This window comes from Chiloscyllium punctatum, chromosome 27 (assembly GCF_047496795.1).
Source record: "Chiloscyllium punctatum isolate Juve2018m chromosome 27, sChiPun1.3, whole genome shotgun sequence".
Taxonomy (NCBI): Eukaryota; Metazoa; Chordata; class Chondrichthyes; order Orectolobiformes; family Hemiscylliidae; genus Chiloscyllium; species Chiloscyllium punctatum.
Window position 1 is genome coordinate 72,704,560 of NC_092765.1, and position 72,089 is coordinate 72,776,648.

Consider the following 72,089-nt stretch of genomic DNA (forward strand, 5'->3'; position numbering starts at 1 on the left):
ATCCAATCTACTGTCATGCTCTTCAACACGCTCATATGGGTGGACTAGAGACAGCTGGGATTTAATGAAAAGAAGTGGGGTTTGGCGGATGCACGAGGAGAGATGACAGCAAAGGATGATCTGATTGTAATGGCAGAGTTTCTCCGTGACCCAGTGAGTGGTGAGGCACATCAGATTGAAAATGCCTCCCCCCGCAATCAGGGATTTGGGAAAACACTCAGACACTGACCTGTCCATCTGATTGTTAACTCAGACAGATAGACATAAATAAATATGCACATTTAGATCGTACCTTTGATATACTGGGGCAATGAATCATGCTTCCAACCCAATGATTTCAACCTCAGCTCTCTGAAAACATGAGCACAAAGCTTCCTGCTTGTACCAGGTTGTCTCTCAGCCTCCCTCTTTTATTGAGAAAAGAGATTTACGCTGTTTAGCCATTCCCGATGATTGTAACCTCTGTGTCCTCGTAAGATGTATGACTGAACCTTTATTTTCCTGTTCCCTGTGAGCGACATCAGCAACAGCAACAGGTCCTGACCTGTGCGGGATTCGGTTGGAGTATTTATATTTACAAATTCATTCTCACCCTCACGTACAGTGTGAAATTGCTGTAAAACTGAAGGAAAGGAGTGAGTGAGCACGCACAGAAACATCAAGGCAGCATGTGTACCTGAGCTGAATAAACCGGGCATGAAGAAAACATGACCACAATCACAACTGGTTATAATCACAGAATCCCGTGGGTGCAGAAAGAGGCTATTCGGTCCATCGAGTCTGCAATTACCTGCTCTCCCACCCTACCCCCATAACCCAACATTTATCATCGCTAACCCAACCCGCCGAACCTGCACACTACAGGACATGTTAACATGGTCAATCCAGTAAAGCTGCACATGTGTGGGCGGGTCACAGATTACATCCAAATGCTCGGAATTGTGGATGAAGGCTCACGAATATTTGACTCTGACACAAATGCTCTGCCTTTCAAAATACAATCTGGGGGAAACTGCAGCCAGAAAGATTTCCAATTATCTCTGGAGGAAGGGAATTCAAAACTCATGCCACTGACCCAGGGAGCGCAGTGGTCTGGGAACCAACGGAAATGAAACAGGTTGTGTGGAAGGTTGGGTGAAACAAGGACGAAAAGACAGTCTGTCACACGGGGGAAGGCAGGAGAGATTAAATAGCAGAAATGGTAATTCCTCAAGGCCACGGGAAATGGAGTTAGGCCTGGGAAAGTTACAAGTAAACAAGGTGTGCAACAGTCAAAGATATACATTGAAAAAACAGATCATAACAACATAGAGGGCAGAGTACGCAGTCTGAAATTGCTGCTCTCATTGGTGGGTACAGAATGGTGTAAAGCCTGGGTAGTTCTATTACAAGCAACACATACAGGATGGGCCAAGTGGACGCGATCTGTGCTGTAAGTTTCTGATATTTTTTTCTGACATTTGGAGTTCAAGTCTGATGATGTTAATAAATTTTTAAATTGGACTGAAGTATAATATTCTGGAGAAATGTCAAATAAATCTCATTGATCCCATTCTGCAGACTTTAGTCCACAGCCCTGCATGTTCCAGCAATTCCGTTACATCCATGTCCTGCTGGTGGGATAGGACATACAGGGATGGTGATGGTGGTGTCTGGGACATTGTAAGGTATGAATCTGCGCATATGATTGTGTCAGGCCGTGGGTTGACGTGTCTGCGTTCAAGCTAACCCAATAAGATGCTGGCAGGGTGAGAAACTACATTTGGAGCTCCTCTCCTCACCAGTTCCTTTCCTTTCTGCTTTTTAAAAAATTCTTTCTCTCTCACTCACCCCCTTGCAGTCTCTGACACAAATGTCTCAACATTGAATCATGATATTAGGATAACCCTGCATCCTATGCCTCATTACTTTCTGAATAAGCCTACCATGGGGAACCTTATCAAACATCTTGCTGAAATCCATATACACCACATCCACTGCTCTGTCCTCACCAATGTGTTTGTCACATCCTCAAATAATTCAATAAGGTTCATGAGACATAATCTGCCGCTTACAAAGCCATGCTGACCATCTGTAATCATTCTATGCTTTTCCAAATAATCATAAATCCTGTGTCTCAGAATCCTTTCCAATAATTTGCAACGACTGATATAAGACTGACTCATCGATTATTCCCAGGATTATGTCAATTGCCTTTCTTGAATAAGGGAATAATGTTTGCCACCCTCCAATCATCTGGTATGACTCCAGTGGACAGTGAGGATGCAAAGATCATTGCCAAAACACTGTAATCCCTTGCCTCACTTCCAGTAACAATCTTAGTTATATCCTTTCTGGCCCAGGGGACTTACCTATCCCCATGATTTTCAATATGATCAGCACATTCTCCGCCTTAACATTGACCTGTTCGACCATATCAGCCTATTTCACGCTGTCCTCACAAAGGATAAGGTCCTACTCATGAATACTGAAGCAAAGTACTCATTAAGGACCACCACTACCTCCTCTGACTCCTGGCACAAGTTTGCTTCACTATAAGGGGTATAGATGTGGAATTATGTCTCAGCACTGAATTAATATAAAGATATTGCAGTGTACAATCACTCGATTACCTTGAATATTGAACTGTATTTTAACTGAGAAAACGCAGTTGAGTTGAATTGATTTTATTATATTTCACTTTATGCCAACATTTATTGTATTTTGAACCACAATAAGAGTTTCATATATATATAACTTAAAATTCATCGCACTTTTGTGTACAGAAAATAGAATTAACATCTGCTTGTTCCTTCCTTTACAATGACTGGTCATTTTGAATTTGTGGAAATTTGTGGAAGTTGTACGTTGTTGAAAGGAAGGGAAATTGTCTTCAGCTGAATATTCACATTGAATGACTGATGCATCTTTAAAATCAAAGTACAATGATTACGCAGTTTTGTCAATGTGTTTTTCAAAGAATTGTCATGAGATTCCTGTTTATTTAAGACCACAATTCTATTATTATTGTAAAATATTGTTTATTTTCCAGTCCATTACACACAGAAAGTTCCTAATTAATTCCCATTCAAATTACTACAATAAACAACTGATGAGTTTTCATTTGAGTAACCACATTAAACATAATATTGCAGTCCTGCCGTCCTGAGTGGGAACATTATGAAAGGAGCTTGTGAAGCTGTAGTAGTGTCTCTATTACTAGACCCGAGGGAAGGTTTCAAAACACACCTGCAACAGAAATATATCAAGAGCTGCTCTGAATGTTGATTAGAGAGCATCTAAGCACAGATTGAATTGCTTTTCAATCCAACATTAGATCTGCTTTTATCTATTATATCAATAATCACAAAATCTGATACTGATTTGTATCAGGTTACCAAGAATTATATGTACAGTTATCCCCCACTTTTGAAAAGTTCGGTTTTGCCACTTTGCTTTTACAAAAGACTTACATTTGTCCCTGTTTTCTCGAACTGAATGAAATCTGAAGAGGATTTTCACTTTTACGAAAAAAGGGGAGATGTTTCCCATATAAATTACTGCTTCTTCATTTTATGCATTTTCAGCTTATGAAAGGTTTCATAGTAATGCTTTACTTTCGGGTAGTGCGGATACCAAAAACTAATTTTGTTGCTTATAAATTCCTGGAGAATATTTGAAACTGTTGCAGAATTAAAGATTACGATGTCTAAGTAATGAGATTGATCTCTTTTTTTTGTTGCAAAGGGGCAAGTCCAAACAATTGAAACACATTAAACATTTTCCCTCATGCTATAAATTTGAAATAAAGTTGATATCTTCTTCAGTAAACTAACAAATGCTACCACCTATTACTTGTCAGTCAGCTGGTTACCTACTTTGTAACTAAATGTTGTGATTAGTCTAAATATTACTCTGTCGTTTGATCAAAGTGAATTTGTAATTGTTGTTCAGTTTATGAATTGTCAGAAACTTTTTTTTATTTTTCCATTCACCTGTTCATTTTGACCGTAAGATTGAAATACTTTGACAATATTGGAGTTTGATCATTTAAAGATAAGGTTTGCACATCTCTCACATATCTCATTTCTTGTATTATGATTCAAGAATGTTTCCTTGGGGAATTCTAGTAAATACCAAACATTTGTTGACTTCAAATAAGATCTTTAACAGCCAATTATCAATCTATTGTTAATTTTCCAGCTGTTTACATTGACATTGGTTAGGTGCACATTCAGAGAGATTAACTGACAATTATAAATTATTTGCAGGATTATTGAATTGAAAGAAAGATACAGACGTGCAAACATTTTTGAAGGAATTGTTTTTTCATTCAAATGTGTAGGCTGTTCAAGAATTCTATATCGCCTTCCATTGGTTTTCTTGTCGAAAATGCAAATTTATAATTCATATGAATTTTATTGTGTTCTGTATTTTGAGATTTGTATCAGATGTAAGAAGAAAAAGAGGATCAATTAATATGAGAACATCAGTGAATAGAAAGCACAGTAAATTAAAATGACAGAGGCAACATTTAGTATTATATATGAATATTCAGTCAAATATTTCTAGTGTCAATAGCATGGTGCCGGAAAAACACAGCAGGTCAGGCAGCATTCAAGGAGAAGCAGAATCTACGTTTTGGGCATAACACTTTCATCAGGAATCTTTTCTGATGACGCCCTAATGCCAAAAAGGTCGGTACTCATGCTCTTTGGATGCGCTTGGCCTTTTCCAATGCCACACTCTTGGCTCTGATTTCAGCTTCAGCTTTCCTCACTTTCTCCAAATATGTTTAATGAACATGAACTGAAAATTTTAGCATCAGCAGTTGAACAAGACCAAATAAATACATTTGTTGCAATATTTATAGTGAAAACCGGTTTGAAAACATGCAACAAATCAGATTGAACAACATCTCTTGTCGTTCGAACCCTTGGCCCTTCATAATAAAGAATAACCATGCTTTGAACAACCAGTATAGTGTATAATTACTGAATTAAAATGCCAGAGGGACAACGATTGCATTTATTGGAGAGAATGATAACCAGACCCTTACTGTGATAGTGGTGATTGTTCTCAGAAACAATAAGATATTTACTGTGATTATCCCACTGAACAGTAATTAGATGGTCATGAAGATCTTAGTGTGGCTTTATGTGCAGTGTTTTGTTTGAACATTGATTTCAGTATCATTGAGATATTTTACAAGATTGACAATTGTGAGAAACCAAGCTTACTCACTTCAATAACTTCAGTCCGAGACAAGATCTGAATCTGTAATATAGTTTATAACGCTCTTCCAAGAGGGGTATTGTGTCCACTGTCCACAAGGCAGAGACACACACACACACTGAATTCAACTAGTACACAATACTTAGGTGATTTGTTCCTATTCAATCCTCTCATTGCTCCTCCCTTTGTTTACATCTCCCACTTCTCTAAGACAGGCCCGCATTATTCTTGTTCATCTCTTGCCTTATCCGGCCTTGTCTGTGACAAAATGCTTACTCCTGGCCTCACAAGGCCGTTTGACCACATCCTGCTGTGGGCCATTGTAAGGTATATCCTCCTTCACTATCATCTGTTTCCCTTAATTGTTATGAACTTATAACCTCATGACTTCTTGATTGTGGTTTGTTCTTGTTCTTGTGGGAAACAGGTGCTTATAACTTGCTGAAAAATGTGTTGCTGGAAAAGCGCAGCAGGTCAGGCAGCACCCAAGGAGCAGGAGAATCAACGTTTCAGGCATAAGCCCTTCTTCAGGAATGGAAGGCTTCCTCCTAACATCACACAAACTTTTTCCACTAGAATCATATCAAGGGCCATTCTGTTTTCCCATGCCATCCTACTTGTTGCATCATGCTGTTCATATTCCTTTAACTGCATCTCTTGGATAATATATAAATCACTATTGATTATAGAAAATGTAATTTATCCAATCTACATTATTATTAATCGTTACCCACCAGAAGAGAGCTGAATCAAAGCCTGTTGCAATCTGATTGTGAGCCTTGAACTCATCAGTTATCCTTCCTGGGGACTGTATAGAGTCAAGATAAATCCTGTCATCAAAAGAGGTGTGTAACAGTGATCTCTTATTCCTTCCTTTTTCTCTACTATCTTTTCCTTCTCAAATGCCAGGGTAAATGGAATTGCCAATTGTATAATTACACATCTCCTTCTCTAATCCGGTGGTAGGGTGGGTCTCAATATTTTGCCTCCACAGTACCACCAAAGATCCGCTCGGGGAACCTTTGGTGCTGAGTAGTTCCCTCCCTTGTCCGTTTTGGTGACATTCTTAATCTCTGTACTTAATTTCAGCTCCCCCAAATCTCTAGACTGATTTGTACCTCGTTTACACATACACGATGTGTGATTTCCACCTGCGGCTGAAAACGTGGGGTGGGAGGGGGGGAGCTTTTAAGTCTTTCTTCTCCAAGGGAGGGAACATCAGAGATAGGGAGGTACAATTTCTATCATTCCATGCAGCCTCATCCTGGTACAGGACTATCATACATTTCATGCCCTTCCTGTCTCGTTTCCACCCAAGTGGAAAGGGAACCGCCTAGGCCACTGGCCTATCGGAGGCACGTGTATAGCAAGTGCTTTTGTTTAGGCCTTTTTACACTATACTTTACCCATTCAACCCAGGAATTTGCATCCCCATATGCAGTTTCTATTTCGATGGCCTGTTTCAAGTCCTTCACCTCTATAATTTGTACTACCTTAGAGTCATCAGGAGGGGTGAAAGGTTATACCTTAGTATCCAGTAGTTCTGCCCGTTTTCTTTTTCCTAAGCTAATTCGAAAACAACAGCCGAGACATCCCTCTAATTTGCTTTCATTTCTATCCCAAATGTTTCATTTAATTGTACCTGACAGTGCCCCCCACACCCCCCCCCCCCCCCGACCCACCCCGCACAATCACTTTGTGCCATGTGGTTTTCTTTATCGTTAGGTATATTGGGTTACGCTCTTTATCGGGACATTTGAGAGCTGATCAGAAGGGCGGCTGTTGTACTTTGACAAGACCATGATACCAAGTACCATCCCCAAAGGACTTAAGATGTATCTCCAAACTGCAGTACTGTCTCTGATTATCCACATTCCCACAATTTCCTAAACTGCATGCATCTGTGTCTATTACTTGCAGATTATCAGGGACTGTTAATAACACATATGAAAATAATGATTGACAAAATCCCAATATTAAGAGGGCTAGTATCATAACGCTAAGCATCCCAAGCATTCTACAAATTGAGCTGAAGCACCAAAAGGACTTAATATACAATCCTACAGAAATAATCCCATGCTCACATCACCACTGTATAATCGGTTACTCGAAGTCTCTTTAGCCTGGGTTTCAGTGGTTTTTGCGTTGATTCAGCTTTCCAGACTTCTTCCTCAACTGGAGATTCCACTGGCCCTTTGATCAGAGTGTAGTGAGTCCACCCTTTCCCTGTCATTCTTATCACTGTTTCAGTGGACAAAAGAACCTGGTACGGCCCTTCCCAGTCCGGTTGCATTTTAGTCTCTGTCCATGATTTTACTAATACCCAATCTCCCAGTCGAATCGGATGAACAGCGAATTCAACGAGGGTGGGGGGGGGGTGGGAGTCCTGTGCCAATAAACCCTGTTTCCTGAGGAAAGACAAAGAGGAGGACAAACCCAGTATATACTTCTTTAACAACAAACCTTTAGTTTCTGGTATTGGCAGTGGCCAGAGGTAGGAGCTTCCCGAGAACCTGGGACAGAAGGTATTAGGGAATAAACCATCACTTCCTGTGGATTCAGGTCTGCTTCTTTAATTACCTAATCAGCTAGTAATGTAGCTTTCCATTTCTTAATTAACAATTAATTAATTCAGTCACGTTTTAAATTAACCATGAACCAATATGACAGGTCACTGAAAATGTGTGAAGGGATCCTGCCAATTAATATTGATTCAGGCTAACACAATCGATTTATTATGAATATTATTTATATATTATATAAATATAAAAATAATTACCTGTAATTCTGGGTGGAAACGCCACAAGTGACTTAAACATTTTTAAAACTGTAATTGCGTAGTTCTGTTTATTTTCCAGTCACTTGTGACTTCTCATTCTGTTTCTGTAATTCTTTTGCTCAAGCACATTCATTTTTAAGACGCTCAACAGATTTCATAGCTCCATTTTCAGTTAATTCAATCCCCAATTTGGTGGCAGTCTCTCGTCATGGGCGCAAAACTGATTCTTCGTGCCTCTCATCACAAAACTGTCGCCATAATCCAATTAACTCTTTCTTTCCCGCTGTCTTGAACTTAAATTTTAAGGGTGACCTTACTGACCCTGTATCGACTACATCCTCTTTATAAAGTCCCACCTTTAAATTTATCAAGGATTCCTGGTGGGTTCCCGGGGACAGGAACACCTGACACCCCTATTCTTCATCAAAGTATATAAATGATACTGCCTTGGCTTCCTTTTTCAGATCTAGACATTCTCCCTTAAAGTGACCTGTCTTTCCACAGGAAGAGCAGCCCGCCTGTGGGGATTTCCACTTCGATCCTTGTTCCTGTCCAACAGACCCCTTAACATCTCCTCCCTTTATTTTCAACATGCTGCCCACCACCATTCCGGCTTCTTTCTCCTTTTAGGTTTTTCCCTTTTCTTTATTATCTCATTAACCGTGGGCTATCGTTATTTTTGACCTTTGTTTCTACTTCTCGTGTTTCGTTGCCAGATCAATTGCTGACCTGATTTAACCAACTGAACAGCCTTAGGGCCATCTTACGGCCGTTCTTCATCACCCAATGTTTTGGTTTGACCTTGAATTTTTTTTAAGAAATATTGCAACATTTCTTGCTCCCTATAACCTCAAATACGAGTTCAACAAATTATGCTTGTCTAATTTTTAAGCCTGTTCCTAACTATATATTTTGGAACCTTACTTGTAAATATATATTTATATATTATGAATTCATTTATTCAGTATTTAATATTTAAAATGTGAAATGCATACAGTTCCTAACTTTGAAATCCACTTTGATTCCAGTTTTAGTCCCTTAATTTAAATCCAAAGTTAGTTTTCTTAAGTAGTCCTGATCAATCAATGCTCAATTACAAGGTCGTGAAATAATCGGAGCTGCCTTAAAAGGATTTGTCTATTCAAGTTTAAAAAAAACTTCTAATGCATGAACAATGGCCAAATCCAAGCTCACAGTTATTAACCATAGGATTTTTTATTATTACTATTATTACAATCCAATGTTGAACTGAAATTTTAACTGTCCTCCATAAATCGCTTTTATGTTAGGATAAAGGAGATTGGTTAGAAACTGACAGTCATGTCGTAATGACCTGTAAAAGTAACAGGAGTTAACATTTTATTCATTGTCACTGTAAAATCATGTTAAAAGAAATCATGTTAAATTTCCATAATAGAAATAAGATTCAAAACAGTCCTGGATCGCAAGCTCCAGGGAATGAAGCACAAACACTCAATCACCAACAAACAAATGTGCATTCACACCGAATCACAATGGGTTAAACTTTCCACTAGCTGTACAGCTCTCCCTCTCTCTCTCTCTCTCTCTCTCTCTCTCACACACACACACACACACGCACCGTATCTCAAAAACACTTTCTGAGCTTCCCGTAACAAAACCTCTAGATGCTCCTTGCTTCATCACTCTATCTTTTTATTTCTTTTTTCTCTAGATTTCTGGCCATGATTTAGTTACAAAGTGTACCGTCAGTAGCCTTTCAGCCACGAGCCCTTCCGACTTGAAGCATAATCTGCTTCCCCCTGACTGTAAGGCTATTTTTCATTGACATATAAATTCAAATATTTACAAACCCAGTTTTTCGTCCGACTAGTGCTTTGGCCAGAAGATGGCGGGACAAAGAATGGATTCGTTAGTCCATAGAAAGCAACAATAATTAATCATCTTTTCCCTATCTTTTTCCCTTGTACAAGTATTATTTTTCTATTCCACAGCATCCTGCCCATCGGACTTTCTGGACGTATGTTGTAAGGGACCCCGACTCAATTTCCATTGTCATTTTCTTCTTTTGTTTTCCCGGAGGCATTTTCCTTACCCATGGAACAGCCCATATTGTTAGTCCCTTATTAACTACTGAAACGCAATCCCGGCCACTAAGGCAGTAATTAAAAGTCAATTTTCTTATCTTGGTCTGTGCGCAGAGTTGCCTGGCCCCTTTTTGCCGTATTTTCTATCGACCTCCTTTCACTGTCTGATTCAGATGTTTCTCTGTGGGATTCGTACCAGTCGCCCAAAGGAGCGGACCAAACCGGGACATGAGAACCCTCCGCAATTGGGAACAGGATGCGTCTTCCCAGTGCCCAGGGCCAGCTACCTCCCCCCACCCACCAGCGATGGAATATATCATGGACGGCCCCCAATTGTGAGAAATGAAACTCACTCACTTCAATAATTTCAGTCCGAGACAAGATCTGAATCTGTAGTATCGTTGATTACACTCTTGCAAGAGGGGTGTTGTGTCCACTGTCGACAAGGCAGGCACACACGCACACACTGAATTCAAAGTAATACACAATACTTATGTAATTTGTTCCCATTCCATCCTCCCATTGCTCCTCCCCTGTTTACATCTCCCACTTCTCTAAGACAGGCCCCCATTACTCTTGTTCATCTCTTGCCTTATCCGGCCTTATTTGTGACAAAATGCTTATTTCTGGCCTCACAAGGCCGTTTGACCACATCCTTCTGTGGTCCATTTTTAGATATATCCTCCTTCACTACCATCTGTTTCCCTTATTTGTTATGACCTTATGACCTCATGACTTCTTGATTGTGGTTTGTTCTTGGTTTTGCAGAAACGGTTAATAAATGCTTATAACTTCTGTTTGTACAGGCATATCTAGCTTAACCCCCTCCCCTCAAAACATCTTATCTATTTGTCTGGAACATTTGCCATTGTTTGCAGGCACATTTCATTCATGCGCATTTTAGCTCATACAAAAACAATTATGAAGTTGCTTCACATAGTTTCATTCTTGTTGGCTCAGCTCTTGGCTGAAACAGTTATACATTGGTATGATTTAAATTACCTTGCATAAGTAATTATGATTGCAGAGGTAACACTGCTTTACCGATATCCCACAACAATTGACTGTTAAAGATAAGTTTTAAATGCAACATTTAAGAACAATTGTCCGTTTTGTTTAGCGAAACACAATTCTAAGTTTACAGAATCCCTACTGTGTGGAAACAGGCCATTTGGCCCAACATGTCTATGCTGACCTTCCAAAGACTAATCCACTCAGAACCATTCTGCTCTCAGATTACTGGGCATTTACCCATGACTAATGCACCTAACCTACATATCCCTGAACAGAACATGCAGCTCAGCACGGCCAATTTACCTAACCTGCACATCTTTGGTTTGTGGGAGAAAACCAGAACATGGAAACTCCACACAGACATGTGTCCGAGGATGGAATTGAACCCCACTTCAAAACACTGTAAGACAGGAGTGCTGACCACTGACCCAGACCCCATGCAAGAAGTGAGATAAGTGAGAGACGTGCAAAGTCAAATTTCAAATGAACACTCTCTGATATAGCCGAAGCATATCAAACTTCCATTCAATATGAATAGGTGAATGGAAAACAAAAAAAAACTCCCTGACAAGTCATGAATCAAAAATAATTAGAAAATTAATATGATCAAATGACACAACAATATTTAGGTGAATTGCATTGTTTAACAACAAATTTGGGAATTAGCTAACTAATGAGTAACGGGAAGTGACATTTGTTTATTTTACTGATGAAGAAATTGACTTGCTTTTCATCTTTGTAACATTACAGAATAATGATTTATGTGCCTGAAATGTTTCAATTAAGCTCTTTCCAATAAAAAAAACAGTGCGATCACTTAATCTCCTTCATCTTTAAGACTGCAACATTCTCAAATACTTTCCAGGAATTTAGAACCAGCAGAATTAGTTAATTTGGTTTCTTGGGAACTCAAAGAGAATAAACAGCAGATTCTATGAATTAGTCATTCAAAGCGATTATTCAGCTGAAGACAACATCCCTTCTTTGCAAAAATGTTCAACTTCGAAAAATTCAAAATGCATTGTCATTGTTTAATGAGACAATACAGAGATGTTAATTCTTTTTCATTTGACTTAACGAAACTCAGGAATTTTAAATGATTTTGTTGCATGAAAAATACTTAAATCTTACTGTGATTATAAATACAATAAGTGTTCGCATCGAAGTGAAATATATTGAAATGAATTCCAATATGATTCCGCGGTTAAAATAAGGATTAATGTTAACAATGATTGAGAGATTGTACACTACAATGTATTTAGTTATGCATGTAAAAAGCCATAATTCCACATTTTCAGCATGTACCGGATTGAATAATTATTAGGAATGAGCAACAACTGAATTATAAAATTCGATCAATTAATTTAGAAATAATGAGAAATCTCATTTTGCTATGTGACTGAGGAATATGTGCAAACAAACAGGAATTGTTGCAGTGAAAAGTAATTGCAGGTCTGTGAATTTAAAGTCTGTGATTATGGAAATCATTCAAATAAGCAAACATTAGACATTTACAATTAATGTTGGATGGGAAGTCTTTGGATCCATTGTGGGAAACTTGACCTGAATACAAAGTTTCATATTGCAGTGTTGGTACTCAGAAACAATTGGTTAAATTAAAATGTGAATCCCACTTTACTTGTTCAAAAGAATTTCTCAAATAATTGTGCAATTATTATCATGACAATGACTTGATAATTAATGTTGTAATATGAGCAATTAAAATGATTCAATATTTCAAAAACACTTTGCTGTGATGCTGATTGGATATTTATTAAAATTGGTAAATTGTGGAATAAAATATAGGAACTAGCTTTATGAATTGAAGAAAAAGTGAGCCATTCAGTGATTATAAAACAAATCTTCCTTTCTTTACTAAAAAATACGGTAACACAAGAAATATGAATTTCCATCAATGGTTTCTTCATAGAGACATGTTATTTTAATTTAGATGATTAATATTATGATCAGAGTTCAGACATTTGTGTCAGAATTTGGAAGAAAATTAATAGATAATGAAAGTGAGCATGAAAGTGAACAAATGATGCAGTTACTGACATTTGGTATATAAGAAAATTATAACAATTGTGCCATTATTGTACAGTGATGAGTAATGTTGGAATAGAAAACAAAAAAATCAACATGTTCAAAGCAGTTCTTTTCTTACAATGAAAAGAAACCAATAATCATTTTGTAGAGCGCATGATTTTAATATAAAACAGTTGTTTAATGTGTTATATAAACTGAAGACTACTATCGTTTTGCAAAAATGGAGACTTCCACAAAGTCAAAATTTAGGTTTGCTGAATTATACAACAAAAATGGTTGTAATTTGAAATATCTCTTGCGCACAAATTTAAAATAAGTAAACTTACAGATTTTTAGAATGACAAAATGTTTGTTGTTTGCATGATTGTACTACAGTCAATATCCGTGATAAAGTCGAAGCATTGTTTTAAGCAACATAAATCATCTTTAACTACTGAACTGACATAGAAGATATCAATTTCACTTGTTGCATGGAATAGTAAACAAATTCAGGAATAAAAGAATGACTAGGGTTGGAACAGGTCCAGTCAAGGATAGTAGTGGGAAGTTACGTGTGGAGGCTGAAGAGATTGGGGAGACACTGAATGAATACTTTTCGTCAGTATTCCCTCAGAAACAGGACATTGTTGCCGATGTGAATATTGAGTCACAATTAATTAGAATGGACAGCTTTGAGGTATGTAGGGAAGAGGTGTTGGAAATTCTGGAAAGGGTGAAAATAGATTAGTCCCCTGGGCCTGATGGCATTTATCTTAGGATTCTCTGGGAAACAAGGGAGCAGATTGCAGAGCCATTGGCCTTGATTTTTATGTCCTCGTTGTCTACAGGAATAGTTCCAAAGACTGGAGGATAGCAAATGTGGTTCCCTTGTTCAAGAAGGGGAGTAGTGATAACCCTAGTAACTATAGGCCGGTGAGCCTCACTTCTGTGGTGGGCAAAGTCTTAGAGAGAATTGTAAGGGATAGGATTTATGAACATCGGGATAGGAATAATGTGATCAAGGATAGTCAGCATGGTTTTGTGAAGGGAAGATCGTGCCTCACAAACCTTATTGAATTCTTTGAGAAGGTGACTAAGGAGGTGGACAAGGGTAAAGCGGTAGATGTGGTGTATATGGATTTTAGTAAGGCGTTTGATAAGGTTCCCCATGGTAGGCTACTGCAAAAAATACGGAGGTATGGCATTGAGGTTGAGTTGGAGGTTGGGATTAGGAATTGGCTGGCTGGAAGAAGACAGAGGGTAGTAGTTGATGGTAAAGGTTCATCTTGGAGTGCAGTTACTAGCGGTGTTCCACAAGGATCTGTTTTGGGACCATTGCTGTTTGTCATTTTTACAAATGACCTGGAGGAGGGGCTAGAAGGTTGGGTGAGCAATTTGCGAATGATACGAAAGTCGGTAGAGTTGTTGACAGTGAGGAAGGATGTGGCAGGATACAGGGGGATATAGATAAGCTGCAGAAGTGGGCAGAAAGGTGGCAAATGGAGTTCAATGTGGGTAAGTGTGAGATGATTCACTTTGTTATGAGTAACAAAAAGATGGGGTACTGTGCTAATGGTCGGATACTTGGTAGTGTGGATGAGCAGAGGGTTCTTGGTGTCCATGTACACAGATCTCTGAAAGTTGCCACCCAGGTAAATAGTGTGGTGAAGAAGGCATAAGGAGTCCTGGCTTTTATTGGTAGAGGAATTGAGTTCCGGAGTCCTGAGATCATGTTGCAGTTGTATAAGACTCATTTGCGGCCGCATCTGGAGTATTGTGTGCAGTTTTGGTCTCCATACTATAGGAAGGATGTGGGGGCATTGGAACTGCTGCAGAGGAGGTTTACCAGGATGTTGTCCGGTATGGTAGGAAGATCCTATGAGGAAAGGCTGAGGCACTTGTGGCTGTTTTCATTGGAGAAAAGAAGGTTTAGGGGTGACTTGATAGAGGTGTACAAGATGATTAGGGGTTGAGATAGGGTTGACCATGAGAAACTTTTTCCACATATGGAGCCAGCTATTACGAACGGGCATAGCTTTAAATTGAGGGGTTGTAGATATAGGACAGATGTTAGTGGTAGATTCTTTACTCAGCGAGTCGTGAGTTCACGGAATGCCCTGTCAGTAGCAGTGGTGGACTCTCCCTCTTTATGGGCTTTTAAACGGGCATTGGATAGGCATGTGGAGGATAGTGGACTAGTGTAGGTTAGGTGGGTTTGGATCGGCGCCACATCGAGGGCCAAACGGCCTGTACTGCGCTGTATTTTTCTATGTTCTATGTTCTATAAATGCTTACTGTTGTCATTGGTTTCAGGAGCAATAAGGTTCTTACTCAGGTCATTCTTTTGAACAATAATCAGATGGTGATGACAGTCTTTGTGTAGCTCTATGTGTGCTGTTTAGTGTGAACATTGGTTTTGATAAAATTTACATACTTACATGAATTAGGAAGAGATTGATAATTGGATGCGAATGATCTGATTTAAAATCAGACAGTTTTTGATATTTACAAGGATTGCTGAGTGAAACGTTCTTAAACTATCATGCAATCTCTGGGATAAGTGAGAGTTTGCAAATCCAACTTTCAAAAGAACACAACCTGATATTTTCACAACATTCTAATGTCACATTCAATATAAATAGATGACTGGAAAGCTAAAATCAAATCTCACACAATTCATAAACTGACTAGTAATTAAAAATTGATAAATAATATCAAGTAGCATTTGTTTATTTTACTGAAGAAGTAATTGATCTTTTCTCATATTTATAACACTGGAACATAAAATTCTATGTGTTGTTTTAACTAAGATCTACAGAACAAGAAAAAATTAATGACTATCATGACTTTGTATACTTCAGCTTTATGACTGCAACATTCCCAAATATTTTCCAAGGAATATTGATTGAGTGGAATTAGAGACATCTTGCTATTGGTGACAAGAAGAAAGTATATAGCAGATACTGTGATTATTGGAATGAACGATCATACCTCCATATAATCTATTGATATTGTGATTGGATACACAGTAAGTGTCAGCATCGAAGTAAATTATAATCACATCAATTCAAAAATGTTTCCAAGTTTAAAATAAATACAATATTCACAATGATTTAGAGATTGTATTTTGCAATGTCCTTGCAGTATTTATTTTATGGAAGCATAATTCCACACGTATACCCCTTACTGGATTGCACAATTATTATATATAAGATATATTAGCAACAAAGGGATTTTTAAAATCATATTCATGAATTTGAGAGTAATGAGATATCTCATCTTGATATTAGACTGAGTAAAATGTAGAAATGAAGATTAATGTTGCAGGGAAAAGGTATTGGAGGTCTCTGAATTTCAAAGGCTGAGATAATTATTATCATTAAAATGAGCAAAAATCAGATATTTACAAAGAATTTTGCAAGCGATATTATTGGTCGTTTTCTATTTGGATTGGCAGGAACAAATAGGTATTAATATAGTAGCATTGTCAATAAGAAATAATGAATGAAATTTTAAAAAACACTGCATTTTTGCAAAGTCTAAATTAAATTGCTGTATAATTATTGTAACTGATAAATGCCTTTATAATCCTGACAGATAAATTGACTAAATATTTTTAAAGCACTTTGCTCTGAAGTTGATTGGATATTCATTAAGATTAAGAAACTGAAAATTAAAGCATAAAACTTAGCTGGATGGTGTGAAAAAAAATCATTCAGCAACAATTGAAAAAGAATTGTTCAAAAATGCAGGCAATGCAAGAGTTATATGCTTCCAATAGCTTTCTTGAAGAGTCATGTTGATTTTGTTAATGTAATTTTTATCACAATAAATGTTTTAATATTTATTTCAGAATTAGGAGGAAAAGGGTTAGGCCATGAAAGTGACTATTATTGTGAACAAAATATTGTGTCAATTACATTTGGTACGGAAAGGAATTCTCATAATTGTGTGATTATTATTCACTGACAACTAACATGGAAGGAAAAGGAAAATTGTCAACATTTCCAAGCAATTTTTTTCTTCCAATGAAATGAAAATAAACATCATTTTGGAGGGCATATGGTTTTTTAAAAAAATAATCACATCATGTGACATTTGAGCTGAAGACTAGTTCCCGTTTCCTCCATTGTAGTCTTCACAATAATTTAAAACTTATTGTTGGTTGAGCTAAAGAACAAATGGATATAATCAAATTGTTTTCTTGCACACCAAAAAAAACAAATGTAAAGCAATTTTATCATGAAAATTATATCGCTCTGAATGTAATCATTTCACAAACAATAAATGTATGTATTGAATTGAAATGTCATCATAGCTGTAGAAGTGTTTTCACCTGACAGGGAATGACTCTGGAAGTAGGCTGAGTTCAGGCATGTGGAAGATGTTTACTCATGCAGCAACCAGTTAAGGAAGGGATCATCACCCAAGGCCAATCTTGGAAGGGAGTTCCATGACACACTGTAACATGTACAATAAAAATCAGCATTTTTATGATTTGGAGATGCCGGTGTTGGGACTGGGGTGTACAAAGTTAAAAATCACACAACACCAGGTTATAGTCCAACAGGTTTAATTGGAAGCACACTAGCTTTCGGAGCGACGCTCCTTCATCAGGTGATTGTGGAAGCCTCGATCGTAACACAGAATTTATCCCAAATATTCTGGATAATTCTATATAACTCTGTATAATTGCTATAAATGCTGTTACGATCGAGCCCTCCACAATCACCTGATGAAGGAGCGTTGCTCCAAAAGCTAGTGTGCTTCCAATTAAACCTGTTGGACTATAACCTGGTGTTGTGTGATTTTTAGCATTCTTATGGACTTTCTGCTTCACAATGGTCACATGCAATGTGGTGACAACCTCTCCTGCTCATCCATACACCCAATTCAAGCACATAATCGCAGATGGACATTCTAATGGACATTCTTAAATTCCTTTCATCTTGTGTTGTTTAACAGTTACTATAATCTCCAGACATTTTTCCACACATCTTATGAATTCAGATTCCAAAGTTATTCCTCCACTCCCTCGGGCCTCTCAAGATGCCTTATCAGTTGGGACATTTTGAATTCTGCTATTCATTATATTTTATTTTATCAAAGTCAATTACTCCTCATCTTGTTCACTGTCCTAATTATATATGTACAAAGAAATACAAAAGACAGTTAGTTTTGACTTACTTGCTATAAGATTAGTAATATGACTTGTGTTATAAAGTTCGTTACATTGTGTAAAATTATACAGCTACTCTTACTGTCAGGACTTTATAATTAATGGGCAGTCAACATCATACCTTGAAGTTCATCCCTAAAACAAGCTAAATGCACAACTAGGTCTAAATGCTTTTCTATAATCTTTTTGATAGGCATTGGTTGCATGTATCTAATTATGTTAAAAATTACCCCTATGATTCTCAAGAATCTGTAATTAGAACTTTTATTTAATATTCTGAGTAACTTTAAAATAATAACTATTTCTGACAAACGAACTCTTCTGTTGTTGCGATAGCTGATTAGAAATCTCATACAGCTGCCTGTCATATGTAAAAATGAACAGCATTTGTTGGAGTGCAATGGGCGGCATGGTGGCACAGTGGCTAGCACTGCTGCCTCACAGCGCCAGAGACCCGGCTTCAACTCCTGCCTCAGGCGACTGACTGTGTGGAATTTGCACATTCTCCCCGTGTCTGCGTGGATTTCCTCCCACAGTCCAAAAATGTACAGGCTAGGTGTAATGACCATGCTAAATTGCCCGTAGTGTTAGGGGCAGGGGTAAATGTAGGGGTATGGATGGGTTGCGCTTCGGCGGGTCGGTGTGGACCTGTTGGGCCGGAGGGCCTGTTTCCACACTGTAAGTAATCTAATCTCAAATAAAATCAGACGTCACTTAATATGGAAGGCCGAATATTAATCCAATGATCTCTGTGAACATTCAAATTAGAAAGGAACAGATATTATCTGTGAGTGTTGGATGGGGAATCATTAGTTAGTTTGTGTTTGTGTTGTCCTGGAATAAGAGAACTAATATTCCTTTTTAATATTGACACTAAGAAATAATGGATTAAATTAAAATGTGAATTTGATGATATTTGTTACAAAACCTAAACTGAATTACTGTGTGATTTTTTGGAATGACAATGAATTGATAATTAATGTTATAACTTTGGCAAAGTAAATGACGCAATATTTCCAAACCGTTCTGCTCTGATGTTGATTAGATATTTCTTAATCTGTCATCTGAGAATACAAATCCTGGCATGATGATGTGGAAAGACATTAGACATTCAGTGAACGTTAATCAGAAATGGTTTGTCATTCAAAATCCTCAGATCTTCAAGATTTATATACTTGGTTTCTTAGTTTTTCTTCTGGTGAGATATAATATCTAATAAGAACAAAATCTGCATTGTATTTAATTCATGCAATTTTTCATATCATCAATATTTAGACATTTGAGTCATAATTATAAAGAAAATAAGTCAATAAGGAAGATTTATTTTCACAGAAACATACAGTCAACAACATTTATCAACGTATTTGTTTCAATATTGTCTCTGAATAAACAGATAAATATGTTTAATGGGGATCTGTTGACAATGTAATGAGCCACAATTACAATTTTATCATAATTTTTGGATTGGAAACCTATCAAAAAAAGATTCCTATATTTAAGACTTGCTTCATCTCAGTGCATGTTATGAGTAGTATCCTCAGTCAGAAGTAATAAGGTGTCATCATTGGTCTGGGAAAGATGTAGTGTGTAAATTATAAAAAGGTGTCTGTTACATATCTTTGGATCCAGTGACACTGTGATGTTTGCTGTGATTATTCATCCTGAGAACAATAAGGCATGTGCAAAGTGTTTTTACCGAACAGTAATTCGGTGGTCTTGAAGACCATTACAAGTACTTTGATATCAAAAATATTGAGCTGATTTCCATGATCTGGGAAATGTTTCACAACATTTTTCCAAAATTCTGGATTCTAAGCATTCAATGGGTTTCGTGCAAACACCCTTCACTTGTCGTCATTCTCAAGCGAGGTGTATAACGTTCAGGCACTGGCTTCAAGTCAAGGTGCCAGAAAGTCTGCTTCAACCTCTCCAAAACACAGCTCTCGGGCATGTTGTATCTGTATCTCCCGAACCTTTGTTACCTCTTTGGCAGGGCTTTCCATTGTTTTCTGGAGCTCGTTATTTTATCTACTGTTTCCTTTAGTTTGACCTTTTCAGCTCTGATTTTCCCAGCTGTGGGAATATTTAGAATGTTCAATTTTGGGCGACAGGTCACTTGACCTTAGTGGACTGATAAAATATGGTTCACTTATTGTTGTAATAACGAATTTTAGAATGAATCTTTGCATTTTAACAAATAAAATGTTTCAATATTTTTCAGCGGTTTACAATGGCATTGATTAGATAGTCATTAAGCGAGATCAACTGACAATTATAATCTATTTGTAGGATTATTGAATTGAAAATAGATGTACAGAGATATTTTTTGGAAGGCATTGCTTTTTCATTCAAATATCTTTGCTGTTCAAGAGGTCTATGTAGCTGTTCATTGGTTCTCTTGTCAAGATACTAATCTATAATTCATATCGCTTTTATTGTGCCCGGAGTTTTGAGATTTGTATCAGATTAAGAAGAAAACGAGGAGCTATTAAAATGAGAACTTGGGTGAATAGAAAGCACAGAAAATTTAAATTACAGAGGATACAGAGAGTATTTGCTCCAAATAAGCAGACATTTTTTTTAATGCCGAAAATGTGGTGGTGGAAAAGCACAGCAGACCAGGCAGCCACCATGGACCGGAGATTCCCGATGAAGACTTATGCCTGAAACGTGGTGTCTGCTGTTCCTCAGATACTGCCTGACATTCTGTGCTATTCCAGCACTACATTCTTGACTGTGATCTCCAGCATCTGCTTTCCTCACTTTCTCCAAATATTTGTAATGGACATGAACATTAGCCTCGGGAGTTGAACAAAACTGTTAGAAACAAAATTCACTTATGAATCAGCCAGAGACAAAGACATGGAAACAAGGACAATTTATTACAAACTTGCAAGTCCGGGCACCCCGCTAGCCTGGCAAAAAGTGCAAATATATCAGTTATGCAATCATTTTTATGCAGTTTGCGTGTTGCAGGCTCACATCCCCTTTTCCTATTCTTACCCTATCATAATTATTTATTTCATTTCATTCCCTTATTTGGCCTTTACTTGAGACTAACCTTAAGATAATTACTTCACTTGTTTTTCTCTTTCCTTATCTATGTACCAGGTTGTCCGTGTCCTTGGATGTCTGACTCTAAGTTTTATTGTGAAAATGTACTTACTTCTTCTTTTGTGGTCAGCAACAACACTCCATAGTTGTTTCCTAGCTTACAACTATTTTCTTTAAAACTAGTTCTTAAAAGACCCCTATATTCATTAAAGTCTTAGCCTTAAATATACGACATGCTACAAGAATTCCATGACCGTTTGTATAATGTCTCACCCCTCCCCCCGACAGAAATTACACTCCACTAGCACTTACAACAATTACATTTCTAAATTGCCTGCAGAAAACTACATTTCCTATTTCTCACAAAACCAAATTTAAAACTTTTTTTGCAATATTTGGACTAAAAATTGTTTATGATTATGCAACACATCAGGACATATGAACACCTCTTCGATTAGAATCCTTGGCCATTCATAATAAAGAATAACCACAGGTTTGACCAACCAGTATCGTGTGTAATTGCTGAACTGAAATACTAGAGGACAACTCCTGCATTTATTGGAGGTAATGATAACAGATCCTTACTGTGGCAGTGGGGATTGGTCTCAGCAACAATCAGATAGTTACTCTGAGTATTCCACTGAACTGTAATTAGCTGGTCACGGGGACCTTTTTGTGATCTCATGTTTTGTGTGAGCATTGATTTCAAAAAACATTGAGATATTTTACAAGATTTGGGAACACATTGATAATCAAGTATTAAACATATTAACTGATGTCAACAATTAAAAAAAAATCTTAGAATTGTATAGAGAAACTAATGCAAAAATGCTAATGCAAAAACTACGGAGGTATGGCATTGAGGGTGCATTTGAGGTTTGGATTAGGAATTGGCTGGCTTGAAGGAGACAGAGGGGAGTAGTTGATGGTATAGGTTCATCTTGGAGCGCAGTTAATAGCGGTGTTCCACAAGGATCTGTTTTGGAACCATTGCTGTTTGTCATTTTATAAATGACCTGGAGGAGGGGCTTGAAGGCTGTGTGAGCAAGTTGGCGGATGACACGAAAGTCGGTTGAGTTATGGACAGCGAAGAAGGATGTGGCAGGTTACAGCGGGATATGGATAAGTTGCAGAGCTGGGCAGTAAGGTGGCAAATGGAATTCAATGTAGCTAAGTGTGAAGTCATTCACTTTGGTCGGAGTAACAAGAAGGTGGATGACTGGGCTAATGGTAGACTACTTGGTAGTGTTGATGAGCAGAGGGATCTTGGTGTCCATGTACACAGATCTTTGAAAGTTGCCACCGGTAAATAGTGCTGTGAAGAAGGCATATGGTGTACTGGGCTTTATTGTAAGAGGAATTGAGTTCCGGAGTCCTGAGGTCATGTTGCAGTTGTATAAGACTCTGGTGCGGCCTCATCTGGAGTATTATGTGCAGTTTTCGTCGCCATATTATAGGAAGGATGTGGAGACATTGGAACGAGTGCAGAGGAGGTTTACCAGGATGTTGCCTGGTATGGTTGGAAGATCGTATGGGGAAAGGCTGAGGCACTTGTGGCTGTTTTCATTGGAGAAAAGAAGGTTTAGGGGAGATTTGATAGAGGTGTACAAGATGATTAGGGGTTTAGATAGGGTTGACAGTGAGAACCTTTTTCCGCTAATGAAGTCAGCTGTTACTAGGGGACACAGCTTTAAATTAAGGGGTGGTAGGTGTAGGACAAATGTTAGGGGTAGATTTTTTAGTCAGCGGGTTGTGAGTTCATGGAATGCCCTGCCAGTAGCAGTGGTGGATACTGGATTCGTGGTGCTGGAAGAGCACAGCAGTTCAGGCAGCATCCAATGAGCAGTGAAATCGACGTTTCGGACAAAAGCCCTTCATCAGGAATAAAGGCAGTGAGGCTGAAGCGTGGAGAGATAAGCTAGAGGAGGGTGGGGCTGGGGAGAGAGTAGTATAGAGTACAATGGGTGAGTGGGGGAGGAGATGAAGGTGATAGGTCAAGGAGGAGAGGGTGGAGTGGATAGGTGGAAAAGGAGATAGGCAGGTTCGATAAGTCTGGACAAGTCAAGGAGAGTGTGCTGAGCTGGAAGTTTGAAACTAGGATGAGGTGAGGGAAGGGGAAATGAGGAAGCTGTTGAAGTCCGCATTGATGCCCTGGGGTTGAAATGTTCTGAGGCGGAAGATGAGGCGTTCTTCCTCCAGGCGTCTGGTGATGAGGGAGCGGCGGTGAAGGAGGCCCAGGACCTCCATGTCCTCGGCAGATTGGGAGGGGGAGTTGAAATGTTGGACCATGGGGCGGTTTGGTTGATTGGTGTGGGTGTCTCGGAAATGTTCCCTAAATGGCTCTGCTAGGAGGCGCCCAGTCTCCCCAATGTAGAGGAGACCATATCGGGAGCAACGGATACAATAAATGATATTAGTGGCTGTGCAAGTAAAACTTTGATGGATGTTGAAGGCTCCTTTAGGGCGTTGGATAGTGGTGAGGGGGGAGGTGTGGGCGCAGGTAGTGGTGGACTCTCCATCTTTATGGTCATTTAAGCGGGCATTGGATAAGCATATGGAGGTTATTGGGCTAGTGTAGGTTAGGTAGGCTTCGGTCAGCGCAACATCGAGGGCCGAAGGGCCTGTACTTCGCTGTATTTTTCTATGTTCTATGTTCTATAAACGCACTTAAACGATTGTAGAATCGCTGTTAGCACAGTGTGGTGACAGGCAATTTCGTCGAAAAAAATGACCCTCCAAAGAGTAACCCACCCACTCACATTTCCTGATCATATTCCTCTACACTGCCTGCTGACTAATACACACATCCCTGAACACAATATGCAATTTTGCATGGCCAGCTCACCTAACATGCACATCTTTGGATTGTGGGAGTAAACCACAGAAAAGTCATATTGCAACAACTTGACAGAATTGTGTGATTCCTCAATATTAATTAATAAAAAATGAAAACAATAATTTTTTATGTTCAAAATAGTTTCTCAATTTATGAAATGCAAATTAAAATGTTTTTGTTCTATACTTAAATTGGAACAAAATGATGAACTGGTCAGTCAATGAAGGCACCTTCATTTTTTCTGAAAATGTATGATTTCTAAGACGTCACCATTTCTTTTGATTGTTTAATGAAACAAGGGTGATGTCAATCCTTTTTTGTGTACTTCAAAAAGATTCAAGTGAATTTAAAAAATTTTGCACATGAAAAATATTTAACTGTTATTGTCATTGGAAACATTGTTAACATTGAAGTGAATTACAATCAAATCAATTGAAAAGTGTTTCCAAGTTTAAAATGAAAAACAATATTGACGATGATTGAGAGATTATACATCGCAATGTCCTTGCATTAGAAATTATTCGCAACCATAATTCCACATTTACGCCTCTATGGAATTGAATAATTATTCGATATTAGGTATTAGCAACAAATCAATTTAAAAACTTAGATTAGTGAATTTAAGAATAATGACATATCTCATCTTGCTATTCCACTGAGTAATGTGCAGAAATGAAGAGAAATATTGCAGCGTAAAGTTATTGGTGTTCTCAGAAATTCAATGGCTGAGATGACTGTGTACTTTCAAATGAGCAAAAGTCAGATATTTACACAGGATATTGCAAGGGAAATTACTGGTATTTATGTGGGTGTAATGGCCTGTCCAAACAGGTTTTTATCTTGTAGCATTCACAATAAGAAATATGGAAGATATTAAAACACATGGTGCTTGTTACGAAGTCTAAGTTAAAGTGTTGTGTAATTACTGTAATTGATCATTGTTTCTACATTCCTGATAGATAAACAACTTCATATATTAATACACTTTGCTCTGATGTCGATTGCATATTCATTAATATTAATTAACTGAAAATTAAAATCTAAAAAGTTGCTTTAATAATTAAAAAAACACTCAGCAACAATTGAACACAGTTCAACTTTGTTTTTTTTTGTCGAGTCATATCTATTTTATTAATGTTACATATACCATGATAAATGCTTAGACATTTATGTCAGAATTAGGAAGAAAATAGTTAGGCCGGGAAAGTGAGTATGATTATAAACAAAAGGTCGAGTTAATGACATTTGGTACAGGAAGTCATTTTGTACCAAATGACTGATAAATGTGTGATAATTGTTTATTGACAACTAATGTTGGAAGTAAAATAAACTATATCAACATTTCCAAAGCAGTTTTTTTTCCTTATCATGAAATTGAAATGCCGGTCATATGATTTGAAAAAAAGCAACAACTGTTTAATGTGACATTTGAGCTGAAGAATCATTCTTTTTCCCCCAGTGTCGTATTTTCAATAACTTAGTGTTAGTTGAACTAAAGCACAAATGGATGCGCCCACATTGTTTTCTTGCACACAAAAAAGTAAAACAATTTTAACATGAAAATGTGTCGCTCTGAAAGTAATAATTTCACACATAGTAAATATTTGTATTGAATTGAAATGTCATCACAAATGTAGGAGTGTATTCCGCTGACAGGGAATGAGGACTCAGGAGGCCGGGTGAACTCAGGTACGTGGAAGATGCTTCCTCATGCAGCAACCAGTAAATGCAGGGATCATCCCTCCAGGCCAATCTTGGAAGGGAGGTCCATGTCACACTGTAGCATGTACTGTAAAAAACAGTATTTTTACACACTTTCTGTATTACAATGTCTTCATGGTTACAGTCTTTCCCTCCTTATACAGACACCCAATCCTGTAGAACAGCTAATCTCAGATGGACAACATTATGGATAGCCCCAGCTTTCTATTGTCTCATGGTGTTTAACCGGTGTTATGATCTCCAGGCATTGGGATCTCTCTATGTATCTTATTTCTTCAGATTACAATGGTAATTGCTGCACTCCTTCTGGCCTCTCACTCTGCCTTACCTACGATTCTCAAGAATCTGTAATTAGACGCTTTTTAAAAAAATGTTCTGAGCGACATTAAACTCGTAACTATATCTGACAAATGAATGCTATCTGTTGCACTGATAACTGCTTAGAGGGTTAACTGGGCTGTATCCGGCAGCTGGTGTTTATTCATTCACTGGGACAATTATTCTTTCATAAATGCAGGTCAGGGTTGGTCGTTTTTCTGTATGTGGCATGTTCTTATCGCTGTCTGGAATATAACTGTCTGGAATGGCATACTTATGGACTTGAGTAGGATTGTACAAAATGTTCTTTTTAAATGAAGACTGGATCAGTCTGTTCATCTTGTTTATCTCCTCTCCACCATCTTGTGTTTTAATTCTAAGGCAGGTTGTGTCTTTTTGTTTGTTGGACAAGAGCCAACAGGACCCTTCTGTTTGGGATGTGACAGGGCATCCCCACAACAACAAACCAACCAGGATTTCTGTATTAAAATAAAAAATCAGCATTCGCTACTGTTAGGAAACTGTACCATGCAATATGCTTCCATAACTGAGACTTAATGCCACATTTAAAGCTGAATATACTGCATTTGATCAATGATTAAATGTGAGATATAAGGAACAATTGCTCTTATCACAGGTCACTGCAAACTTAAAATAATTAGAAATCTCATATTGTAATATTTAAAAATGAATATTAATTATTGGAGTCTAAAACAATCAGACGTATCTTCATTTGTAAGGCTGAATAGTAAAGCAATGATTTCTGTGAACATTCAAATGAGAAGGTATCAGATGTTTCCTGTGAGTGCTGGATGAGAAATCATTGCTTTGTTCGTGGTTGTGTTGATCTGTAATAGAAGATCCATTTTTCTTTGTGAAATTGGAACTAAGAAATAATGGTTTAATTTGAAATGTGAATCTCACGTTATTTGTTACAAATCCTAAACTGAATTGTTGTGTGATTGTTGGAATAACTATCAACTGGTAATCTATTTTAGAACGCTGATGCATTAAGTGATTCAATATTTCCAAACGAGTTTGATGACATAATAATTAGTATCGGTGAACTGAGGATTAGAACGCTGGAATGATGGTTTGTAAATGCATTCGATATGCAGTGATTATTGATCAGAACTGTTTTCTCATTCAACATTCTCAGATAGTCCTGAATTCGGCACTTACTGTCTCAGCTTTTCTTCTGTAGAAATACAATATGTAATCCATACAACTTTTAATGTCATCAATATTCAGACATTTGTGTCAGCATTACAAAGGAAATAAGTCGATAAGGAACATGGTATCATAGCAAAATACAGACAACAACATTTATAGAGGAATTTTTAAACATTGTCTCTGAGTAAACACATGAAAAAGTTTAATGGAGATGTGTTCACAATGTACTCAGCCACAATTACATTTTTATCATGATGACTGGGGCAAACCTATCAGAAAGCTCGCCTATATTTAGGAATTCCGTCATCTCAATACATGTTAATCTCAATACATGTATCAGCATATTCCGGAGTATAGTAATCGCATGGTCATGAAGAACATTTGTGAGAAGTTTTGTAGCTCGGGTGCTCGTTGTTGTGGTTCTGTTCGCCGAGCTGGGAAGTTGTGTTGCAGACGTTTTGTCCCCTGTCTCGGTGACATCCTTAGTGCTTGGGAGTCTCCTGTGTAGCCCTTTTGTGTTGGTTCCTCCGGCATTTATAGTGGTTTGTCTCTACCGCTTCCGGTTGTCATTTCCAGCTGTCCGCTGTAGTGGCCGGTACATTGGGTCCAGGTCGATGTGTTTGTTGATAGAATCTGTGGATGAGTGCAATGCCTCTAGGAATTCCCTAGCTATTCTGTGTTTGGCTTGTCCTATAATAGTAGTGTTTTCCAGTTAAACTCATGTTGCTTATCATCCGCGTGTGTGGCTACTAAGGATAGCTGGGTCGTGTTGTTTCATGGCTAGTTGGTATTCATGGATCGTTAGCTGTCTTCCTGTTTGTCCGATGTAGTGTTTTGTGCAGTCCTTGCATGGGATTTTGTACAGAACATTGGTTTTGCTCATGCTGGGTATCGGGTCCTTCATCCTGGTGAGTTGTTGTCTGAGAGTGGCTGTTGGTTTGTGTGCTGTTATGAGTCCTAGTGGTCGCACTAGTCTGGCTGTCAGTTCAGAAATGTTCTTGATGTATAGTAACATGACTAGTGGTTTGCGTTGTTGCATGACCTCATTCCATTGTCTTTCCCTTAGGCATCTGTTGATGAAATTGCGGGGGTATCTGTTTTTGGCGAATACATTGTAGAGGTGTTCTTCTTCTTCCTCTTTTTGCAGTTCTGGTGTACTGCCCTTTTGTGGCCACAACACACTGCAGTACATCAGAATTGCATTAAAGAGGAAGAAGAATACCTCTACAATTTATTCACCAAAAACGGATACCCCCGCAATTTCAGCAACAGATGCCTAAGGGAAAAATAATGTAATGATGACATGCCACAACGCAAAGGACAAGCCACACTACCATACATCAAGGACATTTCTGAACTGACAGCCAGATAAATATGACCACTAGGATTCATAACAGCACTCTCTACCTGTCTCGCCCTCTCTCCCTCTTTCGCCCTCTCTTCCTCTCTCTCCCTCTCTCCCCCTCTCTGCTCTCTATCCCTCTTTTGCCCTCTCTGCCTCTCTCGCGCTCTCTCCCTCTCTCTTCCTCTCTCGCCTACACTCTCTCTCGCCCTCTCTCATTCTCTCTACTCTCTATCCCACTTTTGCCCTCTCGCCCTCACTCACCCTCTCTCCCTCTCTCTCCTTATCTCCCCCTCTCCCTCTCGCTCTCTCTTCCTCTCTTGCCCTCTCTCCCTCTCTCCCTCTTTCGCCCTCTCTTCCGCTATCGATCTCTCTACCTCTCTCACCCTCTCTCCCTCTATCGCCCTGTCTCCCACTCACCCTCTCTCTGTCTCTCACCCTCTCTCCCACTCCCTCTGTCTCTCCCTCTCACCTTCTCTCATTCTCGCCCTCTCTCCCTCTCTCACCCTCTCTCCCTCTCTTGCTCTTTCTCTCGTTCTCCCTCCCACTCTCTCCCTATCTCGCCCTTTCTCACTTTCTCCCTCTCTCGCCCTTTCTCTCTCTCTCTCGCCCTCTCTCACTCTTTCTCCTTCTCTCGCCCTCTCTCACTCTCTCGCCCTCTCTCATTCTCTCCCTCTCTCGCCCTCTCTCACTCTCTACCCCTCTCGGTCTCTCTCCCTCACGACCCCCTCTCCCTCTCTCGCCTTCTCTCCGTCTCTCCCCCTCTCTCGCCCTTTCTCTCTCTCTCGCCCTCCCTTCCTCTCTCTCCGTCTCTCGCCCTCTCTTCCTCTCTTTTCCTCTCTCGCCCGGTCTTTTCCTCTCTCGCCCGCTCTCCCTCATGACCCCCTCTCCCTCTCTTGCCCTCTCGCCCTCTCTCCCTCTCTCCCTTACTCCTTCTCTCCCACACTCACACTCTCTCCCTCTCTCTCCCCCTCCCTCTCTCGCACTCTCTCCCTCACGACCCCTCTCCATCTCTCGCCCTCTTGCCCTCTCGCCCTCTCTCCCTCTCTCCCTTTCTCCCTCTCTCCCACTTTAGCACTCTCTACCTCTCTCCCACTCTCGCCCTCTCTCCCTCTCTTGCCCTCTCTCGCCCTTTCTCCATCTCGCCCTCGCTCCCTCTCTCACTCTCTCTCACTCTCTCACCCTGTCTCGCCCTCTCCGCCGCTCTCACCTTCTCTCTCTCACGCCATCTCTCCCTCTCTCTCGCTCATTCCCTGACTCACGTTCTCCTGCTCTCTCCCTCTCCTGCCCTCTCGCCATCTCTTGCCCTCTCTCCCTCTCGCGCCCTCTCTCCCTCTCTCGCTGTATCTCCCTCGCGCCCTCTCTCCCTACGCCCACTATCTCCCTCTCGCACCCTCTCTCCCTCTCTCACTCTCTCTCCCTGTCTCGCCCTTCTCCGCCTCTCTCGCCATTTCTCCCTTTCTCTCCCCCTCTCCCTCTCGTCCTCACTTCGTCTCTTGCCCTCTTTCCCTCTTCACCCTCTCTTCCACTATTGCTCTCTATCCCTCTTTCAGCCTCTCTCCCTCTCTCGCCCTCTCTCCCTCTTTCGTGCTCTCTCCCTCTCTCGACCTCTCTCCCTCTCGCTACCTCTCTCCATCATTTGCCCTCTCTCGTCCTCTCTCCCTCTCTCGCCCTCTCTCCCTCTCACCCTCTCTCTGTCTCTCACCCTCTCTCCCACTTTCTCTGTCTCTCCCTCTGACCCTCTCTCACCCACTCTCCCTCTCTCGCTCTCTCTCTAGTCCTCCCTCCCACTCTCTCCCTCTCTTGCCATCTCTCACTCTCTCTCCCTCTCTTGACTTCTCTCCGTCTCTCACCCTCTCTCCCTCTCTCGCCCTCTCTCACTCTCTCGCCCTCGCACACTCTCTCCCTCTCTCGCCCTCTCTCCCTCTTTCCGTCTCTCGCCCTCTCTCTCTCTCTCTCTACCTCTCTCGCCCTCTCTCCCTCTCTACCTCTCTCGCCCGCTCTCCCTCACGACCCCCTCTCACTCTTTCGCCCTCTTGCCCTTTCTCCCTCTCTCCCTTTCTCCCTCTCACCCACATTTGCCCTCTCTCCCTCTCTCACCCTCTCTCCCTCTCTCGATCTCTCTTTTGTCATCCCTCCCTCCCTCTCTCTCACTTTATCACCCTTTCTCACTCTCTCCCTCTCTCTCCCTCTCTCCGTCTCTCACCTTCTCTCCCTCTCTCGCCTTTCTCTCTCTCTCGCCCTCCCTTCTTCCCTCTCCCTCTCTCGCCCTCTCTCACTCTCTCCCTCTCTCGCCCTCTCTCACTCTGTCCCTCTCTCGCCCTCTCTCCCTCTCTCCCACTGTCCCCCTCTCTCCCTCTCTACCCATCTCGCCCGCTCTCCCTCATGACCCCCTCTTCCTCTCTCACCTTCTCGCCCGCTCTCCCTCTCTCCCTTTCTCCTTCTCTCCCACACTCACCCTCTCTCCCTCTCTCTCCCCCTCTCCCCCTCTCACACTCTCTCCCTCACGACCCCTCTCCCTCTCTCGTCCTCTCGTCCTCTTGCCCTCTCTCCCTCTCTCCCTTTCTCCATCTCTCACTCTCCCTCTCTCTCCCTCTCTTGCCCTCTCTCCCTCTCTCGCTCTCTTTCCCTCTCTCGCTCTCTCTTTCGTCGTCCCTCCCTTCCTCTCTCTCCCTTTCTCACCCTTTCTCACTCTCTCCCTCTCTCGCCCTCTCTCCGTCTCTCACCCTCTCTCCCTCTCTCGCCCTTTCTATCTCTCTCTCTCTCACCCTCCCTTCCTCTCTCTCCCTCTCTCGCCCTCTCTCACTCTCTCCCTCTCTCGTCCTCTCTCACTCTGTCCCTCTCTCGCCCTGTCTCCCTCTCTCCCTCTGTCGCCCTCTTTCCCTCTCTACCCATCTCACCCGCTCTCCCTCATGACCCCCTCTTCCTCTCTCGCCTTCTCGCCCGGTCTCCCTCTCTCCCTTTCTCCTTCTCTCCCACATTCACCCTCTCTCCCTCTCTCTCCCTCTCTCCCCCTCTCACACTCTCCCTCACGATCCCTCTCCCTCTCTCGTCGTCTCACCCTGTCGCCCGCTCTCCCCCTCTTCCTTTCTTCCTCTCTCCCACTCTCACCCTCCCACCCTCTCTTGCCCTCTCTCCCTCTCTCGCCCTCTCTCCATCTCGGCCTCGCTCCCTCTCTAACTCTCTCTCTCACTCTCACCCTGTCTCGCCCTCTCCGCCTCTCTTGCCTTCTCTCTCTCTCGCTTTCTCTCCCTCTCTCTCCCTCACGTTCTCTTGCTCTCTCCCTCTCCTGCCCTCTCGCCATCTCTTGCTCTCTCTCCCTCTCTCGCCCTCTCTCGCCCTCTATCCCTCTCTCGCCGTATCTCCCTCGCGCCCTCTCTCCCTCTCTTGCCCCCTCACCCTCTCTTGCTCACTCTCCCTCTTTCGCCCTCTCTCCCTCTCTCGTCCTCCCTCCGTCTCTCCCTCTCGCCCTCACTTCTTCTCTCGCCCTCTATCCCTCTTTCGCCCTCTCTTCCGCTATCGCTCTCTATCCCTCTTTCACCCTCTCTCCCTCTCTCACCCTCTCTCCCTCTTTCGCACTCTCTCCCTCTCTCGCCCTCTCTCACTCTCGCGACCTCTCTCCCTCTCTCGTCCTTTCTCCCTCTTTTGCCCTCTCTCCTTCTTTCGCACTCTCTCCCTCTCTCGCCCTCTCTCACTCTCGCGACCTCTCTCCATCATTTGCCCTCTCTCCCTCACTCGCCCTCTCTCCCACAATCGCCCTCTCTCCCTCTTTCGCCCTCTCCCTCTCTCTCGTTCCCTCTCCCTCTCTCGTCCTCTCTCCCTCTTTCGTCCTCTCTCCCTCTTTCGCCCTCTCTCCCTCTTCGTCCTCTCTCCCTCTCCCTCTTTCCCCCTTTCACCCTCTCGCTACCTCCCTCCCTGTCTAGCCCTCTCTCCCTCTCTCGCCATCTCTCACCATCTTGCACTGCCTCTATCTCTCGCCATCTCTCTTGCTCTCGCCCTCTCTCCTTCTCTTGCCCTCTCTTCCTCTCTCGCCCTCTCTAGCTCTCTCGCCCTCCTGCCCTCTCTCTCTGTTGCCCTCGCTCACTCTCACACTCTCTCTCCCTCTCGCACCCTCTCCCCCTCTCAGCCTCTCTTGCCTTATCTCACTTTCTGAACCTCTCTCCCTCTCTCCCTCGTTCGCCATTTCTCCCTCTCTCACCCCTCTCCCTCTCGCCCTCACTTCCTCTCTCACCCTCTCACCGTCTCTCTCTCTTTTGCCCTCTCCTCCACTATCGCTCTCTCTCCTTCTTTCACCCTCTCTCCCTTTCTCGCCCTCTCTCCCTCTTTCGCGTTCTCTCCCTCTCTCGCACTCTCTCCCACTTTTGCCCTCTCTCGTTCTCGCCATCTCTCCCTGTCTCACTCTCTCTCCCTCTCTCGCCCCCTCTCCCTCTCTCACCCTCTATCCCTCACACGGCCTCTCTGCCTCTCGCCCTCTCTCACTCTCTCGCCCTCTCTCCCTCCCCCACCTTCTCACATTCTCTTGCCCTCTCACCCTCTCTCCCTCTCTCCCCCTCTCTTCCTTCTCTCGCCGTCTATCCCTCTTTCGCCCTGTCTCCCTCTCTCACCATCTTGCCCTCTCTCCCTCACTCCCTCTCTCCCTTTCTCCCTCTATTCTTCTTTCGCCCTCTCTCACACACTCTCCCTCTCTCTTCCTCTCTCGCCTTCTCTCCCTCTTGCCATCTCTCCCTCTCTCTCCCACTCTCGACTTCTCTGCCTCTCTCGCCCTCTCTCGTTCTCTCTGCCCTCTATCCCTCTTTCGCCCTCTCTCCCTCTCTCTACCTCTCTTATCCCTTCTCTATCTCTCTCCCTCTCGCCCTGTCTCCCTCTCTCGCCCTCTCTCACTCTCTCGCTCTCTATCAGTCTTTCACCCTCTATCCATCTTTCGCCCTCGCTCCCTCTCTCGCCATCTCTACCTCTCTCGCCCTCTTTTCCTCTCTCGCCCTCACTCCCTCACTCTACCTCTGACCCTCTTTTACCCTCTCAACCTCTCTCTCACTCTCTCCCTCTGTCGCCTTCTCTCCCTCTCTCGCTTTCTCTCCCTCTCTCGCCCTCTCTCCCTCTCTCGCCCTCTATCCCTCTCTCTACCTGTCTCCCTCTTTCGCCCTCACTTCCTCTCTCACCCTCTCTCCCTCTCTCGCCCTCTCTCGCTCTCTCGCACTCTCTCTGTCTCGCCCTCTCTCCCTCTCTCGCCCTCTCTCCTTCTCTCACCCTCTCTCCCTCTTTCGCCCACTCTTCCTCTTTCGCTCTCTCTCCCCATCTCGCTCTCTTCCCCCCACCCTCTCTCCCTCTCTCCCTCTCTCGCCCTCTCGTACCTTCTGTGTTTCGCCCTCTCTCCCTCTCTCGCTCTCTCACCCTCTCTCTGTCTCGCCCTCTCTCCCTCTCTCGCCCTCTCTCCTTCTCTCACCCTCTCTCCCTCTTTCGCCCTCTCTTGCTCTTTCGCTCTCTCTCTCTCTCACCCTCACTCCCTATCTTGCTCTCTTCCCTCTCTCACCGGCTCTCCCTCTCTTGCCCTCTCGCCCGCTCTCTGTCTCGCCCTCTCTCCCTCTCTCGCCCACTCTCCCTCTCTCTCCCTCTCTCCCTCTCTCGCCCTGTCGCCATCTCTCACACTCTCTGCCTCTTTTCCCCTCTCTCCCTCCTTCACCCTCACTCCCTCCTTTGCCCTCTCTCCTCTCTCACACTCCCTCCCTCTTTCCCCCTCTCATCCTCTCTCACACTCTCTCCCTCTCTCGCGCTCCCTCCTTCTTTCGCCCTCTCTCCCTCTCCTTCCCTCTCCCCCTCTCTGGCCCTCTCTTCCTCTATCGCCCTCTGTCTCTCTTTGGCCTCTCTTTCACTTTGGCCCTCTCTCCCTTTCTCGCCCTCTCTTCCTCTCTCCCTCTCTTTCCCTCTCTCCCTCTCTCACCCTGTTTCCCTCTCTCACACTCTCTACCTCTTTTGCCCTCTCACCCTCCTTCACCCTCACTCCCTCCTTCGCCCTCTCTCCCCTCTCACCCTCACTCCCTCTCTCACCCTCGCTCCCTCTTTCGTATTCTCTCCCTCTCTCGCAATCTCTCTCTCTGTCCCTCTCTCTAGCACTCTCCCACTTTCACCCTCTCTCCCTCTCTCTCTCCCTCTCTCGCTCTCTCGCCCTCTCTCCCTCTCTCTCCCTCTCTATCCCTCTCTGTCCCTCACCCTCTCTCTCTATCTTTTGCCCTCTCTCACTCTCTGTCCCTCTTTCGACCTCGCTCCCTCTCTCACCCTTTCGCCATCGAGCCCTCTCTCCCTCTCCCGCCCTCTTCCCTCCCGTCCTCTCTCCCTCTCTCGCCCACTTTTGTATTCTCTCCCTCTGTCCCACTCTCCTTCTCTCGCTCTCTCACGCCGGCTCTCCCTCTCTCGCCCTGTCACCCTCTCTCACACTCTCTGCCTCTTCCACCCCCTCTCCATTCCTTCGCCCTCACTCCCTCCTTCGCCCTCTCTCCCCTCTTACCCTCTCTCCCTCTCTCGCCCACTCTCCCTCTTTCGCCCTCACTCCATCTCTCGCTCTTTCACCCTCTCTCCCTCTCTTGCCCTCTCTCGCTCTCTCGCCATCTCTGCCTCTGTCGCCCTGTCTCTCTACCTCACTGTCTCTCTCCCTCTCGCCCTGTCTTGCCATTTCGCCCTCTCTCCATCTCTCGCACTCTCTCGCACTCTCGCCCTTTCTCCCTCTCGCCCTCTCTCTGACTGTCTTGCCACCTCAACCACCCTCGCCCTCTCGCTTTGTCTCGTCCTCAGGCCCTCTCTCAACTTCTCTCTCTCTCGCCCTCATTAATTCTCTCGCGTCCTCTCTCCTTCTCGCAATCTCTCCCTCTCTCGTCCACTCTCCCGCCTTCACCCTCTCGTCCTCTCTCGCCCTATTACACTCACTCGCCCTCTCTCGCCCTTACTCCCTCTCTCTCTGGCCCTCTCCCCCTCTCTCTCTCGCCCTCTCGCCATCTAGCCCTTTTCCCTGTTGCCCTCTCTCCCTCTCTCGCCCTCTCCCTCTCTCACCCTCTCATCCTCTCTCGCCGTTTCTCGCCCTCTCTCTCGCTCTCTCGCCCTCTTTCCCACTCACGCCCTATCTTACCTTCACTTCTTGTCTCGCCCCCTCTCCCTCTTTCGCCCTCTCGCCCTCTCTCCCTCTTTCCTCCTCGCTCACTCTTTCGCCGTCTCGCCCTCCATCCCTCTCTCACCCTCTCTCACGATCTCTCCTCCTTTCTCACTCACGCGCTCATTTGCCCTCTCACCCTCTCATGCCCTCTCTCCCTCTCTCGCTGTCTCTCGCCCTCTCTCGCTCTCTCGTCCTCTCTCCCTTTCTAGCCCTCTCTCCTTCTCTCGCTCTCTCTCCCTCTCTCACCCTCTCTCTCTCTCTCCATCTTTTGCCCTCTCACCCTCTCTCACCCTCTCTTGCCATATCTTCCTCTCTCGCACTCTATCTCTCTCTCCCTCTTTCGCCCTTTCTTGCCTTCTCGCCCTTTCTCCCTCTCTCGCTCTCTCTCTCTCTCTCTCTCGCCCTCTCTTGCCACCTCTCCCTCTTTTGCCATGTCGCCCTCTTTCGCCTTCTTTCCATCTCTCGCCCTCTCTCCCTCTTTTGCCCTCTCTCCCTCAATCGCCCTCACTGCCTTCTTCGCCCACGCTCCCCTCTTACCCTCTCTCCCACTCTCGCCCACTCTCCCTCTCCCTCCCACTCTTCCTCTCTCGTCCTCTCGCCCTCTCTCACACTTTCTGCCTCTTTCACCCTCTCTTCCACTTTCGCCTTCTCTCCCTCTCTCCCTCTCTCGTTCTCTCGCCCTCTCTCCCTCTCTCTCACTCTTTCCCACTCTCGCCCTCTCTCTCCCCCTCTCGCCCTCTCTCTCTCTCTCGCCCTCTCTCCAATTTTACCCTCTCTCCCTCTATCACCCTTCCTCCATCTCTCGCACTCTCATCCTCTCTTGTCGTCACTCGCCCTCTCTCTCCCTCTCTCCTTCTCTCGCCCTCTCTTCCTCTCTTCCTCTCTCGCCCTCTCTCATCCTCTTTCGCCCTATCTCCCTCTTTTGCCTTCACTCCCTCTCTCGCCCTTTCGGCCTCTCTCCCACTCTCGCCCTCTCTCCCTCTCTTGCCCACTCTCTCCCACTCTCGCCGTGTTTCGCCCTTTCGCACTCTCTCCCTCTCCCGCCCACTCTCGCACTCTAGCCCACTCTTGCTTTCTCGCCATCTCTACGGCTCACTGTCTCTCGGACTCTCTCTCGGTGTCTCAACCACCCTCGACCACTCGCTATCTATCGCCCTCACGCCCTCTCTCGCCTTCTCTCCCACTCTCGCCCTCATACCCTCTCTCTCTTGATCTCTCGCCCTCTCTCTCTCTTGCCCTCTCACCATCTCTCCCTCTGTCCCTCTACCGCGCTCTCTCCCTCTCCCCTCTCTCCGTCTCTCTCCCTCTCTCCCTCTCTCGCCCTCTCTCCCTCTCTCACCCTCTCGCTCTCTCGCGCCCTATCGCACTCACTCTCCCTCTCTCGCCTTCACTCCCTCTCTCTCTCGCCCTCTCTTCCACTTTCGCCTTCTCTCCCTCTCTCCCTCTCTCCCTCTCTCGCCCTCTCGCCATCCAGACCTGCCTCCCTCTCTCGCCCTCTCTCCCTCTCTCGCCCTCTCTCCCTCTCTCGCCCTCTCGCTCTCTCGCGCCCTATCGCACTCACTCTCCCTCTCTCGCCTTCACTCCCTCTCTCTCTCGCCCTCTCTTCCACTTTCGCCTTCTCTCCCTCTCTCCCTCTCTCACTCTCTCGCCCTCTCTCACGATCTCTCCCTCTTTCGCACTCTCTCACTCTTTTGCTCTCTCCCTTTCTCGCCATCTCGCCCTCTCTCGCCCTCACTAACCCTCGCTGCCTCTCTCGCCCTCTCTCCCTCTCTCGCCCTCACTCCCTCTGTCGCCCTATCGCACTCACTCTCCCTCTCTCACTTTCACCTCTCTCTCTCGCCCTCTTGCAGTCACTCGCCCTCACTCCCTCTCTCGCCCTCGCTCGCCCTCTCTCGCGCACTAGTTCTCTCTCGCTCTCTCGCCCACTGTCCCTCTCTCTCCCTCTATCCCTCTCTCGCCCTGTCACCCTCTCTCACACTCTCAGCCTCTTTTGACCTTTCTCCCTCCTTCACCCTCACTCCCTCCTTCGCCCTCTCTCCCCTCTCACCCTCTCTCCCTCTTCCCCCTCTCACCCTCTCTCACATTCTCTGCCTCTTTCGCCCTCTCTCCCTCTACTTCCCTCTCTCCCTCTCTCGCCCTCCCTCCTTCTTTCGCCCGGTCTCACTCTCCTTCCCTCTCCCCCTCTCTGGCCCTCTCTCCCTCTATCGCCCTCTATCTCTCTTTGGCCTCTCTCTCACTTTGGCCCTCTCTCCCTTTCTCGCCCTCTCTTCCTCTCTTGCCCTTTCTCCCTCTCTCGCCCTCTCTCGCCCTCACTCCCTCTTTCGCCCTCTCTCGCCCCTCGCTGTCTCTCCCTCTCTCGTCCTCTCCCTCTCTTTCGTACTCTTGCACTCTCTCGCTCTCTCTCCCTGTCTCGCCCTCTGTCCCTCTCTCTTGCTACCTCTTGTTCTTTCGCTCGCTCCCTCTCTCGCCGTCTCGCCCTCTATCGCCATCTCTCGCCCTCACTAACTCTCACTCCCTCATTCGCCCTCTCTCCCCCCTCACGCTCTCTCACTCTCTCGCCCTCTCTCCCACTCCTGCCCTCTCTCTCTCTCTCGCCCTCTGTCCCACTCTCATCCTTTCTCCCACTCTTTTGCCATCTCGCCCTCTGTCCCTCTCTCGCCCTCTCTCACAATCTCTCCCTCTTTCCCATTCTCTCACTCTTTCGATCTCTCCCTCTCTCGCCATCTCGCCATCTCCCACCCTCGCTGCCTCTCTCGCCCTCTCTGCCTCTCTCGCCCTATCGCACTCACTCTCCCTCTCTCACTCTCACTCCTCTCTCTCTCTCACACTCTTGCACTCACTCTGCCTCTCTCTCTCCCTCTCTCCCTCTCTCGCCCTGTCTCCCTCTCTCACACCCTCTGCCTTTTTTGCCCTCTCTCCTTCCTTCACCCTCACTCCCTCCTTCGCCCTCTCTCCCCTCTCACCCTCTCTCCCTCTCTCACCCTCTCTCCCTCTCTCACCCTCTCTCCCCCATTCGTATTCTCTCCCTCTCTCGCAATCTCTCCCTCTCTCCCTCTCTCGAGCACTCTCCCTCTCTCGTCCTCTCGCCCTCTCTCACACTCTCTGCCTCGTTCACCCACTCTCCCACTTTCGCCCTCTCTCCCTCTCTCTCCCTGTCTCACTCTCTCGCCCTCTCTCCCTCTCTCGCCCTCTCGCCCTCTCTCCCTCTCTCACCGTCTCTCGCCCTCTCTATCCCTCTCTCCCTCTCTTGCCCTCTCTCCCTCTCTTTCACCCTCTCTCCCTCTCTCTCCCTCTCTCCCTCTCTCACCCTCTGTCCCTCTCTCTCACTTTTGCACTCTCTCCCTCTCTCCCTTTCTCGCCCTCTCTCAATCTCTCCTTCTCTCACCCTCTCTTCCTCTCTTGCCCTTTTTCCCTCCCTCGCCCTCTCTCACCCTCACTTCCTCTTTTCCCCTCTCTCCCCCTCACCATCTCTCCCTCTCTCGCCCTCTCTCCTGCTCTCGCCCACTGTCGCCCTCTTTCGCCCTCTATCCCTCTTTCCCCATCGCACCCTCTCTCACACTCTCTGCCTCTTTCGCCCTCTCTCCCTCTCCTTCCCACTCCCCCTCTCTGGCCCTCTCTCCCTCTATCGCCCTCTTTTGCTCTTTTGCCCTCTCTCTCACTTTGGCCCTCTCTTCCTTTCTCGCCCTCTCTTCCTCTCTAACTCTCTCTCCCTCTCTTCCTCTCTTGCCCTTTCTCCCTCTCTCGCCCTCTCTCGCCCTCACTCCCTCTTTCGCCCTCTCTTGCCCCTCGCCGTCTCTCCCTCTCTCGTCCTCTCCCTCTCTTTTGTACTCTCACTCTCTCTCGCCCTCTCTCCCTCGTTCGCCCTCTCGCACTTTCTCACTTTCTCTGCCTCTTTCGCCCTCTCCATCCCTCTCTCCCTCTCTCGCACTCTCTCGCCCACTTGCCCTCTCTCACTCTCTCTGTGTCTTTCGCCCTCTCTCACTTTCTCTGTCGCCCACTCTCCCTCTTTTCCCCTCTCGCACTCTTTCGCCCTCTCTCCCTCTCTCGCCCTTCTCCCTCACTCGCCCTCTCTCCCTCTCTGCCCTCTCTCCCACTCCCACCCTCTCTCTCTCTCGCCCTCTTGCCCTCTCTCCCCCTCTCTCCCTGTCTGGCCCTCTGTCCCTCTCTCTTGCTACCTCTTGTTCTTTCGCTCTCTCCCTCTCTCGCCGTCTCGCCCTCTATCGCCATCTCTCGCCTTCACTAACTCTCACTCCCTCCTTCGCCCTCTCTCCCCCCTCACACTCTCTCACTCTCTCGCCCTCTCTCCCACTCTCATCCTTTCTCTCACTCTTTTGCCATCTCGCCCTCTATCCCTCTCTCGCCCGCTCTCCTTGTCCCGCCCTCTCTCCCTCTTCTGCCCTCTCGCCCACTCTCGCTCTCTCTCGACCTCGCAACCACGTTCGCCCTCTCGCCCTCTCACTATCTCTCATGCTCTCTCACCCTCTCTCGCCATTCTCTTCTTCTCTCCCTCTCTCACACTCTCTCCCTCTCTTGTATCGCCCACTTTCGCCCTCTCTGCCTCTCTATCCCTCTCATCCTCTCTTTCCCTCTCTCCCTGTCTCGCCCTCTCGCCCTCTCTGGCCATCTCTCCTTCTCTCACCCTCTCTCTTCCTCTTTTGCTCTTTCTCCGTCTCTTTTTCTCTCACCCTCTCTCCCTCTCTCGCCTTCTCTCACCCTCTCTCTCACCCTCTCTCCCTCTCTTTCACCCTCTCTCCTTCTCTCTCCCTCACTCCCTCTCTCTCACTTCCACGAACTCTCTCCCTCTCTCACCCTTTCTCCCACTCTCGCCCTCTCTCTCGCTTTCTTGCCCTCTCTCGCCCTCTCTCGCTCTCTCACCCTCTGTCTCCCTTTTGCTCTCTGTCTCACTTTCGCCCTCTCTCCCTCTCTTCCTCTCTCGCTCTCACTCCCTCTCTCCTTCTCTCTCCTCTCTTCCTCTCTTGCCCTTTCTCCATCTCCCGCCCTTTCTCGCCCTCACTCCGTCTTTCGCCATCTCTCCCTCTCTCGTCCTCTTTCCCTCTTTCATAATCTCGCCCTCTCTCACCCTCTCTCCCTCTCTCCATCTCTCCCTCTCGTGCTCTCTCTCGCCCACACTCGCTCTCTCACCCTCTCTCCCTCTTTCGCGCTCTCACTCTATCTGCCTCTTTCAGCCTCTCTCCCTCTATCGCCATCTCACCCGCTCTCGCCCACTCTCCCTCTTTCACCCTCTCACCCACTCTCTCCCTCTCTCCATCTCTCTTCCACTCTCCCTCTCTATCCCTCTCTCAACCTTTCTCGCCTGCCTGTTCTCCCTCTCTCGCCGTTTCTCCCTCTCTCGCCCTCTCTCCCTCTTTTGACCTCTCTCCCTCTCGTCCTCTCCCCCTCTCTCACCCTCATTTCCCCTCTCGCCCTCTCTCCCTCTCTTGCCCTCTCTCTCCCTCTCTCGCCCTCTCTCCATCTCTCCATCTCTCCCTCTCTTGCTCTCTCTCGCCCACATTTTCTCTCTCACCCTCTCTCCCTCTTTTGCCCTCTCGTCCTCTCTCACTCCATCTGCCTCTTTCGACCTCTCTCCCTCTATCGCCATCTCTCCCGCTCACGCCCACTCTCCCTCTTTCACCCTCTCACCCACTCTCGCCCTCTCTCCATCTCTCTCCCACTTTCCCTCTCTATCCCTGTCTCAACCTTTCTCGCCTGCCCGCTCTCCCTCTCTCGCCGTTTCTCCCTCTCTCGCCCTCTCTCCCTCTTTTGACCTCTCTCCCTCTCGTCCTCTCCCCCTCTCTCACCCTCATTTCCTCTCTCGCCCTCTCTCCCTCTCTTGCCCTCTCTCCCTCGCTCGCCCTCTCTCCATCTCTCCCTCTCTTGCTCTCTCTCGCCCACATTTGCTCTCTCACCCTCTCTCCCTCTTTTGCCCTCTCATCCTGTCTCACTCCATCTGCCTCTTTCGGCCTCTCTCCCTTTATCGCCCACTCTCCCGCTCTCGCCCACTCTCCCTCTTTCGCCCGCTCACCCTCTCTCACCCTCTCGCCCTCTCTCAATCTCTCTCCCTCTCGCGCCACTCTCTCCTTCTCTCCCTCTCTCGCACTCTCTCCCTCTCTACCTCTCTCTCCCTCTCACCCTCTCTTTCCCTCTCTCCCCGTCTCGCCCTCTCGCCCTCTCTGGCCCTCTTTTCCTCTCTTGCCCTCTCTCTTCCTCTTTTGCTCTTTCTCCCTCTCTCGCCCTCTGCCTTTCTCTCACCTTCTCTCCCTCTCTCGCCTTCTCTCGCCCTGTCTCTCTCTGTCTCGCCCTCTCACCCTCTCTTTCGCCCTCTCTCCTTCTCTCTCCCTCACTCCCTCTCTCTCACTTCCAAGACCTCTCTCCCTCTCTCACCCTTTCTCCCACTCTCGCACTCTCTCTCGCCCACTTGCCCTCTCTCACCCTCTCTCCCTCTCTCACCCTCTGTCTCCCTTTTGCCCTCTGTCTCACTTTCGCCCTCTCTCCCTCTCTTCCTCTCGCCCTCTCTCCCTCTCTCCTTCTCTCTCCTCTCTTCCTCTCTTGCCCTTTCTCCCTCTCTTGCCCTTTCTCGCCCTCACTCCGTCTTTCGCCATCTCACCATCTCTCGTCCTCTCTCCCTCTTTTATACGCTCTCCCTCTCTTGCCCTCTCTCCCTCGTCATCTCTCCCTCTCATGCTCTCTCTCACCCACCCTCGCTCTCTCACTCTCTCTTCCTCTTTTGCCCTCTCGCCCTCTCTCACTCTATCTGCCTCTTTCGGCCTCTCTCCCTTTATCGCCTTCTCTCCTGCTCTCGCCCACTCTCCCTCTTTCGCCCTCTCATCCTCTCTACCTCTCTCAATCTCTCTTCCTCTCTCGCCATCTCCCCCTCTCACCCTCTCTCGCCCTCTCTCGCCCTCTCCGTCTCTCACCCTCTCGCCCTTTCACTCCCGCTCTCCCTTTGTGTCACTCTCTCCTTCTCTAGCTGTCTCGCCCCCTCTCCCTCTCTCGCCCTTTCTCCCTCTCTCGCCATCTCTCCGTTTCTCACACTCTCTCCATCTCAACCTCTCTCGCCCTCTCTCGCCCTCTCTCCATCTCTCTCCCACTCTCCCTCTCTATCCCTCTCTCAACCTTTCTCGCCCGCCCGCTCTCCCTCTCTCGGCATTTCTCCCTCTCTCGCCCTCTCTCCCTCTTTTGATCTCTCTCCCTCTCATCCTCTCCCCTTCTCTCGCCCTCTTTCCCTCTCTGGCCCTCTCTCCCACTCTTGCCCTCTCTTCCTCTCTCACACTGTCTCCCTCTCTTTCCCTCACTCGAACTCTTTTGCACTCTCTCCCTCTCTCACCCTCTCACCCTCTCTCGCCCTGTCTTTCTATCGCCCTCTCTCCTACTTTCACCCTCTCTCCCTCTCTCCCTCTCTCGCCCTCTCGCCCACTCTCCCCCTCTCGTCCTCTCTCCCTCTCTCTCGCCCTCTCTCGTCCTCTCTCGCCCTCACTCCCCGTCACTCACTCTCGCCCTTACTCTCCCTCTCTCCCTCTCTAGCTCTCTCGCCCTCTCTTCCTCTCTCGCCCTATCTCTACTTCTTTCGTCCTCTCTCCCTCTCTCGCCCTCTCTCCCTCTCTCACCGCTTCACCCTCTCTCGCACTCTCTCCCTCACTCTCGCCCTCTTGCCCTCTCTCGCTCTCCCCCTCTCTTCTTCTCTTGCCCTTTCTCCCTCTCTCGTCCTTTCTCGCCCTCACTACCTTTTTTGCCCTCTCTCCCCCTTTCGCCTTCTCTCCCTCTCTCTTCCCCTCTCCCTCTTTCATACTCTGTCCCTCTCTCGCCCTCTCTCCTTCTCTCCATCTCTCCCTCTCTCGGTCTCTCTCGCCCTCTCGCCCTCTCTCCCCCAATCTCCATCTCTCGCCCTCTCACACTCTCTCACTCTCTCTGCCTCTTTCGCCCTCTCTCCCTCTTTCACCTGCTCTCCCTCTCCTTCCCTCTCTCCCTCTCTCGCCCTCTCTCCCTCACTCGCCCTCTCTCCCACTCTCGCTCTCTCTCCCTCTTTCGCCCTCTCTCCCTCTGTCGCCCTCTCTTTATCTCTCGCACTCTCTCTCTCTCTTTTGCACTCTCTCCCTATCGCCCTCACTCCCACTCTCGCCCTCAATCTCTCTCTTGCCCACTCTCCCCCTCTCGCCCTCTCCATCTCTCTCTCCCACTCTCCCTCTCTATCCCTCTGTCAACCTTTCTCGCCCGCTCCCCTTCTCTCGCCGTTTCACCCTTTCTCGCACTCTCTCCCTTTTTGACCTCTCTCCCTCTTGTCCTCTCCCCTCTCTCACTCTCTCTTCCTCTCTCGCCATCTCTCGAACTCTTTCTCCCTCTCTCCCTCTCTCGCCCTCTATCTTTCTCTCGCCCTCTCTCCCACTTTTGCCCTCGCTCCCTCTCTCTCCCTCACTCACCCTCTTGCCTACTCTCCCCCTCTCGCCCTCTCTCCCTCTCTCGCCCGCTTTCCACTTTTGCCCTCTCGCCCTCTTTCGCCCTCTTCCACCTCTTGCCCACTCTCCCTCTCTCACTCCCTATCCATTTCTCTCCCTTTCGCCCTCTCTCGCCATCTCTCCATCCCTCTCTTCCTCTCTCTCCCTCTCTCACTGTATCTCCCTCTCTCGCCGTCTCTCCCACTCTCACTCCCTCTCCCTCTTTTGCCCTCTCTCTCTCTTGCCCTCTCTCCCTCTCTCGCTCTCTCTCCAACTTTCATCCTCTCTCTCTCTCTCGCCCTCTCTCCTTCTCTACCTCTCTCGCGCTCTCTTGCCCTCTCTCCCTCTCTCACCACTTCTCCCTCTCTTGCACTCTCTCCCTCAATCTCGCCATCTTGCCCCTCTCGCCCTCTCTCCCTCTCTCCCTCTTTTGCCCTCTCGCCCTCTTTCGCTCTCTTCCACCTCTTGCCCACTCTCCCTCTCTCACTCCCTATCCATTTCTCTCCCTCTCGCCCTCTCTCGCCATCTCTCCATCCCTCTCTTCCTCTCTCTCCCTCTCTCACTGTCTCTCCCTCTCTCGCCGTCTCTCCCACTCTCACTCCCTCTCCCTCTTTTGCCCTCTCTCTCTCTTGCCCTCTCTCCCTCTCTCGCTCTCTCTCCATCTTTCATCCTCTCTCTCTCTCACGCCCTCTCTCCTTCTCTACCTCTCTCGCGTTCTCTTGCCCTCTCTCCCTCTCTCACTGCTTCTCCCTCTCTTGCACTCTCTCCCTCAATCTCGCCATCTTGCCCCTCTCGCCCTCTCTCCCTCTCCCCCTCTTTTGCCCTCTCTCCCTGTCTCCGTCTCTTGCCCTCTCTCTACTTCTTTACCCCGCTCTCCCTCTCTCGACCTCTGACCCTCTTTCGCCCTCTGCCTTTCTCTCGCCATCTCTCACCCTCTCTCCATCTCTCCATCTCTCCCTCTCTCCCTCTTTTGCCCTCTCTCCCTCTCACGCACTCTCTCCCTCTCTCCCTCTCTCACCCTCTCGCCCTCTCATTCCCTCTCTACCTATCTCTCCCACTCTCCCTCTCTATCCCTCTCTACCTCTTTTGACCTCTCTACCTCTTCTCCTCTCCCCCCTCTCGCCCTCTCGCCCGCTCTTGCCCTCTCTCCCTTCACCATCTCGACCATTTTTGCCCTCTCTCCCTCTCTCACCCTCTCTCCATCACTCTCCCTATCTTCCTCTCTCACCCTCTCTCCCTCTTTTCCTTTTTCTCGCTCTCGCCCTCTCTCTGTCTTGCTCTCTCTGCCTCTCTCGCCCCCTCCCTCTGTCGCCCTCTCTCCTTCTTTTGTCCTCTCTCCCTCTCTCGCGCTTTCTTGCCCTCTCTCCCTCTCTCCCTCGTTTGCCCTCTCTCCCTTTCTCGCCCTCTCTCCATCTCTTGCCTCTCTCTACCTCTTCCCCCTCTCCCTCTCTTGCCTTCTCACCCTCTCTCGCCCTCTGTCTTCCTCTCGCCCTTTTTCGCCCTCTCTCCCTCTCTCGCCTTCTCTCCCTCTCTCCATCTCTCCCTCTCTCGCTCTCTCTCGCCCTCTCTCCATCCCTCTCTTCCTCTCTCTCCCTCTCTCGCTGTCTCTCCCTCTCTCGCCGTCTCTCCCTCTCTCACTTCCTCTCCCTCTTTTGCCCTCTCTCTCTTGCCCTCTCTCCCTCTCTCCCTCTCTCGCTCTCTCTCCATCTTTCATCCTCTCTCACTCTCTCGCCCTCTCTCCTTCTCTACTTCTCTAGCGCTCTCTCGCCCTCTCTCCTCTCTCGCCGCTTCTCCCTCTCTCGCACTCTCTCCCTCACTCTCACCATCTTGCCCCTCTCCCCCTCTCTCCATCTCTCCCTCTTTTGCCCTATCTCCCTCTCTCCGTCTCTTGCCCTCTCTCTACATCTTTACCCCGCTCTCCCTCTCTCGACCTCTGACCCTCTCTCGCCCTCTGCCTTTCTCTCGCCATCTCTCACCATCTCTCCCTTTCTCACCCTCTCCCCCTCTCTTGCCCTCTATCCCGCTTTTGTACTCTCTACCTTTCTAGCCCTCTCTCCCTCTCTACATCTCTCCCTCTCTCCCTGTCTCCCTCTTTTGCCCTCTCTCCCTCTCACGCACTCTCTCCCTCTCTCCCTCTCTCCCTCTTTTGCCCTCTCTCCCTCTCACGCACTCTCTCCCTCTCTCCCTCTTTTGCCCTCTCTCCCTCTCACGCACTCTCTCCCTCTCTCCCTCTCTCACCCTCTCGCCCTCTCACTCCCTCTCTTCCTTTCTCTTCCTCTCTCCCTCTCCAGCTCTTTCGCCCTCTCTCCCTCTCTCGCCCTCTCTACCTATCTCTCCCACTCTCCCTCTCTATCCCTCTCTACCTCTTTTGACCTCTCTACCTCTTGTCCTCTCCCCCCTCTCGCCCTCTCGCCCGCTCTTGCCCTCTCTCCCTGCACCATCTCGACCAATCTTGCCCTCTCTCCCTCTCTCGCCCTCTCTCCATCTCTCTCCCTATCTTCCTCTCTCACCCTCTCTAAAACTTTCTCTCCCTCTCTCGCTGTCTCTCCCTCTCTTGCTCTTTCTCCCTCTCTCGCCCTCTCTCCATCACTCTCCCTCTCGTCTTCTCCCACCCTCTCTCGAACTTTCTCGCCCTCTTTTCCTCTCTTGCCGGCTCTCCCTCTCTCACCCTCTCTCCCTCTTTTCCCCTCTCTCACTCTCGCCCTCTCTCTCTTCTCTTGGTCTCTCTGCCTCTCTCGACCCCCTACCTCTGTCGCCTTCTCTCCCTCTTTCGTCCTCTCTCCCTCTCTCGCGCTTTCTTGCCCTCTCTCCCTCTCTCCCTCGTTTGCCCTCTCTCCCTTTCTCACCCTCTCTCCATCTCTTGCCCTCTCTCTACCTCTTCCCCTCTCCCTCTCTCGCCCTCTCTCCCCTCTCCATCTCTCGCTCTCTCTCGCCCTCTCTCCCTCTCTCGTCCACTCTCCCTCTCTCACCATCTCTCCCTCTCGCACTCTCTCGCTATCTCGTTCTATCATTACCTATTTCGACCTCCTTCCCTCTCTCGCCCTCTGTCTTTCTCTCGCCCTCTCTCGCCCTCTCGCCCTCTCACTCCCTCTCTCCCTTTCTCTCCCTCTCTCCCTCTCTAGCTCTCTCGCGCTCTCTCCCTCTCCCGCGCCCTCTCTCCCTCTCTTCCCCCTCACTCTCTCTCGCCCTCTCTCCCTCTCACCCTCTCTCCCTCTCTCACCCTCTATCGCCCTCTCGCCCTCTCTCGCCCTCTCACGAATTCTTTCGCCCTCTCTCCCTCTCTTCCCCCTCACCTTCTCTCGACCTCTGTCTTTCTCTCCCCTCTCTCCCACATTCGCCCTCTCTCCTTCTCTCTCCCTGTTTTGCTCTCTCTCCCTCTCGCCCGCTTTCCCACTTTTACCCTCTCTCCCTCTCTCGCCCACTCATGCCCTCTCTCTCTCTCTCCCTCTCTCGCCCTCTCTCCCTCTCTCTCCATCTCTCGCCCTCTCTCCCTCTGTCGCCCTATCTCTTCCTCTTTCGCCCTCTCTCCCTATCTCATCCTATCTTTACCTCTTTCGCCCTCTCTCCCCCTCTGTCTTGCTCTCGCCCTCTCTCGTCCTCTCGCCCTCTCACTCCCTCTCTCCCTTTCTCTCCCTCTCTCCCTCTCTAGCTCTCTCTCCCTCTCTCGCCCTCTTGCTCTCTCTCGCCCTTTCTCCCTCTTTCTCCCTCTCTCCCTATCTCGTTCTATCTTTACCACTTTCGCCCTCTCTCCCCCTCTGTCTTTCTCTCGCCCTCTCTTGTCCTCTCGCCCTCTCTCTCCCTCTCTAACTATCTCTCCCTCTCTCGCCCTCTCGCTCTCTCTCACCCTCTCTCCCTCTCTCACCGTCTCTCAAACTGTTTCGCCCTCTCTCCCTCTCTTCCCCTCTCACCCTCTCTCGCCCTCTGTCTTTCTCTCCCCCTCTCTCCCACTTTCCCCCCTCCTTCTCTCTCCCTCTCTCGCCTTCTCTCCCTCTCTTACCCGCTTTCCCACTTGTAGTCTCTATCCCTCTCTCGCCCTCTCTCCCTCTCTTGCCCTCTCACCCTCTCTCGCACTCTGTCTTTCTCTCGCCCTCTCTCGCCCTCTCTCCCTCTCTCACCCTCTCTCCCGCTTTTGTACTTTCTACCTTTCTAGCCCTCTCTCCCTCTCTCCATCTCTCCCTCTCTCGCTCTCTCTCGCCATCTCTCCCTCTCTCACCCTCTCTCCCTCTCTTGCCGTCTCTCCCTCTCTCGCACTTTCTCCCGCTCTCCCTCTCTCACCCTCTCGCCCTCACACTCCCTCTCTCCCTTTCTCTCCCTTTCTCCCTCTCTAGCTCTATCGCCCTCTCTCCCTCTTTCGCCCTCTGTACCCCTCTCGCCGTCTCTCCCTCTATTGCACTCTATCCCTCTCAACCTTTCTGACCCTCTCTTGCCCTCTCTCCATCTCTCTGCCACTCACCCTCTCTATCCCTCTCAACGTTTCTCACCCGCCCGCTCCCCCTCTCTCGCCGTTTCTCCCTCTCTCGCCCTCTGTCCCTCTTTTGACCTCTCTACCTCTCGTCCTCTCCCCCTTCTCGCCCTCTCGCCCTCTCTTGCCCTCTCTCCCTTCACCATCTCGACCACTCTCGCCCTATCTCCCTATCTCGCCCTCTCTTGCCCTCTCTCCCTTCAACATCTCGACCTCTCTCGCCCTATTTCCCTGTCTCGCCCTCTCTCCATCACTCTCCCTATCTTCCTCTCTCACCCTCTGTCAAACTTTCTCGCCCTCTCTTCCTCTCTCGCCATCTCTCCCTCTCTTGCTCACTCTCCCTCTCTCGCCCTCTCTCCATCACTCTCCCTCTCGTCCTCTCTCACCCTCTCTCGAACATTCTCGCCCTCTCTTCCTCTCTCGCCGTCTCTCCCTCTCTCGCCCTCTCTCCCTCTTTTCCCCTCTCCCTCTCTCGCCCTCTCTCCCTCTTTTCCCCTCTCTCGCTCTCGCCCTCTCTCTCTCTTGCTCTCTCTCCCTGTCTCCCTCGTTTGCCCTCTCTCCCTTTCTCGCCCTCTCTCCATCTCTTGCCCTCTCTCTACCTCTTCCCCCTCCCTCTCTTGCCTTCTCCCCCTCTCTCACCCTCTGTCTTCCTCTCACCCTCTCTCCCTATCTCGTTCTATCTTTACCTCTTTCGCCCTCTCTCCCCCTCTGTCTGTCTCTCGCCCTCTCTCGTCCTAACGCCCTCTCACTCCCTCTCTCTATTTCTCTCCCTCTCTCCCTCTCGAGCTCTCTCTCCCTCTCTCACCCTCTTGCTCTCTCTCGCCCTCTCACCCTCTCTCGCCCTCTCTCCCTATCTCGTTCTATCTTTACCTCTTTCGCCCTCTCTCCCCCTCTGTCTTTTTCACGCCATCTCTCGTTCTCTCGCCCACTAAATCCCCCCCCTTTCTCTCCCTCTCTCCCTCTCTAGCTCTCTCTCCCTCACTCGCCCTCTCGCTCTCTCTCACCCTCTCTCCCTCTCTCACCCTCTCTCAAACTGTTTCGCCCTTTCTCCCTCTCTTCCCCTCTCACCCTCTCTCGTCCTCTGTCTTTCTCTCCCCCTCTCTCCCACTTTCACCCCTCCTTCTCACTCCCTCTCTCGCACTCTCTCCCTCTCTTACCCGCTTTCCCAGTTGTAGCCTCACTCGCTCTCTCGCACTCTCGCCCTCTCTCGCTCTCTCTCCAACTCTTGCCCTCTCACCCTGTCTCGCCCTCAGTCTTTCTCTCGCCCTTTCTCCCACTTTCGGCCTCTCTCCTGCTCTCTCCATCTCTCGCACTCTCTCCCTCTCTCGCCCACTTTCCCACTTTTACCCTCTCTCCCTCTTTCGCCCTTTCGCCCTCTCTCGCCCTCTTTCCTTCTCTCTCCCTCTGTTCCCTCTCTCCCTCTCTCGACCATTCTCGCCCTCTCTCCCTCTCTTGCCCTCTCACCCTCTCTCGCCCTCTCTCCCCCTCTCGCCCTCTCACCCTCTTTTGCCCTCTCTCCCTCTTTCCTCCTCTCTCCCTCTGTCACCCTCTCTCCCTCTCTCGCTCTCTCTCTTTCTCTCGCCCACTCCCCTTCTTTCGCCCGCTAGCCCTCTCTCCCTCTCTCTCCTGCTCTCCCTCTCTCGCTCTGTCTCCCTCTTTCACCCTCTCTCCCTCTCTCTCCCTCTCTTACCCTCTCTCTCTTTTGCCCTCTCTCCCTCTCTCGCCCTCTTGCTCTCTCTCGCCCTCTCTCCCTCTCTCGCCCTCTCTCCCTATCTCGTTCTATCTTTACCTCTTACGCCCTCTCTCCCCCTCTGTCTTTCTTTCCCCCTCTCTCGTCCTCTCGCCCTCTCTCTCCCTCTCTCCCTTTCTCTCCCTCTCTCCCTCTCTAGCTCTATCTCCCTCTCTCGCCCTCTCGCTCTCTCTCACCCTCTCTCCCTCTCTCACCCTCTCTCAAACTGTTTAGCCCACTCTCCCTCTCTTCACCTCTCACCCTCTCTCGCCCTCTGTCTTTCTCTCCCCCTCTCTCCCACTTTCCCCTCTCCTTCTCTCTCCCTCTCTCGCCCTCTCTCCCTCTCTTACCCGCTTTCACACTTGTAGCCTCTCTCCCTCTCTCGCACTCTCGCTCTCTCTCCAACTCTTGCCCTCTCACCCTGTCTCGCCATCGGTCTTTCTCTCGCCCTCTCTCTGACTTTCGCCCTCTCTCCTGCTCTCTCCCTCTCTCGCCAGCTTTCCCACTTTTACCCTCTCTCCCTCTTTCTCCCTCTCTCCCTCTCTCGCCCTCTTTCCATCTCTCTCCCTCTCTTCCCCTCTCTCTCTCGACTATTCTCGCCCTCACTCCCTCTTTCATCCGCTCTCCGTCTCTCGCCCTCTCTCCCTCTCTTGCCCTCTCACCCTCTTTTGCCCTCTCTCCCTCTTTCGTTCTCTCTCCCTCTCGCCCTCTCTCCCTCTCTCGCCCTCTCTTGAACTCTTTTAACCTCTCTCCCTCTCTACCCCCTCGCCTTCTCTCGCCGTCTGTCTTTCTCTCCCCACTCTCTCCCACTTTCGCCCTCTCTCCTTCTCTCTCCCTCTCTCGCCCCCTCTCCTTCTCTCGCCCGTTTTCCCAATTTTACCCTCTTTCCCTCTCTCGCCATATCTCCCTCTCTCGCCCTCTCGCGCCCTCTCTCCCTCTCTCACCCTCTCTCCCTCTCTCGCTCTCTTTTCCTCTCTCGCCCTCTCTCCCTCTTTCGCTCTCTCTCCCTCTCTCGAACTCATTCGCCCTCCCTCCCTCTTTTGCCCTCTCACCCACTCTCGCCCTGTGTCTTTCTCTCACCCTCTCTCTCTCTTTTGCCCTCTCTCCCTCTCCTGTCCACTCTCCCTCTCTCGGTCTCTATCCACATCTCTCCCTCTCTCCCTCTCTCGCCCCCTCTCCCTCTTTCGTCCTCTCTCCCTCTCTTGCCCTCTCCCTCTCTCGACCTTTCTCGCCCTCTCTCCCTCTTTCGCACTCTCTCCCTCTCTCACCCACTCTCCCTCTCTTGCCCTCTCTCCCTCTCTTGCCCTCTCTCCCTCTCTCACTCTCTCAAGCTTTCTTGCCCTCTCTCCCTCTCTCTCCCTCTCTCGGCCTCTCTCCCTCTCACTCCCTTGCTCCCTTTCTCTCCCTCTCTCCCTCTCTAGCTCTCTCATCCTCTCGCGCCCTCTCCCCCTCTCTCACCCTCTCTCGAAATCTTTCGCCCTCTCTCCCTCTTGCCCTCGCTCCCTCTCTATCTCTCTATCCATCTCTCTCCCTCTCGTCCTCTTTCCATCTCTTTCCCTCTCTTCCTCTCTCTCCCTCTATTGACCTGTCTCGCCCTCTCTCCCTCTTTCGCCGTCTCTCCCTCTTTTGCCCTCTCTCGCTCCTGCCCTCTCTCGCTCTCACCTTCTCTCCCTCGCTCCCTCTTTTGACCTCTCTCCCACTCTCGCCCTCTCTCTTTCTCTCGCCCTATCCCCCTCTTTCGTCCGCTCGCCCTCTCTCCCTCTCTCCCTTTCTCTCCCTCTCTCCCTCTCTAGCTCTATCTCCCTCTCTCGCCCTCTCTCCCTCTTTCCCGCACTCTCCCTCTCTCACCATCTCTCTCTTTTGCCCTATCTCCCTCTCTCGCCCTGTCTCTTTCTCTCGCCCTCGCTCCCTCTTTCGCCCGCTCGCCCTCTCTCCCTCTCTCTCCCTCTCTCCCCCTCTCCCTCGCTCGCCCTCTCTCCCTCTTTCGCCCTCTCTCCCTCTGTCACCCTCTCTCCCTCTCTCTCCCGTTTGCCCTCTCTCCCTCTCTCGCCCTCGCTCCCTCTTTCAATCAGTCACCCTCTCTCCCTCTCTCCCTCTCTCCCTCTCTCGCCTTCCCTCCTTCTTTCGCCCTCTCTCCCTCTCTCACCCTCTCTCTCTCTTTTGCCCTCTCTCCCTCTCTCTTTCTCTCGCCCTCTCTCCCTCTTTCGCCCGCTCGACCTCTCTCCCTCTCTCTCCCTCTCTCCCTCTCTCCCTCTCTCTCCCTTTTGCCCTCTCACCCTCTCTCGCCCTCTCTCTTTCTCTCGCCCTCTCCCTCTTTCGCCCACTCGCCCTCTCTCCCTCTCTCTCCCTCTATCTCCCTCTCTCCCTCTCACCCTCTCTCCGTCTCTCTCCCTTTTGCCCTCTCTCTTTCTCTCGCCCTCTCTCCCTCTCTTGTCCTCTCTCCCTCTTTCGCCCGCTCACCCTCTCTCCTTCTCTCTCCCTCTCTCCCCCTCTCCCTGTCTCGCCCTCTCTCCGTCTTTCACTCAGTCACAGTCTCTCCCTCTCTCCGTCTCTCCCTCTCTCCCTCTCTCGCCTTCCCTCCCTCTTTTGCCCTCTCTCCCTCTCTCACCCTCTCTCTCTCTTTTGCCCTCTCTCCCTCTCTTGCCCTCTCTTTTTCTCGCGCCCTCTCTCCTTCTTTCGCCCGCTCGCCCTCTCTCCCTCTCTCTCCCTCTCTCCCCCTCTCCCTCTCTCGCCCTCTCTCCCTCTTTCGCCCTCTCTCCCTCTCACCCTCTCTCCCTCTCTCTCCCTTTTGCCCTCTCTCGCTCTCTCGCCCTCACTCTTTCTCTCGCCCTCTCTCCCTCTTTCGCCCACTCGCCCTCTCTCCCTCTCTCTCCCTCTCTCACCCTCTCTCTCTCTTTTGTCCTCTCTCCCTCTCTCGCCCTCTCTCTTTTTCTCGCCCTCTCTCCCTCTCTTGCCCTCTCTCCCTCTTTCGCCCGCTCACCCTCTCTCCCTCTATCTCCCTCTCTCCCCCTCTCCCTGTCTCGCCTTCTCTCCCTCTCTCGCTCTCTCTCCCTCTCTTCCTCTCGCCCTCTCTCTCCCTCTTTAGCCCTCTCTCCCTCTCTCACTCTCTCTCCCTCTTTCGCCCTCTCTCCCTCTCTCACCCTCTCTCCTTCTTTTGCCCTCTCTCCCTCTCTCGCCCTCTCTTTTTCTCTGGCCCTCTCTCCCTCTTTTGCCCACTCGCCCTCTCTTTATTCTTTCTCCCTCTCTCCCTCTCTCGCCCTCTCTCCTTCTCTCTTCCTCTCGCCCTCTCTCTCCCTCTTTCGCCCTCTCTCCCTCTTTTGCCCTCTTGGCCTCGTGTCTTTTCACACCCTCTCTCCCTCTCTCACCCTCGCTCCCTCTCTCACCCTCTCTTGCCCTCCCCCTCTCTCGCTCACAATTTCTCCCTCTCTCTCCAACCTCCTGTTTCTCGGCTTTTTCTCCCTCTCTCACCCGCTCCCCCCCCCCCCCCCCACGACCTCTCACTCTCTCTATCTCTCTCCTCGCCTTCCTCCGTTTCTCTTTGACTGAATCTCTCTCCCCATTCCATCCCTTCCTCTTTGTCTGATGCACTCTGTCTCCCTGGTTCTTCCCTTTCTCCCTGAGGTGTTAAGAGAGGAAATGTTTGCAGCGAGAGAGAGGGAGAGAAATGTGGGGAAAGAGGAGGGGAGAGGAAATTGGGATGACAGGTTTGAGTCAGGGGGCAGAAGGAGTAAAACCCAGATCCTGAGCTCAGGGCGCGGTGCCCTCCCCTTCTCGGAGGACCAGGACTTGGGGCTGAGTCTGTCTCTCTCCAGCTCAGCTTTTCCAACACAAAGACACACAACAACATCGGTCACTCTGCTGCTCGACACGCTTTAATCAACATTTTTATTGTTTACAAATGGATGTGATGGATACAGTCAGTGGGATGATGCGTTTTCTCACTGGCCCTTGAGTTCTGAGATACATTGAAATGTTTCCCTGTAATCCCACTGTGGATTCAGGATGGACAACCCAGCGCTACCCTCAGTCTGTTACCATAGCGACAGGCTGCTCCATCGATGAAACACTGAACTGAAATGAGAAAATCCCGGATGGATTGATTAATGAGGGAATTTGATGGATGGATGGATTTGGGTGAAGGGATATTTCAGCACATTCTTCAGCTGTTGCCTGAACTTAGTCTGGGTCACGGCATAAATCGCGGTGTTTGTGCAACAACTGAGGAGCTGCAGCATGTAGCCCAATTCCTGCACAAAGTCATGGAGAAACAGAGGGGTATACACAATCATGCTCATCCGGTTCCATATAGAATACAGCATTATTGCTGACCATAGCAGGATGAAATTGGCCGAGATCACAAACAGTAAAAGGATGGATTTTTTTCGGTTTCTCATTTCTGTGTCAGACTGAGCGTCCCCATTGGTGTGAGCGCGGAGTCTCCTGCGAGCTCTGCTGGTCACTAAAATGTGTCTGACGGTGAGAACATTGAGCAGCAGAATCAGGAGAAATGGGACACACGGGGTTAGAATGTGGTGGAGGAACTCGATTATCACCCAGATACTGGACAACATAACAGCGTTTGTTACATCACAAAACCATGGGCGGTTCAGCAGCCAATACCGAGCCGTGAGCATAAAATACCAGAAAATGTTCTTTAAACAGCTCAGCACAGTCACTGCTCCCAGAACCACAGCCGCCGTTTTCTCACTGCAATATTTACTTTTCAGCTTCTGGCAACAAATGGCCACAAACCGATCAAAGGTGAAAGTGACGGTGAACCAGACAGAGCAGTCAGTGGCTGCATACAGCAGAACGGCGTGGATATTACACACACGGACGGAGTACAACAGGATATAAAACTGTTCCCGATAAACAATGGGAATGTGTCTCAGGATCAGGTCGAGGATAATGACCAGGAGATCCGCCGCTGCCATGGCCCCCAGGTAACGTCTGATACATGGAGACAATCCACAATCTTTATAAAGCAGGACGTAGATGGTCACTACGTTAACTGTGAGGAAGGAAAACAAACATATTATCCATCAGCCTGGAGGCAATGGGAGCCGTTTGATTGGGGACCCATTGAGATTTTCAAATGTGTCCCTGAATTCAGGTATTTATTAAAATAATTGGAGCTGGAATAACAAATGGAAAGGTCGGAATTACTGACAAAAATCTGACATAAACCACAAGAACCCCCCCTCCCCAAACAGAGACACATACATAAGGACAGATGGTTTCTAGAGCATTCCCACACATTCGATCACTTGAGAACAGACATAGGTCACTCCTTCCCAGTTCCTAACTCGGAGGGTGGGAACGTTGCTGTCCTGAAGGATTCTTTCCCAGTTTCCTAAAGACAAAGGGAGTATGGAAACTCTTGTATTTTGGTCAGAATTGTGGTCGATCCTGTATTGGGGAGAAATGTATCGGTAGGGAAAACGTATTCACCCCTTTAACTGCATGAGGGGCCTTCGGAACAGTGTCTCCATATCCCTGGAACGGGATCTCTTCCCTCGGGATCTTATCATTTGTTCAATTCACTGCCGCCCGGCTGACCACAAGCAATGTCAGGGACAGAACGTTCCAGGGGAATGTCAGTTATACAATGTCGGGGACAGAATGTTCCGTGCAGTGGCAGTTATAGAATGTCGGGGACAGAACGTTCCGGGGAATGTCAGTTCTAGAATGTCGGGGACAGAACGTTCCAGGGAATGGATGTTAGAGAATGTCAGGGACAGAACGTTCCGGGGAATGGCAGTTATAGAATGTTGGGGAAAGAACGTTCCGGGGAATGGCAGTGAGAGAATATCGGGGAAAGAATGTTCCGGGCAATGGCAGTGATAGAATGTCGGGGACAGAACGTTCCGGGAAATGTCAGTTATACAATGTCGGGGACAGAACGTTCCGGGAAATGGCAGTTGGAGAATGTTGGAGTCAGAACATTCCGGGGAATGTCAGTTAAAGAATGTTAGAGTCACAACATTCCGGGGAATGTCAGTTATAGAATGTCCAAGACAGAACGTTCTGGGGAATGTCAGTTATAGAATGTCCAAGACAGAACGTTCCAAAGAATGACAGTTATAGAATGTCGGGGACAGAACTTTCCGGGGATTATCAGTTGTAGAGTGTCGGGGACAGAACGTTCCGGGCCATGACAGTTATACCATGTTGGAGACAGAACATTCCGTGGAATGTCAGTTGTAGAATGTCGGGGATAGAACGTTCCAGGGAATGACAGTTAGAGAATGTCGGGGACAGAACGTTCCGGGGAATGTCAGTTATAGAATATCGGGGACAGAACGTTCCGTGGAATTTCATTTATAGAATGGCGGGGACAAAACGTTCCGGGGAATGTCAGTAAGAGAATGTAGGGGACAGAACGTCCCGGAGAATGGTAGCTATAGAATGTCGGGGACAGAACGTTCCTGGAAATGACAGTTATAGAATGCTGGGGACAGAACGTTCCGGGGAATGACAGTTATAGAATGTGTGGAATAGATCATTCTGGGGAATGTTAGTTATAGAATGTCAGGGATAGAACGTTCCTGGGAATGAGAGTTATAGAATGTCGGGGACAGAACGTTCCGGGGAATGTCATTTATTGAATGTCGGGACAGAACGTTCCGTGGAATGTCAGTTATAGAATGTTGGGGGCAGAACGTTCCAGGGAATGTAGTTATAGAATACTGGGGACAGAACATTCCGGGGAATTTCAGTTATAGAATGTCGGGTACAGAACGTTCCGGGGAATGTCATTTATAGAATGTCCAAGACAGAATTTTCCGGGGAATGTCAATTATACAATGTGGGAGACAGAACATTCCGGGGAATGTCTGTTATAGAATGTTGGAGACAGAACATTACGTGGATTGTCAGTTATAGAATGTCGGGGATAGAACGTTCCATGAAATGACAGTTATAGAATGATGGGGACAGAACGTTCCGGTGAATGTCATTTATTGAATTTCCAAGACAGAAAGTTCCGTGGAATGTCAGTGATAGAATGTTGGGGACAGAACTTTCCTGGGAATGGCAGTCATAGAATGACGGGGACAGAACGTTCCAGTGAATGATAGTTATAGAAAGAGGGGGACAGAACGTTCCGGGCAATGACAGTTATAGAATGTTGCAAACAGAACATTCCGGGGAATGTCAGTTAAAGAATGTCAGGGATAGAACGTTCCAGGGAATGACAGTTACAGAATGTCGGGGACAGAACATTCTGGGAAATTTCATTTCTAGAATGTCGGGGAAATAACGCTACTGGGAATGTCAGTTTTAGAATGTAGGGGACAGAACGTTCCGGAGATTGTTAGTTATAGAATGTTGGGGACACAACATTCCAGGGAATGGCAGATATAGAATGTAGGGGACAGAACGTTCCGGGGAATGACAGTTATAGAATGCTGGGGATAGAACGTTCCCGCAATGACAGTTATAGAATGTCGGGACCGAACGTCCAGGCAATGGCAGTTATAGAATGTCAGGGACAGAACGTTCCAGTGAATGACAGTTATCGAATGTTGGACAGAACGTTCTGGGGAATGACAGTTATAGCATTTCGGGAATAGAACATTCTGGGGAATGTCAGTTGTAGAACGTCAGGGACAGAACGTTCCAGTCAATGGCAGTTATAGAATGTTGGAGACTGAACATTCCGGTGAATGTCAGTTCCAGACTGTCAGGGATAGAACGTTCCAGGGAATGACAGTTATAGAATGTCGGGGACAGAACGTTACGGGGAAAGTCATTTATTGAATGTCCAAGACAGAACGTTCCGTGGAATGTCAGTTATAGAATGATGGGGATAGAACGTTCCAGGGAATGACAGTTATAGAATGCTGGGGATAGAACGTTCCAGGGAATGACAGTTATAGAATGACGGGGAATGAACGTTCCGGTGAATGTCCGTTACAGAATGCCGGGGACAGAACTTTCCGGGGAATTTCATTGATAGAATGTTGGGGACAGAACGTTCCGGGCAATGGCAGTTATAGAATGTCAGGGACAGAACATTCCATGGAATGAGAGTTACTGAATGCTGGTGACAGAACGTTCCGGGGAATGACAGTTATAGAATGTCAGGAATAGAATATTCCGGGGAATGTCAGTGATAGAACGTTGGGGACAGAATGTTCCGGGGAATGGCAGTTATAGAATGTCGGGTACAGAACGTTTTGGGAATGTCAGTTATAGAATGTCCAAGACAAAATGTTCCGTGGAATGTCAGTTATGGAATGTCGGGGAGAGAACGTCCGGAGAATGACAGTTATAGAATGCTGGGGATAGAACGTTCCCGCAATGACAGTTATAGAATGTCGGGGACCGAAAGTCCGGGAAATGTCAGTTAAAGAATGCCGGGGAAAGAACGTTCCCGTGATTTTCATTGATAGAATGTCGGGGACAGAACGTTCCGGGCAATGGCAGTTATAGAATGTCAGGGACAGAACGTTCCAGGCAATGACAGTTATCGAATACTGGGGACAGAACATTCCGGTGAATGACAGTGATAGAACGTCGGGGACAGAACGTTCCGGGGAATGACAGTTATAGAATGTCGGGGACAGAACGTTTTGGAAATGTCTGTTGTAGAATGTCGGGAACAGAACGTTCTGAGGAATGTCAGTTTTAGAATTTCGGGGACAGAACGTTCGGGGAATGTCATTTTGTAGAATGTCCAAGACAGAACGTTCCGGGGAATGTCAATTATACAATGTTGGAGACAGAACATTCCGTACAATGTCAGTTATAAAATGTCGGGGATAGAACGTTCCAGGGAATGACAGTTATAGAATGACGGGGACAGAACGTTCCGGTGAATGTCATTTATTGAATGTCCAAGACAGAACGGTCCGTGGATTGTCAGTTATACAATGTTGGGGACAGAACTTTCCGGGGAATGGCACTCATAGAATGGCGGGGACAGAACGTTCCAGTGAATGATAGTTATAGAATGATGGGGACAGAACGTTCCGGGCAATGACAGTTATAGAATGTTGGAGACAGAACATTCCAGGGAATGTCAGTTATAGAATGTCAGGGATAGAAATTTCCAGGGAATGACAGTTATAGAATGTCGGGGACAGAACATTCTGGGGAATTTCATTCATAGAATGTCGGGGACAAAACGTTCCGGGGAATGTCAGTTATAGAATGTCGGGGACAGAACGTTCCAGGGAATGACAGTTATAGAATGCTGGGGACAGAACGTTCCGGGGAATGACAGTTATACAATGTCGGGACTAGAATATTCTGGGGAATATCAATTATAGAACTTCGGGGACGGAACGTTCCGGTCAATGGCAGCTATATAATTTTGGAGACAGAACATTCCGGCGAATGTCAGTTATAGAATGTCACGGATAGACTGTTTCAGGGAATGACAGTTATAGAATGACGGGGAACGAACGTTCCGGTGAATGTCATTTATTGAATGTCCAAGACAGAACGTTCCGTGGAATGTCAGTAATAGAATGTTGGGGACAGAACTCTCCGGGAATGTCAATTATAGAATGTTGTAGACAGAACATTCCGGGGAGTGTCAGTTATAGAATGTCGGGGCTAGAACGTTCCAGGGAATGAGGGAATGACAGTTATAGAATGATGGAGACAGTACTTTCCGGGGAATGTTAGTTATAGAATGTTGTCTACAGAGCGTTCTGGGGAATGTCATTTATAGAATGTCCAAGACAGAATTTTCCGGGGAATGTCAGTTATAGAATGTTGGGGACAGAACATTCCGGGTAATGGCAGTTATAGAAATGGCGGGGACAGAACGTTCCAGGGAATGACAGTTGCAGAATTCTGGAGACAGAACGTTCCTAGAATGACAGTTATAGAATGTCGGGGACAGACCGTTCCGGGGAATGTCAGTTATAGAATGTCGGGACCAGAACGATCCGGGGAATTTCTTTTATACAATGTCGTGGACAAAACGTTCCCGGGAATGTCAGTTATAGAATGTAGTGGACAGAACTTTCCGGGGAATGTCATTTCTAGAATGTCCAAGACAGACCTTTCCGGGGAATGTCAATTATAGAATGTTGGAGACAGAACGTTCCGGAGACTGGTAGTTATAGAATGTCGGGGACAGAACGTTCCAGGGAATGACAGTTATAGAATGTTGGGGACAGAATATTCTGGGGAATGACTGGTATGGAATGTCGGGGACCGAAGGTTCCGGGGAATGTCATTTTGTAGAAAGTCCAAGACAGAACGTTCCGGGGAATGTCAATTTTAGAGTGTTGGAGACAGAACATTCCGGGGAATGTCAGTGATAGAATGTCGGGGATAGAACATTCCAGGGAATGACAGTTATAGAATGACGGTGACAGATCGTTCCGGTGAATGTCATTTATTGAATGTCCAAGACAGAACGTTCCGTGGAATCTCAGTTATAGAATGTTGGCGACAGAACTTTCCGGGGAATGGCAATCATAGAATGGCGGGGATAGAACGTTCCAGGGAATGATAGTTATAGAATGATGGGGACAGAACGTTCTGGGCAATACAGTTATAGAATGTTGGAGACAGAACATTCCAGAGATTGTTAGTTATAGAATGTCTGGGACAGAACGTTCCAGGAATGACAGTTATAGAATGCTGGGGACAGAACGTTCCGGGGAATGACAGTTATAGAATGTCGGGACTAGAATATTCTGGGGAATGTCAATTATAGAACTTCGGGGACAGAACGTTCCGGTCAATGGCAGTTATAGAATTTTGGAGACAGAACATTCCGGCGAATGTCAGTTATAGAATGTCACGGATAGACTGTTCCAGGGAATGACATTATAGAATGTCGGGGACAGAACATTCCGGGGATTGTCAGTTATAGATTGTAGGGGACAGAACGTTCCGGGCAATGACAGTCATACAATTGGGAGACAGATCATTCCGGGGAATGTCAGTTATAGAATGTCGGGGATAGAAAGTTCCAGGGAATGACAGTTATAGAATGACGGGGAACGAACGTTCCGGTGAATGTCATTTATTGAATGTCCAAGACAGAACGTTCCGTGGAATGTCAGTAATAGAATGTTGGGGACAGAACTTTCCGGGAATGTCAATTAAAGAATGTTGTTGACAGAACATTCCCGGGAGTGTCAGTTATAGAATGCCGGGGATAGAACGTTGCAGGGAATGACGGAATGACAGTTATAGAATGACGGGGACAGAACCTTCCGGGGAATGGCAGTTATAGAATGTCTGGGTCAGAACGTTCCAAGGAATGACTGTTATAGAATGATGGGGACAGAACGTTCCGGGCAATGACAGTTATAGAATGTCGGGGATAAAATGTTCCAGGGAATGTCAGGTATGGAATGTCTGGGACCGTACGTTCCGGGGAATGTAGTTAGAGAATACTGGGGACAGAACGTTCTGGAAAATGTCAGTTATAGAATGTCGGGGACAGATCATTCGGGGAATGTCATTTTGTAGTATGTCCAAGACAGAACGTTCCGGGGAATGTCAATTATACAATGTTGGAGACAGAACATTCCGTGCAATGTCAGCTATAGAATGTCGGGGATAGAACGTTCCAGGGAATGACAGGTATAGAATGACGGGGACAGAACATTCCGGTGAATGTCATTTATTGAATGTCCAAGACAGAACGTTCCGTGGAATGTCAGTTATAGTATGATGGGGACAGAACGGTCCAGGGAATGACAGATATAGAATGCTGGGGTAAGAACGTTACCGCAATGACAGTTATAAAATGTCGGGGACCGAACGTCCGGGGAATGTCAGCTACAGAATGCCGGGGATAGAACGTTCCGGGGAATTTCATTGATAGAATGTTGGGGACAGAATGTTCCGGGCAATGGCAGTTATAGAATGTCAGGGACAGAACATTACAGGGAATGACAGTTACTGAATGCTGGTGACAGAACGTTCCGGGGAATGACAGTTATCGAATGTCAGGAATAGAACATTCCGGGGAATGTCAGTGATAGAACGTTGGGGACAGAATGTTCTGGAGAATGGCAGTTATAGAATGTCGGGGACAGAACGTTTTGGGAATGTCAGTTATAGAATGTCCAAGACAGAATGTTCCGTGGAATGTCAGTTATGGAATGTCAGGGAGAGAACGTTCTGGAGAATGACAATTATAGAATTGTGGGGATAGAACGTTCCCGCAATGACAGTTATAGAATGTCGGGGACCGTAAGTCCGGGAAATGTCAGTAAAACAATGCCGGGGAAAGAACGTTTCGGTGAATTTCATTGATAGAATGTCGTGGACAGAACGTTCCAGGCAATGGCAGTTATTGTATGTCAGGGACAGAACGTTCCAGGCAATGACAGTTATCGAATGCTGGGGACAGAACGTTCCGGGCAATGGCAGTAATAGATGTCGGGGACAGAACGTTCCAGGGAATGACAGTTATAGAATGTCAGGGACAGAACGTTTTGGGAATGTTTGTTATAGAATGTCGGGGACAGAACGTTCTGAGGAATGTCAGTTATAGAATGTCCAAGACGGAATGTTCTGGGGAATGTCAGTTATGGAATGTTGGGGACTAAAGGTTCTGGAGAATAGCAGTTATAGAATGTCGGGGACAGAACGTTCCAGGAAATGAGTGAATGACAGTTATAGAATGACAGGGACAGGACGTTCTGGGGAATGTCATTTATTGAATGTCCGAGATAGAATGTTCCGTGGAATGTCAGTTGTAGAATGTTGGAGACAGAACATTCCAAGGAATGACAGTTATAGAATGTCGGGGACAGAACGTTTTGGGAATGTCTGTTATTGAATGTCGGGCACAGAACGTTCCGAGGAATGTTAGTTTTCGAATGTCCAAGACAGAATGTTCCGGGGAATGTCAGTTATGGAACGCCGGGGACAGAACGTTCTGGAAAATGACAGTTATAGAATGTTTGGAGACAGAACATTCCGGGGAATGTCAGTGAGAGTATGGTGGGGACAGAAGGTTCAGTGGAATGACAGTTATAGAATGTCGGGCACAGAACGTTCCGGGGAATGCCATTTATTGTATGTCCAAGACAGAACGTTCCGTGGAATGTCAGTTATTGAATGATGGGGACAGAACATTCCGGTCAATGGCAGTTATAGAATGTTGGATACAGAACATTCCGGGGAATGTCAGTTATACAATGTCAGGGATAGAACGTTCCAGGGAATGACAGGTATATAATGCCGGGGACAGAACGTTCCAGGCAATGACAGTTCTAGAATGTTGGAGACAGAACATTCCGGGGAATGTCAGTTATAGAATGTCAGGGATAGAACGTTCCAGGGAATGACAGTTATAGAATGTCGGGGACCGAACGTTCTGGGGAAAGTAGTTATAGAATACTGGGGACAGAACCTACCGGGGAATGTCAGTTATAGAATGTTGTGGACAGAGCGTTCTGGGGAATGTCATTTATACAATGTCCAAGACAGACCTTTCCGGGGAATGTCAATTATAGAATGTTGGAGACAGAACTTTCCGGAGATTGGTAGTTATAGAATGTCGGAGACAGAACGTTCCAGGGAATGACAGTTATAGAATGTTGGGGACAGAATATTCTGGGGAATGACAGGTATGGAATGTCGTGGACCGAAAGTTCCGGGGAATGTCATTTTGTAGAATGTCCAAGACAGAACGTTCCGGGGAATGTCAATTATAGATTGTAGGGGACAGAACGTTCCGGTAAATGACAGTCATAGAATTGGGAGACAGATCATTCCGGGGAATGTCAGTTATCGAATGGCGGGGATAGAACGTTCCAGGGAATGACAGTTATAGAATGTCGGGGACAGAACTTTCTGGGGATTGTCATTTATAGATTGTAGGGGACAGAACGTTCCGGGCAATGACAGTCATAGAATTGGGAGACAGATCATTCCAGGGAATGTCAGTTATAGAATGTCGGGGATAGAACGTTCCAGGGAATGACAGTTATAGAATGACGGGGAATGAACGTTCCGGTGAATGTCATTTATTGAATGTCCAACACAGAACGTTCCGTGGAATGTCAGTTATAGAATGTTAGGGACAGAACTTTCCGGGAATGTCAATGATAGAATGTTGTAGACAGAACATTCTGGGGAGTGTCAGTTATAGAATGTCGGGGATAGAACGTTCCAGGGAATGAGGGAATGACAGTAAAAGAATGACGGGGACAGAACTTTCCGGGGAATGGCAGTTATAGAATGATGGGGACAGAACGTTCCGGACAATGACAGTTACAGAATGCTGGAGACAGAACATTCCGGGGAATGTCAGAAATAGAATGTCGGGGATAGAATGTTCCAGGGAATGTCAGGTATGGAATGTCGGGGACCGAACGTTCCGGGGAATGTAGTTATAGAATACTGGGGACAGAATGTTCCGGAAAATGTCAGTTATAGAATGTCGGGGACAGAACGTTCGGGGAATGTCATTTTGTAGAATGTCCAAGACAGAACGTTCCGGGGAATGTCAATTATACAATGTTGGAGACAGAACATTCCGTACAATGTCAGTTATAAAATGTCGGGGATAGAACGTTCCAGGGAATGACAGTTATAGAATGACGGGGACAGAACGTTCTGGTGAATGTCATTTATTGAATGTCCAAGACAGAACGGTCCGTGGATTGTCAGTTATACAATGTTGGGGACAGAACTTTCCGTGGAATGGCACTCATAGAATGGCGGGGACAGAACGTTCCAGTGAATGATAGTTATAGAATGATGGGGACAGAAAATTCCGGGCAATGACAGTTAGAGAATGTTGGAGACAGAACATTCCAGGGAATGTCAGTCATAGAATGTCAGGGAATGAAATTTCCAGGGAATGACAGCTATAGAATGTCGGGGACAGAACATTCTGGGGAATTTCGTTTATAGAATGTCGGGGACAAAACGTTCCGGGGAATATCAGGTATAGAATGTCGGAGACGGAACTTTCTGGAGATTGGTAGTTATAGAATGTCGGGGACAGAACGTTCCAGGGAATGATAGTTATATAATGCTGGGGACAGAACGTTCTGGGGATTGTCAGTTATAGAATGTCGGGGACAGAACGTTCGGGGCAATGACAGTTATAGAATGTTGGATACAGAACATTCCGGGGAATGTCAGTTATAGAATGTTGGAGTCAGAACATTCTGGGGAATGTCAGTTATAGAATTTCGGGGACAGAACGTTTCGGTGAATGACAGTAATATAATGTTGGGGACAGAAAGATCCGCGAAATGTTAGTTATAGAATGTCGGGGGCAGAAAGTTCCGGGGAATGGCAGTGAGAGAATGATGGGGACAGATGGTTCCGTGGAATGACAGGTATAGAATGTCGGGCACAGAACGTTCCGGGGAATGTCATTTATTGTATGTCCAAGACAGAACGTTCCGTGGAATGTCAGTTATTGAATGATGGGGACAGAAAGCTCCAGTGAATGACAGTGATAGAACGTCGGGGACAGAACGTTCCGGGGAATGACAGTTATAGAATGTCGGGGACAGAACGTTTTGGGAATGTCTGTTATAGAATGTCGGGGACAGAACGTTCTGAGGAATTTCAGTTATAGAATGTCCAAGACGGAATGTTCCGAGGAATGACAGTTATGGAAAGTTGGGGACAGAACGTTCTGGAGAATGGCTGTTATAGAATGTCGGGGACAGAACGTTCCAGGAAATGAGTGAATGACAGTTAAAGAATGACAGGGACAGGACGTTCTGGGGAATGTCATTTATTGAATGTCCAAGATAGAATGTTCCGTGGAATGTCAGTTGTAGAATGTTGGAGACAGAACATTCTGGGGAATGTCAGTTATAGAATTTCGGGGACAGAACGTTCCGGTGAATGACAGTTATGGAATGTTGGGGACAGAAAGTTCCGTGAAATGTCAGTTTTAGAATGTCGGGGACAGAACGTTCCGGGGAATGGCAGTGAGATTATCGTGGGGACAGAAGGTTCAGTGGAATGACAGTTATAGAATGTCGGGCACAGAACGTTCCGGGGAATGCCATTTATTGTATGTCCAAGACAGAACGTTCCGTGGAATGTCAGTTATTGAATGATGGGGACAGAACATTCCGGTCAATGGCAGTTATAGAATGTTGGATACAGAACATTCCGGGGAATGTCAGTTATACAATGTCAGGGATAGAACGTTCCAGGGAATGACAGGTATATAATGCCGGGGACAGAACGTTCCAGGCAATGACAGTTCTAGAATGTTGGAGACAGAACATTCCGGGGAATGTCAGTTATAGAATGTCAGGGATAGAACGTTCCAGGGAATGACAGTTATAGAATGTCGGGGACCGAACGTTCTGGGGAAAGTAGTTATAGAATACTGGGGACAGAACCTACCGGGGAATGTCAGTTATAGAATGTTGTGGACAGAGCGTTCTGGGGAATGTCATTTATACAATGTCCAAGACAGACCTTTCCGGGGAATGTCAATTATAGAATGTTGGAGACAGAACGTTCCGGAGATTGGTAGTTATAGAATGTCGGAGACAGAACGTTCCAGGGAATGACAGTTATAGAATGTTGGCGACAGAATATTCTGGGGAATGACAGGTATGGAATGTCGTGGACCGAAAGTTCCGGGGAATGTCATTTTGTAGAATGTCCAAGACAGAACGTTCCGGGGAATGTCAATTATAGATTGTAGGGGACAGAACGTTCCGGCCAATGAAAGTCATAGAATTGGTAGACAGATCATTCCGGGGAATGTCAGTTATCGAATGTCGGGGATAGAACGTTCCAGGGAATGACAGTTATAGAATGTCGGGGACAGAACTTTCCGGGGATTGTCATTTATAGATTGTAGGGGACAGAACGTTCCGGGCAATGACAGTCATAGAATTGGGAGACAGATCATTCCGGGGAATGTCAGTTATAGAATGTCGGGGATAGAACGTTCCAGGGAATGACAGTTATAGAATGATGGGGACAGAACGTTCCGGACAATGACAGTTACAGAATGCTGGAGACAGATCATTCCGGGGAATGTCAGTTATAGAATGTCGGGGATAGAATGTTCCAGGGAATGTCAGGTATGAAATGTCGGGGACCGAACGTTCCGGGGAATGTCATTTTGTAGAATGTCCAAGACACAACGTTCCGGGGAATGTCAATTATACAATGTTGGAGACAGAACATTCCGTGCAATGTCAGTTATAAAATGTCGGGGATAGAACGTTCCAGGGAATGACAGTTATAGAATGACGGGGACAGAACGTTCCGGGGAATTTCATTGATAGAATGTTGGGGACAGAACGTTCCGAGGAATGACAGTTATAGAATGTCAGGAATAGAACATTGCGGGAAATGTCAGTGATCGAACGTTGGGGCCAGAATGTTCTGGGGAATGGCAGTTATAGAATGTCAGGGACAGAACATTACAGGGAATGACAGTTACTGAATGCTGCTGACAGAACGTTCCGGGGAATGACAGTTATAGAATGTCAGGAATAGAACATTACGGGGAATGTCAGTGATAGAACGTTGGGGACAGAATATTCTGTGGAATATCAGTTATGGAATGTCGGGGAGAGAACGTTCTGGAGAATGACAGTTATAGAATGGTGGGGATAGAACGTTCCCGCAATGACAGTTATAAAATGTCGGGGACCGAAAGTCCGGAAATGTCAGTTATAGAATGCCGGGGAAAGAACGTTCTGGTGAATTTCATTGATAGAATGTCGGGGACAGAACGTTCCGTGCAATGGCAGTTATAGAATGTCAGGGACAGAACGTTCCAGTCAATGACAGTTATCGAATGCTGGGGACAGAACGCTCTAGTGAATGACAGTGATAGAAGGTCGGGGACAGAACGTTCCGGGGAATGACAGTTATAGAATGTCGGGGACAGAACGTTTTGGGAATGTCTGTTATAGAATGTCGGGGACAGAACGTTCTGAGGAATGTCAGTTATAGAATGTCCAAGACGGAATGTTCCGGGAAATGTCAGTTATGGAATGTTGGGGACAGAACGTTCTGGAGAATGGCAGTTACAGAATGTCGGGGACAGAACGTTCCAGGAAATGAGTGAATGATAGTTATAGAATGACAGGGACAGGACGTTCTGGGGAATGTCATTTATTGAATGTCCAAGACAGAATGTTCCGTGGAATGTCAGTTATAGAATGCTGGAGTCAGAACATTCTGGGGCATGTCAGTTATAGAATTTCGGGGACAGAACGTTCCGGTGAATGACAGTTATAGAATGTTGGGGACAGAAAGATCCTTGAAATGTCAGTTATAGAATGTCGGGGACAGAACGTTCCGGGGAATGACAGTAATAGAATGACAGTGACAGATCGTTCCGGTGAATGTCATTTATTGAATGTCCAAGACAGAACGTTCCATGGAATGTCAGTTATAGAATGTTGGCGATAGAACTTTCCGGGGAATGGCAATCATAGAATGGCGGGGATAGAACGTTCCAGGGAATGATAGTTATAGAATGATGTGGACAGAACGTTCTGGGCAATGACAGTTATAGAATGTTGGAGACAGAACATTCCAGAAATTGTTAGTTATAGAATGTCGGGGACAGAACGTTCCAGGGAATGACAGTTATAGAATTCTGGGGGCAGAACGTTCCGGGGAATGACTGTTATACAATGTCGGGACTAGAATATTCTGGGGAATGTCAATTATAGAACTTCGGGGACAGGACGTTCCGGTCAATGGCAGTTATAGAATTTTGGAGACAGAACATTCCGGCGAATGTCAGTTATAGAATGTCACGGATAGACTGTTCCAGGGAATGACAGTTATAGAATGTCGGGGACAGTACGTTCCGGGGATTGTCACTTATAGATTGTAGGGGACAGAACGTTCCGGGCAATGACAGTCATACAATTGGGAGACAGATCATTCCGGGGAATGTCAGTTATAGAATGTCGGGGATAGAACGTTCCGGGGAATGACAGTTATAGAATGACGGGGAACGAACGTTCCGGTGAATGTCATTTATTGAATGTCGAAGACAGGACGTTTCGTGGAATGTCAGTAATAGAATGTTGGGGACAGAACTTTCCGGGAATGTCAATTAAAGAATGTTGTTGACAGAACATTCCCGGGAGTGTCAGTTATAGAATGCCGGGGATAGAACGTTCCAGGGAATGAGGGAATGACAGTAAAAGAATGACGGGGACAGAACTTTCCGGGGAATGGCAGTTTTGGAATGTCTGGGACAGAACGTTCCAAGGAATGACAGTTATAGAATGATGGGGACAGAACGTTCCGGACAATGACAGTTACAGAATGCTGGAGACAGAACATTCCGGGGAATGTCAGTTATAGAATGTCGGGGATAGAATGTTCCAGGGAATGTCAGGTATGGAATGTCGGGGACAGAACTTTCCGGGGATTGTCATTTATAGATTGTAGGGGACAGAACATTCCGGGCAATGACAGTCATAGAATTGGGAGACAGATCATTCCGGGGAACGTCAGTTCTCGAATGTCGGGGATAGAACGTTCCAATAATGACAGTTATAGAATGTCGGAGACAGAACTTTCCGGGGATTGTCATTTATAGATTGTAGGGGACAGAACGTTCCGGGCAATGACAGTCATAGAATTGGGAGACAGATCATTCCGGGGAATGTCAGTTATAGACAGCCGGGGACAAAACGTTCTGGGCAATGGCAGTTATAGAATGACAGGGACAGAACGTTCCAGGGAATAACAGTTATCGAATGCTGGGGACAGAACGTTCCGGGGAATGATAGTTATACAATGTCAGGAATAGAACATTCCGGGGAATGTCAGTGATAGAACGTGGGGGACAGAATGTTCCGGGGAATGACAGTTATAGAATGTCGGGGACAGAACGTTCCGAGGAATGTCAGTTAGAGAATGTCCAAGACAGAATGTTCCGGGGAATGTCAGTTATGGAATGTCGGGGACAGAACGTTCCGGGGAATTTCATTTATAGAATGTCGGGGACAATACGTTCCCGGGAATATCAGTTATAGAATGTAGTGGACAGAACGTTCCGGCGAATGTCATTTCTAGAATGTCCAAGACAGAACTTTCCGGGGAATGTCAATTATAGAACGTTGGAGACAGAACGTTCCGGAGATTGGTAGTTATAGAATGTCGGGGACAGAACGTTCCAGGGAATGACAGTTTTAGAATGTTGGGTACAGTACGTTCCGGGGAATGTCAGTTACAGAATGTCGGGACAGAACGTTCGGTGAATGTCATTTTGTAGAGTATCCAAGACAGAACGTTCCGTGGAATGTCAGTTATAGAATGTTGGGGACAGAACTTTCCGGGGAATGGCACTCATAGAATGGCGGGGACAGAACGTTCCAGTGAATGATAGTTATCGAATGCTGGGGACAGAATTGTTCCGGGGAATGATAGTTATACAATGTCAGGAATAGAACATTCCGGGGAATGTCAGTGATAGAACGTCGGGGACAGAATGTTCCGGGAAATGACAGTTATAGAATGACGGGGACAGAACGTTCCGAGGAATGTCAGTTAGAGAATGTCAAAGACAGAATGTTCCAGGGAATGCCAGTTATGGAATGTCGGGGACAGAACGTTCCGGGGAATTTCATTTATAGAATGTCGGGGACAATACGTTCCCGGGAATATCAGTTATAGAATGTAGTGGACAGAACGTTCCGAGGAATGTCAGTTAGAGAATGTCCAAGACAGAATGTTCCGGGGAATGTCAGTTATGGAATGTCGGGGACAGAACGTTCCGGGGAATTTCATTTATAGAATGTCGGGGGCAATACGTTCCCGGGAATATCAGTTATAGAATGTAGTGGACCGAACGTTCCGGGGAATGTCATTTATAGAATGTCCAAGACAGAACTTTCCGGGGAATGTCAATTATAGAACGTTGGAGACAGAACGTTCCGGAGATTGGTAGTTATAGAATGTTGGGTACAGAACGTTCCGTGGAATGTCAGTTATAGAATGTCGGGGACAGAACGTTCGGGGAATGTCATTTTGTAGAGTGTCCAAGACAGAACGTACCGTGGAATGTCAGTTATAGAATGTTGGGGACAGAACTTTCCGGGGAATGGCACTCATAGAATGGCGGGGACAGAACGTTCCAGTGAATGATAGTTATAGAATGATGGGGACAGAACGTTCCGGGCAATGATAGTTATAGAATGTTGGAGACAGAACTCTCCAAGGAATGTCACTTATAGAATGTCAGGGATAGAAATTTCCAGGGAATGACAGTTATAGAATGTCGGGTACAGAACATTCTGGGGAATTCCATTTATAGAATGTCGGGGACAAAACGTTCCGGGGAATGACAGTTATAGAATGCTGGGGACAGAACGTTCCAGGGAATGACAGTTATAGAATACTGGGGACAGAACGTTCCGGGGATTGTCAGTTATAGAATGTCGGGGACAGAACGTTCCGGGCAATGACACTTCTAGAATGTTGGATACAGAACATTCCGGGGAATGTCAGTTATAGAATGTTGGAGTCAGAACATTCTGGGGAATGTCAGTTATAGAATTTCGGGTACAGTACGTTCCGGTGAATGACAGTGATAGAATGTGGGGACAAAATGTTCCGCGAAGTGTCAGTTATAGAATGTCGGGGGCAGAAAGTTCCGGGGAATGACAGTGAGAGAATGATGGGGACAGAAGGTTC